General features: G+C 48.1%; 5 protein-coding genes across 5 annotated transcripts; 4 read left to right on the forward strand and 1 right to left on the reverse strand.

Annotated features, from left to right (window-relative positions):
• Positions 1 to 1,907: 1,907 nt before the first annotated feature.
• On the forward strand, positions 1,908 to 16,475 carry LOC120700619. Its single transcript, XM_039984867.1, has 4 exons — positions 1,908 to 1,976; positions 14,657 to 14,838; positions 15,194 to 15,276; positions 15,493 to 16,475. Exons 1-4 carry the CDS (start codon positions 1,908 to 1,910, stop codon positions 15,531 to 15,533), a joined length of 375 nt encoding a protein of 124 aa, XP_039840801.1. The 3' UTR covers positions 15,534 to 16,475.
• An 11,312-nt stretch (positions 16,476 to 27,787) lies between these two features.
• On the forward strand, positions 27,788 to 33,070 carry LOC120697711 (putative cell division cycle ATPase). Its single transcript, XM_039981012.1, has 16 exons — positions 27,788 to 28,133; positions 28,531 to 28,652; positions 28,750 to 28,838; positions 28,923 to 28,958; positions 29,227 to 29,320; positions 29,541 to 29,583; positions 29,668 to 29,765; positions 30,120 to 30,178; positions 30,253 to 30,749; positions 30,904 to 30,964; positions 31,044 to 31,139; positions 31,273 to 31,838; positions 31,936 to 32,074; positions 32,167 to 32,235; positions 32,336 to 32,563; positions 32,698 to 33,070. Exons 1-16 carry the CDS (start codon positions 27,919 to 27,921, stop codon positions 32,809 to 32,811), a joined length of 2,526 nt encoding a protein of 841 aa, XP_039836946.1. The 5' UTR covers positions 27,788 to 27,918; the 3' UTR covers positions 32,812 to 33,070.
• Positions 33,071 to 40,033: 6,963 nt separating this feature from the next.
• Positions 40,034 to 41,472, forward strand: LOC120697712. Its single transcript, XM_039981013.1, has 2 exons — positions 40,034 to 40,880; positions 40,976 to 41,472. Exons 1-2 carry the CDS (start codon positions 40,076 to 40,078, stop codon positions 41,038 to 41,040), a joined length of 870 nt encoding a protein of 289 aa, XP_039836947.1. The 5' UTR covers positions 40,034 to 40,075; the 3' UTR covers positions 41,041 to 41,472.
• A 7,014-nt stretch (positions 41,473 to 48,486) lies between these two features.
• On the reverse strand, positions 48,487 to 49,699 carry LOC120697713. The gene has a single exon (XM_039981014.1). The coding sequence runs from the start codon at positions 49,550 to 49,552 to the stop codon at positions 48,818 to 48,820; it is 735 nt and encodes a 244-aa protein (XP_039836948.1). The 5' UTR covers positions 49,553 to 49,699; the 3' UTR covers positions 48,487 to 48,817.
• A 6,291-nt stretch (positions 49,700 to 55,990) lies between these two features.
• Positions 55,991 to 57,038, forward strand: LOC120697714 (late embryogenesis abundant protein Lea14-A-like). The gene is made up of 2 exons (XM_039981015.1): positions 55,991 to 56,460; positions 56,552 to 57,038. The coding sequence occupies exons 1-2, from the start codon at positions 56,006 to 56,008 to the stop codon at positions 56,799 to 56,801; spliced, it is 705 nt and encodes a 234-aa protein (XP_039836949.1). The 5' UTR covers positions 55,991 to 56,005; the 3' UTR covers positions 56,802 to 57,038.
• The last annotated feature ends 6,375 nt before the right edge of the window (positions 57,039 to 63,413 follow it).

The following is a 63,413-nucleotide window of genomic DNA, read 5'->3' on the forward strand; positions in this document are numbered from 1 at the left end:
TGGAGTTAAGTATCGCGACCATGATTTCTATCGTGGGGAGGACGACTTCTGGGTCTACTTCAAAGATCTACATGCCATATATCATTGACAAGCCCTAGACGTCTCTATCATCACCATTTGGGTTCTGTAAGTATCAAAAAAATTTAGATTGTCATCAACGTAAATAACTCTGTGCACTTCATAATTTGTATTTTATCATTCAGTATGGAGCTTCAAAGATGCCGGAAAGAAGGATGGCATCATCAGGTGGGCTTCATGATGCCGTTGATAATCAACCAGAAAACTCTTAACGACAACTACAAGGAGACGTGTCAAAACATATACCATGCCCTGATGCGCCAACATTACAAATCTTATATAATGATACCCTACAACTATGGGTAAGTCTTGGTTGAGTAAAACCTCTTTTATATTCCTAAATAAATGCTAAGTCTAATATGGAGAAGAACAAGGACTAAAGCTTGAAAAAGGAGAAGAAGAGAGAAAATTCAGAGTTTTTCCTTTCTGTTTTAGACAGACCGGTCTGACCGGTCTAATGGACCGGTCTGACCGGTCTGTGCTTTGGAGCTCTGAAATTTGTAATAATCTCGTACTTTATCTAGTTTGTGGACTTGAGTACATTTGTATTGTGTGTTAATGAGTGTAATAGACTTAATCATTCTATCTAAGTGATATTGTGATAGTGTGATGCAAATTGTTTGATGTAATGTTTTTTGGCTGGCTGTCTGGGGCAGACCGGTCTGACCGGTCGGCACCAGACGGAGCCACTTTCTTTTTATTTTGATGAACTGAGTTATCCTGTCATATGCATCACGTGTAGAATTTTTGTGTAGGCGCACATACACTTTTTCACCCCACGGATGCTGAGATTTAAGGGGAGTTCCATCTTTCGTTGATTTGTGCAACATTGGCATGTGAGGCCAAATTTGTTGAGTTTTATTCATTTGCACAAATTAAAGGGGAGCTCAAATTAAATCTGAGAATTCATAAAGAGTTATTGAATATCTTTTTGTAAGCTTTAATCGGTTTGTCATTAATCACCAAAAAGGGGGAGATTGAAAGAGCATCTAGGCCCCCATTGGGTTTTGGTGTATTGATTGACAACACGATTAAAGAACTAACTTGTTGGCATGAGATTATGAGCAGGTATTTAATTTGTGGAATGATAGAGCTCATGTATTGCAAGCAAATGTGTATGTCCCATTGGCAATCATTATATGTGACAAGCTAGAATGAGAAAGAAAAATAGAAAAGCAAGGTATTCATGTTTGATATGAAAGGCTCTAATATATTGTTGTAGTTTGTTAGTTAATGTGGGACTCAAAGTGGCAAGCAAAGTTGTAAAAGAAAATTGAGAGCAAGGTACTCATGATTGACATGAAGGCTCCAATATCAATTAAAGGCTTGTTCGACTTTTGATGGAATTCATATGACAAGTAAAGGTTATGAGAATGAGACATAATATGTTGTTGCATAGTATCAAATTAGAAAGACTTGTCATATGAGATGAATAATTATTGTCAAGGGAAGCAAGCAAGAGAAAAGTGAATGAGACATGAGTTGATGTGCATATGTTGTCTCAAATTGGAAAGCTTGCATATGAAATTAAATGGTGAATTTATTTTGGTAAAGAAGATTTCATGCATGACACAAATCAATGTGAAGTTCAAAATGAACGGCTAGGATGAAGGTAGAGAGGACCGAAAGGCGTGTTTCAAGAGGCTACGCAAGCGTTGGCTTGGGGGGAGCAAGGAAACCGATACGGGTCAAAATACCGGTGATCCTAGAGTCATGGAGAGCTCTATGTTGAAGAATGTCATTACTTGGTAAATGGATGTGACTTGTGAATCAAAGATGGATTTCATTTTTATATGAAGGAAGATTCAAAGTCACCAACTCAAGCAGGCATGCTCACTGAAATTGAAGATGTTGTCAACCTCAAGATATTGATTGAAGAAGTTCGGCTTGATCAAGACGTGAAAGCTCAAGTGTTGTGCATATCATTTTATATGAACTTGATTATAGAATGTCGTACTATTAAGGGGGATGCAACATTAGTGGGTTGATATTACCAAAAGTGCTCATAGCTATCCCAAGAGAAAAAAATTAAAGAGAAACACTTGGAGCAGAAAAACCTAGGGGGACCGGTCTGACCGGTCCAGCCGACCGGTCTGACCGGTCGATTCCAACGGCTAGTAAAATCAAACCGACCAGTCTGACCGGTCTTGGGGACCGGTCTGACTGGTCTTGGGGACCGGTCTGACCGGTCTGACTCTGATAGAGCAATGGCTAGTTTTTGAGAGAGGGGTATTTATACCCCACACCCTCACCCATTCGTGGGTACTGATGCCATTACATTCCAGAGCCATTTCTAAGCATTGAAGAGCACTTGAGAAGTCCTCCCCAATCTCTCTTTGTGAGATTAGAGTGAATCAAGACTAGATCCTTGAGTTGGGTTGAGTGAAACCTTTGCTAAGAGAGCAATTTGAGCAGTGAGAGCATAAGCCCTAGCTTGAGCACTTGCGGTTGCGTCGCCAACTCAATTGAAGCTTTTGTTACTCTTGGAGGTGAAGCCTCCTAGACGGCTAGGCGTCGCCGGCTAGCTCCCAAGCTTGTGGTGAGCAGCGGCAAGTTTGTTGCAGCAGCGATTGTGTGCCACGAGGGCACATGATCATCTAGTTGAAAGGAGGAGATAGCTTGACCTTGTGGTCGTCATAAGCTTCCTCAACGGAGAGTAGGATTCACACGTGGTGAACGTGGTGGATCCGAACTTCGGTGAAACAAATCACTGCGTCTTCTTTGCATCTTCCTTATTTGGTTTGCCTCACTATTGATCTCTAGCTATATTCGTGCTTCCGCTTCGATCTACTCGGTTGTGCTATTTCTGTGTGTGCAGGGTTGTAGAATATATTCATTGACACCTACAGAAGCACCACACCAAGTTGCTTTTGTTCTAGAGCGCGTAAAGGGGACAATTAACTCTGTTTGTGTAGGTTCTGCATAGTACCAGTCTGACTGGTCTGTTCAACCGGTCTGACCGGTTGGTGGCTGACATCTGTGTTAAGTGTTTTAATCTGCAGGTTTTGCAGAAAACGCCTATTCACCCCCCTCTAGGCGACATCACGTGTTTAAGATCCTTTCAACTGGTGATGACTGGAGTATGGGGCCATTTAGTTCCCAAACCAAAATTTTTTGGGTGTCACAGCAACAGTTTGACCAGATGTCGGGAGGGCGTTTCGGACACTAATTAAAAAACTAATTTCAAAACTCACCTGGAAACCGCGAGACGAATCTTTTGAGGCCTTTGACCGCATTATCAGCACATGCGGGTTACTGTAGCACTTATGGCTAATCATGCACTAATTAGGCTTAAAAGATTCATCTCGTCGTGTACATCCAAACTGTGCAATTAGTTTTGTTGTTTAATTACATTTAATGCTCCATGCATGTGTCCAAAGAGGAAAGCACAAATTTCGAGGAGAAAATTTTTTTGGAACTAAACGCCCCCTATGATGTATGCATCAACGTATCCGCGCGGCGCACGCCCACCAGGGGCCACTGGGCCAGTGCTGCGTCGAGGAATTCCTCGTCTGCAACAGTCGCTCAGATCGGCGGATCGCGCACGCGGGTCGAATTTCGCCGTCTCCGAGCCCCACCCCCCTCGATTTTCTTCCACGCATTGCCTCGCCGCCGCCGCCGCAGGCCGTACAGGTGCTGGTACGGTGCCCCGCCGGCCCCGCGCACATTCTTCGCGTCTAGATGAGCCCCGGCAGGTGGCAGCCGCCTCACCTCCTCAGCCTGTTCGCTTTCAATAGCTAAGAAAAAAGAGATGGCCTGCCGGCCAGGCGGGCGGCAGTGCGGTCACTCTGTTGCGTGCCATGATCGTTGGGCTGCCAGGAACCCACAGATGGTCTCGCGCGTGCGGCCAAGGAAGACCGAGGAGTGAGCCTGAGGCCGAGCCCTCCTACGGTCCAGCTTCAGATGGCAACAGGTCTAAACCCACTGGGTTTACCCATCCCAAAGCCATACCCGTGAATCAAAAGTCTGCCCGTTTAAAACCCCACGACTCGTCACGGGTACAGTTTTGTGCCCAAACCCGTGCCCGCTCGGGTTTCGGGTGACCCGTGCGTTGCCCGTGCCCGACAGTACCACTGCGATGTCAGAGCTGTTAGCTGGGCAAAGGTTGAGTTGAGAGCTGGCCGCGCATGGAGGTTGAGCTGAGGGTGCGCCACACGTGAGGGCCGGCGCGCCGCCAGGGCGGCGACAGTGGTGCGGCCTGGCACGCGGTCACGGCAGCGAGGGCGCGAGTGGCCGGGCGCGCGGATACCGCGGCGAAGGTGCGGATCGCCGGGCCCTCGTTGCGGACGAAGGTAGGCAACGCGAAGGCCGAGCGCATGACAGCCAAGGGCCGGTGAGAGCACGAGCCGGCGCGGCCACACGGCGCGAGCGCACACGAAGCGCGGGGCGAGCAAGCGGCCGAGCGCATGCCGCTATGTGAGCACGCGCCGCCGTGCGAGCCACTAGGCGAGCACGCGGATGCGCCGCTGCAAGTGGCCAGTGTGGGTGGTGGGAAACTGAGAAAGGATTAGTCTAGGGTTTGGGAGTGCCCATTGGATTATATACTTGTCTAATTGGGCCAGGCTGGTTCTTGGGTTGTGTACATGTCTAGTTGCGTCTTTTTCTTTTTTATATTTAAAAAATAAAAATTTCAAAAATATATATCCATTTTGAAAAATTTCGAAAATGGGCCCCGGTCGCCCGCCCCAGGGGCGACAGGGGTCCTGTCGCCCAAGCAACGGGCGACAGGACCTCAATGTATTTTTTTTTGAATTTACAAAGAGGTCCCTGGCCGGGGGTGTGTGGAGGGAGGGGGTCCTGTCGCCCCCCCCCCAACGAGCGACAGGGGCCTGTCCCCCCCCCCCCCCCACGGGCGACAGAGGGTCTCCCACCCTATATAAGCCCTGCCCTCCATGCCTCCATTCCCTTCTCATTTGAGCCCAAAAATTACACCAAAAATTCAGAAAAAAGAGAGGGGCGAGGAGAAGAAAAGCGGCGAAGCTCTGCCGAATTGCGCACTTGTGATCTACCGGTAACTTCCGTATGAATCCATTGATATTGTATAACAATTTAATTTAATTAGCGGATTAGCTGAATTAGATTTGGTGCTTTAGAACACTCGTTTAGTATTACAATTTCAGTACTATTACAGACTTGTTTTTAAATTAATTATGAATTAGAATAGAATTATGACAGTATCTTATTGATATTGCAGCATAAGGCAACGGCTGCCTCCAATTGTGGAGGATTTTCATGGACCGAAGAAAAATCTAGATAATACTTGATATCATGACCCATCTTGTTATCAGTAAGAAGTTGGATCCGTTAGCGGATGGTATGATAGAGATGATTTTGTCCAAAGTAGTAGAGTTTAAAGATTTCACATTATTTCGAGGTATTACAATGCAAGATGTAAAGGGACACCTGCTAGAACGTCGGAAGATATACATGAGAGTATGTGAACTAGCGAATCATCCTAATATCATTGGATTCTTACAAAGTTCTTGTGAGATATGGATGCGGCCAGAAGTGTATGAGATGCACATTAAGGTAACTCTCATTCAGTTCTAATCCCGTCCGTCATTTGGAATCCATATTTATGAAACAGTAACATTGTTGTTTAATTATATGCTAGGATTACCCCGAGGACACGGAGTTGATTAACAAATCGATACCAAATTTCCGTAAATTGGTATGTATCTTCGGTTGACTTATGCTGCAAACTAGACGAAGGAGGTGGATAAGATCTTCGGGTGATAGTACTTGGCCTGCGCAAGAACAGATGACCGGAGGTTCGTCGAGTCATGCTGCAGCACCTCAAGCACCAACTTGTGTTAACTGGGATGACGACATGGATGACTTCATGCCCCCCAAACCATGGCCTCCAACATATGATGTTCCTCCCCCTTTATATGAACCTAGAACCAGAAAATAGACAAAGGGAAAGGCAAGAGGTTCATCAAGTCATGTTGCACCACCTACAGCACAAACTTGTGTTAATTGGGATGACGACATGGATGACTTCATGCCCCCCAAACCATGGCCACCAACACAAGATATTCCTCCCCCTGTACATGAACGTAGATCCAGAAAAGAGAGAAAGGGAAAGCCAAGAGGTTCGTCGAGCCATACTACACCACCTGCAGCACCTCCATCTGCCAACTGGGATGACGACCTAGATGATTTCATGCCATGATCTATAACATATGATGTTCATCGGTTTAAGATGTATTCGTATTTAGTATTGTTAATGTTGTATTATGCTTGTATGTATGTCTCGTACCTAATTTGCATTCACTGGACATGTACATTATGTCGAGTTTGAATCGTACTTAGTCGTAATGGAGCATCGAAGCATAAGCATACCATCTATCGTATGTAATGGAAAATATGAGAGTGATCAGAGGCGAACGTTGAAGTGTACAAATAAGCGGTCCACAGCTATCTCATTACAAATAAACATCAGAGATACAAACATCGGATATATCTAACCACCCCTAGGGCGTCGGACCCTCTTAGCCCTCTGCTGGGAACGGACATGGCCCTCGCAGTAGGTGTGATGATCCGGAGACCTCACCTGTCGCTCAGGACGCAAAGAGGGCTGCAGTGTCTGCTGCTAAGAGATCCCATGTGGTGCTCCTCCTAGCTGTGAATACCCCAAGACATCGGAGTCACCGTGCGCGCCAGGTGAGTCTGGAGTCAAGCTGTCGAGTTCGTCTAAGGTGACACCCTCGTTATCTGGAACGAACGTACTCGAAACAAACCCTACGTAACATATAAACATAAACCAACATATGTTGCGTGGTAAATTAGTGAGTGTATTGAGAGAGTGTTTTGTACCAGGTCGAAAGGAGGAAGAAGGTCCGGCGCCCGCATCAGGGTAGATTTCTACGCATAAAATGCGGATGTTAGCGTACGCTCGTGTTCTTCGTCATGACATGTAGAAACCGAAAAACGAAACATAAACTAACCTGTGTAGGCCGGTATCTGTGGCCCCGGTACCATCCCTGGATACGGTCCGCCAACTGGTGGTGCCCCTCTAAACATTCCAGTATGGCCGAATGCAGTAGCTGGATCGTATCCTGTTAGTGATATTAGTAAATATGTAGCAACACTTGATCTAATTTTAAAGAGATATCTATGTTACCTGCAGTTGTGTAGTACTGAGACGTCGGCCGGTGCACGATCGCCGGACACGGGAACGACGACGAGGCCTGGGACGACCCGTGGCTGTCTTCATACTACACACGGCTTCCCAAGTTGTGCAGTACTGAACGCAACTGGTCACGCAGCCTCGACCATGCCTCTGTCTGCTCAAACTGGGTCATTGGGGATCCGGCACGTACCCTCATCAGGTAAGTCGAGCAGCCCATCTCCATCATGTTGCAAAGGCGAAACTGCATCCATTGAGTAAAGGAACAGTTAGTAACACATGAATTATCTTATGAATATTAATATATATATGAAAATATGATCAAGAGACTCACCGCGCCAGCTAGTGCCTACACGTGGTGCCGGGCATAGCCATCCTGAGGCCTCGCCTGGTGTGGCTGCGGGTGAGTGTCAACATAAACCAGACGAGCCCGAGTCCGGGGTAAGTAATAGGTGAGGTAAGCCCTAAAGGAGCTGTCTGTGTGTGTGTGGACCAGTGCTCGTTTGCCTGTTCCCATTGGTCCACCCACGGCTGCATCTTGGTGAGCCAATCAGCAGAGCATGGCAAGCCACTCCTTGACAACCTACATGAATGTATGAGCCAAGTTCATTCATAATTACCTGTGGTCCTGGTGACTGACACGCTCTAACGTGGTGGGCACCGGAAACTCCTGGCGCTGCCCAAACTGTCTCCTGACTCTCCAGGGGCAATATGCCTCAACCGCGATGTCGTAAACCAGGACGGTTGTAGTAAGCCACATGCTCGCATTCACGGAGCAGTGCGAAGACAGGCCTGCTGGTGCACGGGTAGCCACAGCCTCTGGACTGTAAGGCTCCCAGACAACGTCCTCGGGCGTCAGCATGTCGAGCTCCGAAACAAACTTAGGATATGCGCGTTTAACCTATGCATGCGCTCAGGACCTCTGCAGTCCGAATAAGTAAAATTAAAAGTGCGCTAATGCATCGTGTAACAATGAATAACAAAATTAGATTTGTTGCGAACATACCTGACGCCAGATCCAGAGAGTTCCCATAGTGGGCCTGTCGTCCTCCTCGTCGCCGTACATGGCATCGTGGTAAGGCTCGTGGCTGACGATGGGCCGACCAACGGCTAGCCTCTCGTACGACCAAAGTTGCAGCAGTATTGGGCACCCCGCCAGGATAGCGTTCCCATGTGTCTTCCTGCAGCCGTCGCAGAGTCCACGGTAAGTGGCTCCAAGTACCGCCTCACCCCAGCTATAGGGCGGTACGTCCTCGTCCCCATCCGCAATCTCCCGTGCATACGGAAGGAGAAACCTATCGACCGAGTTGCCATGAGTGTTGTTGAACATGATGTAACCAAACAACCAAAGTAGGTACGCCTCCAGCGATCTGGTCACACTGTACTCGTCGGCATCCGCAGCCAACAGGGTAGGCTGCATAAACAATTAAGATTAATGGTTTCAACTGACAATGCAACATGTGAATTGTAACAATTAAACTTAAATATGCAATGAATACGTACTGTAAACTGTAGGAACTAGGTCTTCGAAGGACCTGCTGCTCGCGGGTGCGGGTTGATAGGACCTGCTTCTTCCACGCGGTCAACCAAGGCAAAACGGGCCTCCAGGTCATCCTTCCACGAGGCCGCCACCACACGCGGACCTACAGCCTCCTCGACGATAGGCAGGCCGAGGAGGTAGGCCACGTCCTGCAGCGTAGGAGTCATCTCCCCACACGGTAGGTGGAACGTGTGTGTCTCCGGCCTCCATCTGTCAACGAGTGCCGTCAGGAGGGATCGGTCGAGCTGAACAAGCCCACCCTCGACAAGACGGCTCAGAGTCAGTAGACCGGACTCACGTAACCTGCAATAAACAAAATTGTCGAAACAAAGGAATACCAATGAATACATAAGTGATAAATAATAATATTTCATTACATACCTGTCAACCCAATCGTGGTGTATAGAGATCGCCTCCCCATGTGGACGAGGACGTAGCACCTCTAGGGCTCGGTGCTCAACTGCTGCAAAGAAAGACCTGTGGCTCGAGTCGATAACTGGGTCTAGCAAGGAGTCCATCTTCATACCTACATTCAAAAATATATGAGAATACATAGGTACATATATCTTCCATACAAACTGGACGCACGATATTTATACATTACAGATAGGTTCGATACAAACTGGACGCCCAATATTTATACATTACAGATATGTTCCATACAAACTGGACACACAATTACTACATATTACAGATATGTTCGATACAAACTCCACGCACGATTAGTATATAGGTACAAACTGCACACTGGTGGATCATAACACCGAGTGCCTTCCACGAGCAATTCTCGCCGATGGTCGTCTGAATGTAGGAGGTGCTCCATCTCTAGGATTTCCGGAAGGACCGACGTCAGCAGCATCGTGAAGTGCATTATGAGGACACTTCTTGTAGTTGCGACCCAATGCTCCACATTGGCTGCAACGCTTTTGTGCCTTGCTTGCTTCGGACTCGTCCATACCATTCCGAATACGACGTGTCTGACGGCGGCCTTTGCCTTCCTTAGTGGCTGGATCAGGAATAAACATCTTATCCTCATTATCCTGAATGAAAGGTCTCATTATTCCAATCCCGTATACCTCATGTCCCCAGGTGGACACGGCTGCTTCCTTGCTGAAGTAAGGTGAAACAAATACTCCTGGCTGCAACCCAAACTCTACACATGCCGCAATGAGATGCGAGCATGGCAAATGCAATAACTTAGGCTTCATGCAGGAGCAGAAGGCTTTGCCATCTACTGTAATCAAACTCTCCTGTACCACCCTATCTCTACGGATACCACGACCAGTTCTATCCTTCCATAGAACCTCAAATCTATGCTCCATTGTACTTGTCGATATGACACGGTGCAGTTTGGCCTTTTCAATCTTCTGTTGCATATATTGTGTCACTCTTGTGCAAAACTAAATTTGGGGGTTGCTGATGTTTATGCTTGCAGCCATGTAACGCTCTCTGAAATACTTCATGCACCCATACATGATGAACTTAACAATTCCCACAAGAGGAAAGGCACGACAAGAACGCATAACAATATTGAAACACTCTGCATGGTTCGTTGTCTGAATACCATACCGTATTCCGTTGGTATCATAAAAGAATGACCATTTCTCCTTAGGTGCACCTTGAATCCAGTGTGAAAATGGCTTCTCAATTGAATCCCTAGCCTCTGCAGCCTGACTCGTGCTTGTTCCTGATGCCCTTACCTTCACTAGCTCTGCAGTCAACTGATCAAGCATCTGCCATAATGCATTGAATTTTCTCTGTTGATTTTGGGTGCACAACCTCTTAAACATGTTCTTAAGATCCTTGTTCTTGAAGTGGTCATAGAAATTTGCACCCATATGCCTAATGCACCACCTGTTTTGGACATCGGGCCACAATGGAGGCATTGTCGCAGTTCCACGTTGCAATTTCAGTATTGATTGTAGCAGACCTGCATGCTTATCACTAATAAGGCACACATCTGGACGTGCAGCAACAACATGAACCTTCACTCGTTCAAGGAACCAATACCAATTGTCTAAGTTCTCATTCTCAACAAATGCAAATGCGAGCGGAACTATTTGGTTGTTGCAATCTACCCCGATTGCGGTGAGTATCTGACATTTATACCTTCCAGTCAGAAATGTGCCATCAATGCAGATCACCGAAAGACAACACTGAAATGCCCTAACACAGGCACCTAGGCAAAAGAAGGCTCGTTGCAGAATGCTTTGCCCCCTAGTCACGGCTGGTACGAGGTATGTGTCATAAAAGCTTCCAGGATTTCTAGCAGCAACCTGGGATAACATACGAGGTAGGTTATCATATGATGCCTCGTATGTGCTGAACCGCATCTCGAACACCCTTTGTTTAGCCCGCCATGCCTTCAAATAACTAATGGTGTATTGGTAAGTCTGCTCAATGTGTCAAACAATCATTTTTGGCTCATAATTTAGGGAAAATTCGATTCATGCCACCACAACTCCGTGAAATTGGGTTTCATGTTCAAAATCATGCCACTCAATGGCATGGATTTCAACATGAAATCCAATTTCAAGAAGTTGTAGTGGCATGGATCCAACTGACCCCATAATTTAGGTTGTCCATAATCAACCCAAATATTTGCTTTGCAATAAAGTCGCATGATATATTGCGATGCGAGGGAAGAACTTCTGACAGCAAACAAGTGTGCTCTGTCACAATGGAACATTTCCAGTTCGACTTCCATTTTCCCTTGAATGCATGTACTTGCCATGGACATCCATCATTCACACACTTCACCTCATATTCTTTACTGCCAGACTTTACGACTCTAAATTCTTGTTTCAATGATATTGCCCATAGTCTCACAGCATCTTTTACGGCTTCAATGTTTGGATATGTTGCACCTTGCACTACCTCATTCCCTCTGTACTCCCACTCCTGATTTCGTACGTCTTCTACGACATGATTGCCAAAACCATGCTCCTTCCACTCTTTTGGCAATAAGTACTGCTCGTCATCAGATGAACCCTCATATTCTTCCATCTCCATTGCGGTTTGGTCTTCTGCCTCCATCTCGTCCACAATGCTATGTATCCTCTCTCCCTCATCAGCAAGGCCCTGTGGTCCGATGTTTTGGTTCTCTATCTCTTCTGACTCATCTTGCTCAACATAGTTGGTCTCTCTTCGAATACTCGGAGTTGCTTGATCTGCACCATGTTGGATTTCATTTTGTGTCTTCTCCCGGGTTTGAACAAGAATGGCCAGAGGCCACCCACGCTCTAGAGCTGCTTGCATGTACTTCTGCCAGTCATCAGTGCTGTGTATCATCATCAATTCCCATAAATCACTTTCTACCTCTCAATTAACAAGAGACTGGACAGTCATCACATGTGTCTCCGGATCAACACGGAACCCACACTGCAGCCACTTATATATGGAACCAAAACTCCTCTCCAGAGGTTTATCTATGGCACTAGATGTGCACTTAAAAGCAGAAAGATCTACTCCATTTGGCCCATACAAAATATTGTAGTCACCAAAAAATACTTGAAATTGCATCTTGCTCGACATATCTGTATATCACAGAATACTTATCGAGTTATACTCTTTACTTCACTACCTTATTCAATAATCCGTAAAAGCTAAGTATGGATTTCAACTACAACATATAAGTATTCATAAGTACGTGATGACACTCAAATTCTATACTGCATATGCGAAATTCGATTCTAAATCGTAATTAATTTATAAACACGTCTCTAATAGTACTGCAATTGTAATAATAAACGCGTAGTACTAATTTTCTAAACTAATTTACTACTACGTAACTAAAGTATCATTAAACTCCTACTTAAATGGTTCTACTATAGCACTAATTAAATTAAATTACTCTACAATACCAATGGAAAAATACATAAGTTAAATGTACTTACCTGCAGATTACAAGTGCGCAATCCGGCAGGGCTTCGCAGCTTCCCTTCTCCTCACCCCTCTCTTTTTTTCTGGATTTTTGGTGGAATTTTTGGGCTCAAATGAGGAGGGAATGGGGTCAAGGGCTTATATAGGGGGGGCAGAGCCGGTCGCCCAAGGGGGAGCGACAGGGGGGACGATAGGCCCCCCTTGCCCCCACGCGCCCCCGGTCAGGGACCTCTTTGCAAATTAGAAGGAAAAAATTACATTAAGGTCCTGTCGCCCCTGGGGCGGGCGACCAGGGTATATTTTCGAAATTTTTTGAAACGGACATATATTTTTGAAATTTTGAATTTTTTTAAATATAAAAAAGAAAAAACCGCGGTCTAGTTGGGCCAAGTCGGCTGGTTGTTTTGGGCTGAGATAAATCTAGTTTGACTAATGGACCGGGTTTTAAAAACCCATGGGTTTGCGGGTTCGTGTTTTATGTTCCCAGACCCGTGCCCGCAAACCCGACGGGTCTGACTTTTTACCCATTTGTAGACCCACGGGTCGAAAAATTGACCCAAACATGTGCCCTAATGGAGCAAAAACTCATCGGGTTTCGGGTTTCGGGTACCCGTTGCCATCCCTAGGTCCAGCGTTCACACCATCAACGTTCAATGCAGGTTCTAGAGACTGTACGGTGTGATGTAGGTTTAATGCCTTAATGGTACGGTGTATTTGTACGCTCCAGTGCTCCAGTTCGCTGTCACCAAGCTTCCCGGAAGTATAGCTATCTAGCCCTACTTCGAATCTTGCGGTCCATTCCATTAGGGTCTTTGCTTGGTTGGTGTCCTTGTTTCATCACAATGCAAGAAAGCCAAGTCTCTGATGATGGGACTAATAATCCATCCAAATCACAGTATATCACTTAAGAACATTAACTTTATACGTAGCGTTGCACTGTATTATCTGTATTATTGTCTACTAGGACACCAAAAGGATGTTATCGTCTTCGTGTTTGGATTCAAAACTTGAATGCAGTTTCTAGGGTTGGATCTCTACGAAAACTGAAAACAAAGTTTTCTCTTCTTTATTGCTGCGGTCATTCGGAGACCGCGCGACTGCGGTTGAAGTTACATTCTAGCCCAACACGGACGAAATGGGCACCTCTCCTCTTGCACGGGCCTTTACTTTATTGGGCTGGTGTGGAATCGGCCCAAATAAAAATGGGTCCAATATTGTCGGCGGAAAACACGGCCGCACAACAGCATCCAGCGAGCGAGCGAGCAACATTTTTATTTCTGCAGCATGGAATGGATCCTTGCATGATGCATCCCCATCTCGCCGCCGGCCGCCGCCCCTGACGGCGGAGCGGTGGATGATGGAACTGGTGGCGTGGGCCCGTCCACTTGCGCGAATCTCTAAACACGATTCTTGCACCAAAAGGTGAACAGCCAGCGTGGCCACATCGGCGCGGCACGCCTCGGCCGTCGGATCGGCCAATGGACGGCCTGGATCGCGCGTTACCTTGGTTTTTTTTGCAAAAAGAGCCCTCTGTTTAGATGAAATCAACCCGCAGTCCACGGAAGCGCGTAAGTTTTCCACAAAGCTCCTCAACCTCCCCTCCTCCCTCCCCGGCTGCGCCGCCCCGACCGCGACGCCCCTCCCCTCCTCCCTCCTCGAAGCCGCGGAGCTGTGCGGCGCGGACGGGCCTCGCTGCAGAGACGAGGCGGGCAGAGCAAGGGCGGACGGCGAGCGCGCGGAGCAAGGGCGGGCGGCCGGCAAGCACGCAGAGCAAGGGCGGACGGCGGCACGGCGGAGGCCCTCGCGGGGCGCGGGGAACGGGGGCCACCGAGCGCACTGCGGGGGAGTGGGCGCTCGTCGGGCGGCGAGCGCGCTGCGGGTGGCGTGTGGCAGCTGCGGCGGATCGATCCCCTTCCTCTCCCTTTCTCCCTCCCTCTCTGTCTGGCGGAGGAGGAGGAGCTGCAGCGCCGAGCTGTGCACCGGTCAGCCTCGTCGAGTCACCGCGCCGCCGAGCCTCCCATTAGGCCACCACGCCGTCGGTCCGCCTGCGCCACCGCGCCACGCCGAGCTACCCGCCGGGCCGCCGCGGAGAAGAACGGAGGAGGAGGAGCCGCAAAGTTGACCTACCCGACGAGTACCCGCGCCGAGCCACCACGACGCTGCGCTTCTTGCCCAGCTCCGTGCCCCCGAACAAATCCTACTACTCGTGAGTTTCAGCTCCCGATCTCCTCCGACAGATCCAATTCCCCATCAACTGCAGTTGTTATACAGAATTGGCTAGGGACGATTTGCTTCTATAGATAGGATTGCTTGCTCTGCTCCCCTTGAGATTCAGAACCACACATGGAGGATCTGGTGGATCATAGCAGCTGCATGTAGCTTTTGATGAGAAAAATTCCAAATTTCAATTGTTTCCTGGCATAAAACCTTTCACGAGAAAATGAGTGATGGGGAAGAAAACTGGGGGAATATCTTCCAGAATCCCTCATGTGTTGGAGAAGTTAAAATAAGCGGTGCTTCTGAATATTTGATCTCTGAAACATGTTTCTCATCTCTGGCAGGACGGCGATCATGGCGAAGGACGCCTTGGCCTTGATGGATCATTTGGGGTGGAAGAAAGCACATGTCTTTGGCCACTCTATGGGTCAGTCCTCCTTGGTCTGCTGCACGTTTCAATTTTGAGATAATTCTTTAACTATCACATACCATGGTATTATGCTATTTGTTATGAATCTAGAATTATTTTGCATCCCCTCTTTAGAATATAATCATATACTGGTACACACTGAAATGAAAATAACATACATTTGACAACTTATTCATGGAACTCTTCTGTACTTCTGTACTGTGTTGCTTTCAGGAATGTGTCAAGGGCATATCTTCAACAGGAATGCAATCTAATTGTGGTCTTGAAGGGCAAGTTAATGCATGCTGGACTCACAACATGATGACTACAAAAGAATTAGAGACAATACGCTCCGCTGGTTTTCTAATTTTAGTTATTCATGGAAGGTTAGTTTCTCTAACAGCAGATATTATATTCAGAGAATGGTACCATTTCACTTGACTTACATAATATGCACGTACGATATAATTGCACAATTGTGCAATGCAAAACATCTAGCAAAAAGGCTTCTTTCTACTGCTAGAATGGTACAACTTCATGGTGCAGCTCGTCTATCTTGCCGCTTGCCGAGCCCTCAGTTGTAGCCATGTATGTCCCCTTCTACCCACCACTGTCTATTAAGAGCACATATGCACAGCAAGTGTTCGCTATTTTGCCTCTATGAGATCATTGCTCAGTTTGAACCTGGAACATATGTACAAATGACTGCTATTATATTCATCACCTACAAATGGATATGGACCATTCCATTAGCTTAAATGATACATACAGTGTGTATATAGTTTTATCGACTCATAAATACTTTTAACCGCCAACTCTGGTCTCCACAACTTTGGATTATTTATTATCTGGGTTGATAATTTTACTTTTAGAAGTATTGAGGGTATGACACAAATGAAAATTAACTGAACAATGATTAGTTTAATATTTTGATCTCAGTTGAACAAAGGTTAATTTGGTGTCCATATGGTAAACCGCAATGGTCTCCTTGCAAAAGTCATACCGTGTACGCAAAGGACGGTATACATTCGCCGCCTTATGATTCAGATACGTCGTGTTTTCGATCATCTGTGCATTATGCTGGGCGAGGTTATTTCTACGGTACCTCTACAACCAAGAAAGCAACTGAATTCTCCACTGACGGTATGCATTAGAACTCTTGTAATTTCTCTGCACTCCTACAAGGCTTTGAATTTAACAGGTGTGTTGCTATACTCTGCATATGCTATCCATCTCACACTTAATTAGGGAGGGACCTAGGTGCAAAGCATTTGTCCTATTAAGTTTTGCATTTTATTTTATGTTTCAATCAGCTACAAGTTATAAAAGCTATGTAAAATCAAGATTCTCATAACTCGATCTATGGAATAGATGTATTCAAATTCAAATATTCAGCATTACAAATTCAGTTTCTGCATCTATATCCATTTTACATATTAATTTTTTAATCATTTACTTTCAAACACACTGCTCCAAATCTCAATTCCATCTGTATAATAATATTTGAGAAACCAAATCAAGCAAAGGTTTATTACCACCGGTTCAAATCCATGCATCTGCCTATAGTCCTAGATAACCACGTCTGTGAACGCTATTGCCCATTGTTTGTACTCATCTATCTAACTACAAAGAAAAATAAAAAGAAAAAAAAGAGCGTAGTCCCACATGAATGCCGGCGATACCGACACACTCTCGCTACCACATTGTGGGCCGCACCGATGGATCGACCCGCCCACAGGACCGGGCCAGATCTTAAGGAGCCAATTCCCTCAATGCCATTAAAATTTTAGCCAATCCCTTGAATGTCATTGACCCCACATGTCATAGACACAAAAAAAATCCCTTCAATGTCATTCGGTGGCATTCAAGGGGTTGGCGAAAATTTCAATGGCATTCAGGGAATTGATTCGATCTTAAGATACTCCCTCGGTGGCTCGGTCCCCCTTCTCCCGTTCTTATTCTGCACGCACGCCTCCGGCCAGCCGATCCACACCCACTTCACCGTTCACGGCGAATCACTGAACACACACCCTGCTGTTGGTTGGGGTTGAGTGCGTGCTGGAATTCTCTCTCTCTCTCTCTCTCTCCGATCACATGCGCGTGCTGCCGCTTCTGCACCGACAAGCTACAGAGGGATCCGATCCGGTCAAGGGGGCACGCCACGCTGCTGCGGTGGCTAGCTTGCTCGTTCCGATTCCGATCCTCCCCGCTGCTCACTCGAGACTACTTGGCTACTCTGGCTGACCTGGCCCCCCGCGTCAACGAAGAAGAAAGCTGGTGCTAAATCGGAGCCGGGCAACCGGCCGCGTGCATGCATGGCCGCTGATGGCCCCCAACCTAGGACGCGTGCTCTTGCTGGGCCGAGGACCAGTGGACCACCCTAATTAACCGTCGTCGCCCAATGCACGAACGGATCAGAATCGATCGGATGGATCTTCTCCGGCGGAGGTGTGCTGCGAGGCCCGGCCACGCCGGAGCTAATTTTGTAGCTTATCCTGGGAGGGGGCAAGTTGCAACGGCGCGGAACTGTTCGGAATGAATGAGTGGCAGCCACCGGACGCTCTGAGTTGCCATTGGCGGCTAGGCTGGCCAATCACTCCCAGGGCATGTGCACAAACATATATACATCGATATCATACTCCATCAACTTGCTTACATTGCAGATCGGACGATCCAGCATGCTGGGCCGGCATAAACTAAATAAAACTGGTTTAGTTGTTTAATTTCATTCTTTCTCCTGATAATTAGGCTACTGATAGATGATATATGTACAGCCTAAGAATATTAGTATTAATTTAGTAGAAGGAAAAAAAACTGCAGCTCAATTCTGCTAGCTGATTAATTATTGGCTGGTCACGTTGTCGGCCTAATTCCCTCCTCCTAGTGTTACTTATCATATACTAGTAGTACACACGAATAATAATGTCACTGCACTGATGATCGATGGTGAACGTTATTTTATGCTGGGGGTTCCTATGTTCCCCCAATGAGAAGTGGCCCGGCCCAGACTGGCTTTTCCACGGAGAGCGACACGCACGTACCTGGTGAACGTTATTTTATGCTGGGGGTTCCTATGTTCCCCCAATGAGAAGTGGCCCGGCCCAGACTGGCTTTTCCACGGAGAGCGACACGCACGTACCTTCCGAACACACAACCTGCAACGAGTCCTACTCTAGAGACGCAAGGAAAAGAAAAGAAAAAGGTGATATGATCGATCGATCACAATCAGTGGGGATTGAGTTGATGGTGATCGAGCAGCTAGCTATAGCAGCCAGCAGCAGTATCAGGAATCAACTGTCACCATACTAAAGAAACATTTGTATTACTATATGCTTTTGAGGCGACACTGGCTGCATATACGACCTTGGTCCTTGTCATACTTAATTGGATCTAATTGGATTCCCAAGCTACTACTGCTAGTTCCATCAACAAAGCTAGCGAGCAGCCTCCCATTCCTTCAAGTTGGCCAATGCAAATAAAGGGCCTTTTTGAGTTGCGGACGATCGAATAAGACGCCCACTACAACAGCTAGCTAGCTATAACTCCTTCCTTCTAAATTAATTCGTTTGACTTTTTAACCTCAGACTTTAACCACTCGTCTTGTTAAAAAAATATATACGAATATAGTCAAATTTAAATTATTTTTGAAGAACTTTTGTTAATAAAGCAAGTCACAATAAAAGAAGCGATATTTTGCACAAATTTTTGAATAAAATGATTGGTCAAACTTAGGGTAAAAAAATCAAATGAATTATAATTTGGAATGTAGGGATTAGTAGCTTTGATCGTTCATGCATGGCATGGATCGCTAGGCGGATCGGGCAACAACTAATGGATGGCCGTGGTGTACATTAACCTAGCAGCTGGCTGTGTAAGTCGCCTTTAGATTCTCGCCGTTGCTTTTAATTTTCCCTTGGTTCCTTCAAAGCTAGCGCTGAAATTAAAGGAAAGGTCGTACGGTCCACACTAAAAGGCACGACAATATCTTATTGCCTTTTGGCGCTAAGGCCAGTCTCAGTGGGAGTTTCATGGACACAGATATCTAGACTGGAAACTAGGTAACCGTGCCAGATGAATTTCATGGTGATGAAATTCTCCTCACATCCCATAAAACTCTATCATTCTCTCTCCTTGCCACGTCAGCAAAATTGATGATATTTAATGTCATGAAACTCTCTATGAAACTTCCACTGAGACTGGCCTAGTGCACGCCCTCCACGATATCTCGTCCTGTTGCTTCTGACCTAATTCTTGGCGAATACATGTTTCATTGCATGCATTCAACTCTATTGATGCAACGCGAGTAGTGACCTATGTATTCATAGGAGAATTTGCTTTAAAAGTAATTTCACCATATTACATATATATGTCATCATCACTACTTGTTATTATGGGATTCGCGGCTCAAGCGCATTTGTTTTGAATGATCGTATTGTGCCGAACGACTTGATACGGTCCGTCATGTCATTACACTAGATATGCATTTAGAAAGAAAAATATATATAGGTTTAGAGTAACTAGGATAAGATAAATTATCCACATCTAATTAATAACTATAGTCACTCCAGACACACCGACACTCTCCATCTCTGCTGTAATGTTCCGTGCTAGTTGAGCTTGGGGCTAGGATCAGTAGTAGTCTTATTCTGTTTCTTAACCAATAAATAGATCGAAGAGAATGTACCAACACATAGAATATTCAGAAACCTAACTACTCCACTAACAAACTTGTTGGAGATACCAGGCCGGAGCTTTGATCCATCATGGTACATACTCATATATAGTATGGTTGACATACAGTACATGAGAAGAATATGAGATGACTCCAGAGTACATATGTTAAATATAGAACAGCGCGCGCGCAGCTAGCAACGAGCAAGCATTATTGCCTATATATATAGTATACATATAGATGACTAGCGTACAGTGTGTGTGTGCGCGCGCGTGTGTGTGTGGCTACTGCCTATCGAGCTAGATGGAGTAGAGAATAGTATCTTTCAACAAATCTGCTGCTGCTAGCATGTTGGGGCGAGCAGTAGAGCACGCGGCGGAGTCGCGGACACAGCTAACAGAAACAGTAGCGCGCGCGGCAGCCCAGAAGGTGTGGTGGTGGCCTGGCCTGGTGGGGGACGCCAGCCGCGCCAGGCCGGAAGCTAGCAGGAGAGGCCGGCCGGAGAATATTCCACCAGCACGCGCACATATAGGCCTAGCCGTCCACCACGCATCATGATCTTATCCTCACTTATGGGAACTCCTACTCCTACTCCTATCCACCCAGGCCATGCATCTACGTGTACCATGTGGAGAGTGCCATCTTTACTGGCAGGTGGGCCCATGCTGCAGCCGGCTGCGACGGGCCATGTTCTGGTGCCCGCAAAGAAATAGACCCACCAGGCCGGCCGGCCGGCCGGGGCACCAGCAGCGGCGCCAGTAGTAGACGCGAACTGGTTATCGACACGTCAGGGCTACGGACATTTCAGCCAGGGAATTGACGGCCGGAGATTCAGAGCAGGTATACTGATGGGCGGACGAGCGGGCGGAATCCAACGTGGCGGAGGAAAAAACGAAGAGAGAGAAATGAGCGAGCATCTGGCCACACGCCCGCTCCGGCCGGCGAAAGCAATCTGCGGCTGCTGTGATTGGTTGGACAGCAAGCGCAGAAGCGGGACCCGCCACCATTACCGCCAGCAGCTGGCGAGGAGTCGGCGAGTCTGCTCTCAGGCCGCCCATCAGAAAAAGTCGTTTGTCCGCTGCCGTGCGACTGTGCCCGTGTAAGGCGAACACATGAATCCAGTGCCGTCACATCAGGCTTCGTTTCCGGCGCCAATACCCAAGCATGGATTCAGGCCCGTTTTAACTGTAAACGCAAAAAAAAATTTGCGTGGAAATCTTTTTAAAGTACTAAATGAAGTCTATTTATAAAACTTTTTGCACAGATGGGTTGTAAATAGCGAGACGAATCTAATGATGCTAATTAATCCATGATTAATCAATAATTAGCGGATGGTTACTGTAGTATCACTATTGCAAATCATGAATTAAGTAGGCTCATTAAATTCGTCTCGCGATTTACAGCCCAACCATGCAAAAAGTTTTGTAAATAGACTTCATTTAGTACTTCAAATTAGCAAGATTCCTTTTCACTTTAATGCGTTTACGGCTTTTTTGCGTTTACGGGGTGGAGACTAAACAGGGCCTCAACCCAAAGCATCGGTGCTGTGAGAACCGCCCAATTTAATATTATTTTAAGCGAACCGCCAGTCATTATCTTCTAGATGAGAGTTAACATGTACTTGTCAGAGAGCGTGCCACGTGTTACCACACATCTAGAGACACGAATAGCCGACACGTCATTCGACTAAGATAATATTAAATCCGGTAGTCCCGGTATATGCTCCAACATACGCCTAGAATCAGCATATACGCATACCGTTTACAATCGAATACATCGCCAATGAACCACAAAGAGCAGTTTTACACTACCAGAGTTCAAAACTTAATATTACAAGTTCAACATAGGAAGGTTCAAACTAATCTCCATTACAAGTCTTGGGCTCACGGAAACCATATTATACAGAAACTTAAAGATTATTATATTTACATGCTTTTACGGAGTTCGATTACGATAAAACCTAGTACGATGATGATGTTTTGCTCAAGGACACCATCCCAGCCTCAACGACCTACTCCTCCCCCGTACCTGGAACAGCGGGGTAGAAGTGGCCGAACACCACTTCCGGTTCACCTGCAACTATGGTTAGAAGCACCCTGAGTACAAAGGTACTCGCAAGACTTACGCGATTAAATAAACAAGGATCATGCAAAAGCTCAAGTAAAAGCTTTAAGGTTAAGTAATTATTACATAAGCATGAGTTCTCTAAACTAACACCTGGCAAAATTAATTAATGTTGCCCGAACTCCCATTAAATTTTAGTATAACATATTAAGAATAACATAGTTATTCCCGAGTTACTAAAATTCATTCCAATATGTCCGCACTTCTACGAGGAGTTCATGGGATAAAGAGCGTGCTCATAACCGAGAGCGCGACAATTCGAATTGATTAAAACCTTGCAAGGGTGTACTACTTTACCCACACGACACGAGGACCATGGGACTCACCCAACCGATCATGCCGGGCAAAGGGGTACTCACGTCAACCGTTCCCAACAAGACTCGATCATTGAAATTTTCACACCTAGCTTACTCGTAGAGACTTAGTTCCACTGGGGACATCTCTAAACTTTCCTACACATAGTTCCACCCGGGGACACACTAAGCCTCTCTGCATAGCCCTTAGCCACGTATCTAGGACTGCACATCAATGATCAAGTCAAAGAAGGTAATTGGCTTATCCGTAACATTATATTGGATATGTAGTAGCACGAAAAGGTGCTCAAAGCCGACGTCATCCACAGACGGTCCTTAAACGATCCAAGCGGACTTGCCTATGTGACTCTATTCACTATTCACTAGGCCCTACCATTCCACTCGAACCTCGAGGCTACCAAACCCTTAACAACCAAACCGAACCAGTGCGATCAAGGGTAACCGGTAAATGTGATCCTCCAAACTATTCCTGTCTAGCGAGCGATATAAATATTCTAAGCAGGGCTAAGCATCTGGTCAAGTTAAGTAATTAACTGACTAACTAGTGCCAAGAACAAGGATAACAAATCAAGGAAGGATAATGCACGCAGATAGGTACAAGAATGCAATACATACATAATATACATATAACCCCAACATTACCCGGTGAGATAACTATCTAACTCAGATTAAATAGGAGCAATAAATCATGCTTAGCTGCTTGCCTCGGTTAGCTTCGGGCTCGACCGCGAACGGGACTCCGGGCTCGAGCTCAACGGTCTCGGTGGGCTCCACGGGTTCGACCTCCGACGGTTCGGTCACTATAATGCATGAATGAGATGCATGCATTAGTGCGATGCTATGCTTATGCATAAAATAAAATGCATGAGATGTTATGTGCGAAAAGATATACATGAAATAACATTTTGGATATGCAACCCTGACAAAACCGGAGGTTCTGGAATTTCAAACCGGAGGTTCCGGTTGCAAAACCGGATGTTCCGGTTTTAAGCACTTGTCAGGCCAAAACCGGAAGTTTCGGTTTCTAAAACTGGCGGTTCCGGTTTCAGCCGGTCTTTGCCATGGCGTGCGTGGCGCGGCGTGGACGTGGCCACGGTGCGCGCGGCGCGTCGCACGCGTGCGTGCACGTCGCGCACGGCGACGGCGGTGGCGGCGCGAGGCGGCGCGACGAGGCAGGCCGGGGGAGGCGCACACAGCGAAGAGCAAGAGGCAGTGGACCTCACCGGCGACGGCGCGGACGGGGAGCGGCGGCGAGCGAGCGGTGCGGCGGCGAACGGCGGCTGCGGGCGGAGGGCGACGCCGGCGGCTCTGCACGGCGAGGGAAGGGGCCGGGTAAGGAAGGAAATCGGAGGACGACGCAAGGAAGCTCCCCATGCGAGGAATTGGCGTGGCACTCACCGGGGACGACGAATCAGCGATGGCAACGGAGCTCGGGGGTGGCGGCCATGGCGGGTTGGGGCTAGGGATATGGTTAGGGTTTGAGGGGAAGGGGCCGGTCGGGCCTTAAGGCGAGGAGAGGAGTGAGGGGGCGGCATGGAAGCCGAGGATGGTCGGCGCGTGTCGCGAGGATGGCCGGCGGCGGTGGCGACGTGCGGCGCGCCGCGATTCGTGCTCTGCCCACCGGAGCAGAGTAAAACCGGGGTTCCGGTTTTTTAACCCAGAGCTTCCGGAATTTCAATTTTTCAACCCGAGATGTTACAGGTGTCGATTGGTCTATCGACCCACACCTCTTGCAACTTGCACGAGTGTGTCAACCCGACCTCGATCGATCAGGTTACATCTACTGTAAGTTAGGTAAAAAGCCTTGTAAAAGTGAAACATAGTCAAAGTTGTTATCTATATATTTACCACCTTTAATTTTTCAACAACTTGCTACATGCATCCATGATGCCTTCAAGTGTTAATTCGATCTACCAGAAAGATTATTTTAGAGCACGGCACTTAAATATTGATGCTTGCACCCAACCAAAAGTAGTTCGTCCACCAAAGCACACACACGACGCATGTAGTCAGAAGAGGCGAGGAGAGCCAGCTGAACGCTGATCGAACGAAGAACCTTTCTCCCCAAGCAAAGAGCTACTAGCTAGCATGCACTAGCAGATCGAAAGGTCCAAGCGAGTCGCTAGCAGCGGCAAGTAAAGAATATTTGTGCAGCGCGCCCAAGGCGCCAATCGAAAGCAACACGTCGAAAAAGCTTGAGTGGAAACAAAATGGTGACCGGAAAGCTGCAGCATGGGCTGAGACCGTGACACGGAAAAATAAAGCTCGCTCGCGCCAATGGGCACGGCGTGGCGATGACTTGGTTGCTAATTAACCCTACAAAACATTTGCATCATTAACGAAAAAAAGTTACTCCTATAGCAATATGCGTGAGAACTACTATAGTAGTTCTTGGGCCGTGTTTGGATGAGACTCTGAAATTTTTTTCACAAAAGACGAATATATGCATGGAGTACTAAACGAAATTTATTTGCAAAACTCCATCATGATTGGCTGCAGTGATACTACAGTAACCATGACTAACCATCCCCTGAACACACGATCAAATGCCTCATTAGTTACAATAACTGCTACAGTATCATATTTGTGGAGGTAAATTCGTAATTAGATTTTATTTAATATCGCTAATTAGTGATTAAAGCACCAAAAAGTTTTCATGAAAATTTTTTCTGAGCCATCCAAACACGGCCTTGCATAGCCATGTATAGTGCATGCACCTTTCTCGCCAAACTTTTTTTTTTAACCTTTCATAACCTCCCAAGTTGGAGTTTGTCTGAGACTTGTCAAAAAGGCAGGAGGGATGGCAACTTTGCCACGTTGGAGGCACCAATAGTCGCCGCACCAATAATCGTTTGCCTCTTGGTTAGGATTTATTATATATTTTTATATATGTTATGTGTTGCATGCTCGGACACACTATCTGCAGCCACTCAGTCTCGGCGGTGCTCATACTTTCTTTCTGATGCACAAACCTCTCATATCAATTGTATTTAAGTGCAAGCCTAGCTAGACAACCGAGTCGAGGTAAAAAGCTTTGTAATCAAATAATGTTTGATGTTGTTTCTAAAGATTCCCACAATGGCAGCAGCTGAATGCTGAAATCTGGCCATGGGCGTTTTTATAGTGTTCCACTGATCTAGCTAGTTGGCCTTTTTCAGTCCAGCGAGTTGGATCCAACCGTGCGTTTTAGTTTAGCCTTTGTACGTGCTTGCCTTTTGCCTTTAGCACGTTCACCAACTTTTACCATCTTTTGTTTTTCCTTTACGAGTCTAACATCAACCTTTTCCCCAAGTACCACATCAGGTGCAAATGGTTTTTGCACACCGTCCTTTTGCACGACACGATTTGTAAATTAGTTTCCACCACTGGTTTAATTCTGCCCACGGAACTCGTTTCGTCACCAGGTGCCCAGCCCATCCCTCGTCCTAGACCACGAAAATGCAGCTTAATATTTGGTACAAATGCAGCTTAATATAATTGGGAAAATAGCTAAGGTGCCAATCAGACTCACGCGTCGTGTTGTCTCATTGTTTGATAGGTACAAAACACAACAAAGTTTTCAAAAGCCAATAATGAGATGTGTCACTGGCTCATTGACGCATAAATCCAACCGGAGTCGCGTTGGAACTGAATCAGAGTCGTCAAGAGACGTACTGCTTTTTGTAGAATATAACACATATATCTATATATATTATACATATAGGGGGAGAGAGAGAGAGAGAGAGAGAGAGAGAGAGAGAGAGAGAGAGAGAGAGAGAGAGAGAGAGAGAGAGAGAGAGAGAGAGAGAGAGAGAGAGAGAGAGAGAGAGTATAACAATCTGTACCTGGGACGACTAGCTTCATCATCAGTACATGGCTGGCATGCTTTGGATCGGACGGACAAGAAGGGCGCCATTTTTTTTCTACATAATAAGCGCTTGACCTAACATGGGCACCAATCAGGTTGCCCCATTATACTGGGTCGCCATAGCTCTAGCTCGACCTGGTCCAGTGCCTGCACATACAATACTTGTTCCGATTCGTACGGATCACTGCCAAAACAAAGCCATCGCTAGGGCGGAACTGCTGCGAAATTACTATGAAATCCACGGCGCTGTCCTTTTCCCTTTGGAATGCTCGCTGGGAGAGCCCAGCTCGTGGCGGCCCGCGCCACGCCTTTATCTGCGGCGGCAGAGCCACCACCACATGCATGAATCTTCCTTGCCTTTGCTTTGCTTTAATTTGCCGAGTAGTTGCTCGATCAGGAGGAGATGGAAACCGATGTGCCGAAGGCAACACGCCAACATGTACGTGCAGGCCACGGCCAGCGGGCAGTGGTGGTGTGGGAGTGGGAGCTACTAGCAGCGGCCGAGCCAGTACAAAACTGGCCGAAGGTGACTTTGGTGGCCTTGAACGGCTGCCGAGTCGGATCCACGTCCAAGTGCGGCGCGGGCACGTCAGCCCCCACGAACACGGCGCCGACCACGCCCCGGCCGCGCCCTTCACGGCCTCGCCTGGGTCGCCGCCGCCGGCTTTTCATAAAGAGCGCATGCCCGGGCTGATAAGGGGTCGGCAGCCAGCAAATCTGAATATATGCAGCTGGGCACCACCCCACCTACCCACAGGAGAAGGGACCGATGATAATTGGAATATGCCGCGTGTGTGATCGATTGGCGAGCTAGCTTGAAAGAAATGCATGACATTGCTGCAAACTCAATACCTTAGAACAGCACTAGTACGTACCAAATGTGCAAAACTAGCAGAAATCTTGCAAACAATGGGAATGGGGGTTGGACTCTTTCCTTTAATTTGTGTAGCCAAACCAAAGTAAAATTTGTGCACGCGCCAATGTACGCCAAGGTAAATTTTAGCGACGTATCTCGTCCGCTAAAATCAGAAAAAGTAACCATCGGCTGGACGTTATAAAGCGATTATGTTGGAGGTATCGGTTTGAGGTACACGTGATGAATACTGAAACCGTTACCAGATTGGAGCGGACAAAAGATGTACTCAAACCGGTATAGGTCACGCGTGCATACAAGATTGCCATGGACACTAGTGCGGAAACCGGTTCTCCAAATACATGAGCCTACTGAATCCAACATATGGGATTATTTTGGATCTACCATTTCAGCCCCTAATTGTAAAAATAATACTGTTTGCGCCTCTATTCTAGAATAGTTTTGCTACCCACATCTGATGATTCTAACTTTTTTCAATTGCAAGTATCGGAAGTACAGAGAACCTTTTTTTTTCAAGACAAAGCGTTACACTACGAATATCCAGCGTTGGGCTGAAACAGCGCCAACTCAGCCAGCTGCAAAAAGTTGCTTTCTATGAGACCAAAAACCCCATGTTCGCCGCCAAGCAATGCCAACGCCACCTCCCTCCGCCGCCCCTCGCCCTCCTATATAAACCCACCCACCCCCCCTCCGCCGTTTCTCATTTCATTCCCCCCACACCCCACTTGGCATTTCCCTCTCATCATCTTCGCCTCCTTCCAGTTCGGCGGCAGCGCTCGTCTCGCGATCGGGAATTCGGGATAGGGTTTCGCGGCGATTGCGGCTCGGCATGGAGCAGAGGAACCTGTTGGTGTCGGCCCTGGGCGTCGGCGTCGGCGTGGGGCTGGGGCTCGCTTCCGCGAGGTGGGCGGCTCCGACGCACGGCGAGGGAGGTGGTGGCGTGGGCGCCGCAGAGGTGGAGGCGGAGCTGCGGCGGCTGGTCCTGGACGGCCGCGAGAGCGAGGTCACCTTCGACGAGTTCCATAATTTCCACTACTACCTCAGGTAATGAGGTTTAGTTTGGTTTGGTTTGGTTGGTGGGATTCGAGGAAGATCCGATTGGCCAGGACCTAGTGCGATCCTATGTGGAAAGCTGACACGAGAGCGATCGATTTGGGTTGTGCTGGGTGTCTTCTGAATTTGATGGTTTCCTCCGTGCTTGGCTGAAGTGTAGTAGTGCCTCTGCTCTACTAGTAACTTATGATTGGCGATTGTTTTTTATTCTCGTCCCCATTCCCCAAACGATGGCACGATCAGGAGCCGTGTTCCAGAGAAAGCAGATGGGGTTGCTTGATTCGATCACACAATATCTTTTGCCGCACTAAACACTTCTACTCTGTTCATCGTTCTGCGATGTCACTGACACGGACAGCAACTGAACTGCTAGTGTGATTTTCTGCAGCGATCAGACCAAGGAAATGCTCATCAGCGCGGCTTTCGTCCACCTGAAGAAAGCGGAATTGTCAAAGCACATCCGGAACCTCTCCGCTGCAAGCCGCGCCATACTGCTGTCTGGCCCCACAGGTTCGTCGCTCCCGGCGCTATAATCCGTTGCTTGGAGAGCTGCTACTCAGCGTCCCTGTTTCACTGATGGTGATTTTGTTGATTGCTGCCTGTGCAGAGTCTTACCTTCAGTCACTCGCGAAAGCTCTGTCCCACTACTTCAAGGCGCGGTTGCTAATTCTGGACGCCGCCGACTTCTCGCTTCGGGTCAGATGGAACTGTTACTACAGTAATTTTGACTTGTATTTGCCATGCTGCGTTCTCACCTCTATCTGCTGAATGTTTATGCAGATCCAAAGCAAATACGGGGGCTCCAGTAAAGTCACGGTGAGTCACAGTTCCAGAGTTTTGATTAAATAATGCTCATTAATCTCCTCTGTTTCTAACGACACAGTTCCTGATCGAGCGTCTATGTCTGCTGTTGTTTAGTCAAACGAATAAGCATAGTACATGATACATCATGAGAATACTATTTTGCCTTTAGAAAAGCGGTTGCTATATCTCTTTTTAAGAAAAGAGATCCAGCGACACTAATACAGTAAGTTATTTGAGTCAACCAGTAATGATGGGTTTGTGGTTTGACTTGTTTCTGCAGCTCCGTAATCAGTCAGTAGCTGAGACCACGTTCGGGAAGATGTCTGGCCTCATTGGATCATTTATCACATATCCTAAGAAGGATGAGTCTAGAGGTATCTAAGCATTGCAAATTTCCTTTGTTTGATTTTTTAAGGAGATATTTTAATGTTCATCAAGTATGTAACTTTAGATTAAAACATCAAGTATGTGCAATTGGAACTTATCACCCCCTTTTGGCCTGTTATGTTTCCAATACTACAAATGAATTTATTTTTATCAGGCAATGGTGCCCAAAATTTGTAGATTCTGATTTGTTCTGATTCTATCGTGCAGAATCGTTGCGTCGGCAGACAAGCAACACGGATTTAAGAGCAAGGTAATATACTTGCTTTGTTGTTTACCAAACCTAAAATGAATGGTGATAGCTTTTGTCATGTTACTCGTCCATTGTTTCCTTCAGAGGCTCTGATGGTTCTACCAGTATGCCTTCACTTAGGAAAAACTCCTCTGTATCATCCGACATGAGCGATCTTGCCTCACAATGTTCAGGACATTCAGGTGAAATTTTTTTGGTCATTTGTCGCCTCTTTTTCTGTTTAGTTATTTTGATGTCGCATATGTGCAGAGTTTAGTGTAGACAGCTCCTAGATCACACTTAGTCCCCACCAGTTTCAGACTGCTCGGCATCTGCATTTTCGGGTAAAATATGTACATGTGCCGATATTGGTTCTGACATATAAATGCCATGCGTTATGTTCTCTATGTGGTTTCTTGAATGGGAATTTATCTACTGTTAGACATGCTGGCTAATTTTGGCATACATGCAATTAGGTATAAGAATAGAACTAGAAAACCCTATGACACAGAAGTACCTTATAGTTCTTCACTTTGTCTTCAACTAATCTTTTTCAGTGAGACGAACCAGTAGCTGGTGTTTCGATGAGCAAGTTCTGATACAGTCACTCTACAAGGTGAAATACTTCTTGATTGTAGCTTGATTATCTTGTTTAATTGTGATATGCTTATCTGGCAGCCACTTTTGCAGGTCATGATTTCTGTATCTGAGAACGAACCGATTATTCTTTATGTAAGGGATGTGGACCATTTCCTCTCAAAATCGCAAAGGACTTGCTCAATGTTCCAGAAAATGTTAGCAAAATTATCTGGTCAAGTGTTGATACTTGGTTCTCGGCTACTCAATTGCGATGCTGATAATAGGGATGTTGACGAGAGAGTTAGTACCCTGTTTCCTTATCATGTTGATATCAAGCCTCCTGAGGAGGAGACCCATCTAGATTTTTGGAAAAACCAAATGGAGGAAGATACAAAGAAATTTCAGATGCAAGATAATAGAAACCACATCATAGAGGTACTCTCAGCAAATGATCTAGACTGTGATGATTTGAGCTCAATCTGCGAAGCAGATACTATGACTCTCAGCAATTACATAGAGGAAATCATTGTCTCAGCAGTCTCTTACCACTTGATTCACAACAAGGACCCTGAATACAAAAATGGAAAGCTCATTCTATCTTCTAAAAGGTTTGGCCACTGATCCTATTTTTTCTCATTTTTCTTTCAAATATCAGTGATCTTGACCTCCTGCTCACTGATTCTTTTATTTTTTGAAAAACCTCCTCGTTAATTCACAACAATACATTTCTTTAGATTCCGTAACATAGAATTTCTTTTACAGTTTGTCCCATGGGTTAAGCATTTTCCAAGGTGGCCATGGTGGGAAAGACACCCTGAAATTGGTATGCTGTCTAGTGCAACTATATCAAAGTAGTGTACCATCGTATTAATTATGCTAACTTCGATCATATTGTGACACAGGATGGTTTGAAAGGAGCTCTTGGATCCAAGAAAACTGAGACGGACAAATCAGCCACAGTTCCGGTTGGTGATGGTCCTTTGCCACCAACAAAACTAGTAAGTCCTAATCAGTTGACTGTGCCCTTTGTTCTACCCTTCTACTAGTCCTAATTTATTCTGCAAATTCTCTCAGAGCACTGTAAACATTTAAGATCTTTTACCTTTGATGCATTTTCGTTTTTTTGAGCAGGAAATTCCAGATAATGAGTTTGAAAAGCGCATCAGACCGGAGGTTATACCAGCGAGTGAAATAGGAGTGACATTTGATGACATTGGAGCCCTGGCTGATATCAAAGAGTCTCTGCAGGAGCTGGTTATGCTCCCTCTTCGACGGCCAGATCTTTTCAAAGGAGGGCTTCTGAAGCCCTGCAGAGGGATTTTGCTGTTTGGGCCACCTGGAACTGGGAAGACAATGCTAGCTAAGGCTATAGCAAATGACGCTGGTGCCAGCTTCATCAATGTCTCGATGTCCACCATCACATCGAAATGGTTTGGAGAGGATGAGAAAAATGTCCGGGCATTGTTCAGTTTAGCTGCCAAGGTAGCTCCCACTATTATTTTTGTGGATGAGGTCGACAGTATGTTGGGGCAGCGCGCTCGGTCAGGTGAACATGAGGCGATGCGGAAGATCAAAAATGAGTTCATGAGTCACTGGGATGGTCTCTTGTCAAAGTCAGGTGAAAGAATTCTTGTTCTAGCTGCAACAAATAGGCCATTTGACCTTGATGAAGCCATCATCAGGAGATTTGAGCGCAGGTCTGTTCAAATACTAACTTTTCTGAGGCATTATATGTTTCAATCAAGTTTAGCGCTTGAGATGCTAATGTTTGCTCTTATTTATTGTACTGAACAGAATCATGGTTGGGCTTCCAACTCAAGAGAGCAGAGAGCTGATCTTGAGGACACTGTTATCCAAAGAGAAAGTCGACGAAAATATTGATTTCAAAGAACTTGCAACCATGACCGAAGGTTACAGTGGCAGTGATCTTAAGGTTTGTGACTTTGAAACAAAGTTCATAGAGAGTTAGTATCACGCGTCTGACTATCACATTAGATAACTGAACATTTTTCTTTTATTTTACAGAATCTCTGCGTCACCGCTGCTTACCGCCCTGTTAGGGAGCTCCTGAAGAAAGAAAGAGAAAAGGAAATAGTGAGTCTTGAATATGTGGTTTCTTGCTTCAGTACTTTAACTGAAGATGCAGCAATTTATTGCTGATCATGTAACCTTGTCCAATGAATTGATGCTTCAGGAACGAAGGGAGAAGGAGGAAAAAGAGAAGGCAGCAGCGACTAAAGAGAATCCAGAAGCTCCAGAGAGTAAGAAGGAGAATCCTGAAAGTAAGGAGAATTCAGAAAGCAAGGAAGAGAAACCAGATGGCAAGGCGGATAGCTCAGAGGCAAAAGCTGAAGGTGAAAAAGAAGCGGCCATTGACCTTAGGCCACTGACAATGGAAGACTTGAAGCAAGCAAAGAACCAAGTGAGTTGCCGGCGCGCTGATTTGCTTGCTACACTAATAGAGTGGAGATATCACTGAACGCCTGATTTGGTTGCTATATATACCATTAAATTGGGCATATTATAACCTATCACCAAATGTGTCCCATGATGCAGGTTGCAGCAAGCTTCGCGGCTGAGGGTGCTGTGATGAACGAGCTGAAGCAATGGAACGACCTCTATGGCGAAGGGGGCTCCAGGAAGAAACAACAGTTGACATACTTCTTATAGGTTATAAGCATTTGGTGGATCGTGGAGGACAGAGCATGATTTCAGCATTGGGTGGGATCATTAAGCAACAGCATGATTTTTAGTTGTAGCTAGGTTCTGTGAGATGGATGGTCAATTGGACTGGTCATCATGAACAATTCTTTAACATTTGTACATGTGCTTCGCTAGATTTGTAATTTCCTTCATTTGTTAGTCTGTTTATGTACATTTGGATTGAACAGCTCTTTCATTCGAGGGTGATTTTAGCTTGGAAGAAGTCTATTTTTGGCCCTCCCACTCTTCACGAAGTTCGAATTCCACCCTCCAACTCTAAAACCAGACACCTAAGGTCTCTCAATTATTCAACCTGTCTGTTTTTCACCCTCGCTGGTTTTGTTAGTGGTTTTAGCCTAGTCAACCGGTGGGCCCCGCATGTCAGACCGCCACGTCGGCAGGGTGGGGCCCATATGGCAGCGGCTCAGGTCGCGGGGCGATGGGGGAGGTGGCGCGCTTGCGACGGCGGCGAACCGGTGGCCCGCCGAAGATCGTCCGGGGATGCGCGAGCAGCGCAGAGGGGGCGACGCGACGCCGGGAAGCCGACAAGGCGGTTGACGGCGACGGGCTGAGGCCAGGGCGGCGGCTCTGCGCGGCAGCGTCGAGCTCAACGGGGGCGCGGGCGGGCAGCATGCGGCAGCGGGCGAGAGCTCGGTCGGAGGGGTGCGTGAGCTGGGCGCGAGTGAAGAGAAGCAGGGCGGCATGGTCTGCCGGCCAGGTTCTCCGCGGTGGCGGCCGGCGACGATGGCCCGTGGCGGCGCGGGGCGGCGCCAGGTGCGCGCGGGGCTCCAGTGCCGGAGCTCTTGCGGAAAGTTGCACGGAAGTTTCGCCTTGGTGAGGGGCAGCTAGCTGTGTGGTTGGATTGGGAGGTTAGAGTTCACCAACGACGAATCGACGGCGACCGTTGTTGGAGAAGAAAGGGTGGAGCTCGAGCCCTGCTGCTCCACCTTACGGCCCGTCGCCACGACGGTGACGGCACCTCCGCAGTCGCCTGTTTTCCCCTTCTAGTTCATTTATGAACTGAACACAAAGGTATTTAACTCTAGATTAGCCTCAGCTAGAAATTGAACCGAATCCACACCATGGTTTATTGACTCCCCCTGCCCACTGTAAGTGCAGCTGATGGATTCAGCATGAAGAACAACCATTGGTACGCGTTTCAGTGGGGAAGACAAATATTTCAGATTAGGTATTTCTTGTTTAAAACATAGACGTATAAATACACCTCTGCACACACACGCACACACACCTCGTATCAAACCAAATCAAAAAGGCATCCATCCAAATCCTCTGAGCTAAGAACACAGCCTGAGAGAATAAGGAAGGAGAAATCATCAGCAGTTGCACTCGCGCACACGAACAACGGCAGCAGCTTAGCAAGCAGTAGCGGACGGAGATGAGGACGATGCTGTTCGGCTGCTTCGGCCTCGGCAGCGGTGAGGCAGCGGAGGCCGGCAGCGGCAGCAAGAGCGGCGCGGAGAACAAGAACGGGAAGGCGGCAAAGGCGGTGCGGTGCATGCGCAGCACGACGGCGCGGCTGCGGTCGTTGACGCTGGACGACCTGTCGCAGACGCTAGCCTCGTCGGGGCTGCATGCCTTCACGCTGCCCGGGAGCTCCACGGAGGAGAGGGAGGGAGAGAGGACGGAGGAGAAGATGACCTGTCGCCTGACAGGTGGGTCCGCTGATGACGTGGTTGGTTGACTAGGACAAAACCAGCTTCCAAACCAACAGGGGTGTAAATCACCCGGTTTTGTTAATTGAGGGATCTTAGGTGTCTGGTTTTAGAGTTGTAGGGTGAAATCCGAACTTCGTGCAGAGTTGAAGGGCCAAAAATCCGAACTCATAGGATCATCTGTAGTTTACTGAAGTCCACATGTCGGATGGGTTAGTCTGATACTGTAGTTCATAACGTTCCTCTGAACCTTGCAACTGCATAAACGTGTTCTTGCAATCCATGCGGAACACTTTGCGTGATGCTGCCAACAGCTCGAATTGTAATCACATAATATCGCAATTTGAAATCGGACATCCATCCATGGAGAAAACAGAAGCACATCGAATGCAACTGACTAACTGCGAAGATCCCAAAAGAGGAATTAAGTACACATACTAAAGGGCCAAGAATCGGCGCAAGCTCATGAGTCGTGGCCCTACGTGGACGTGCACTGTTCATGCGGGTCCCACATACTATTCACGTGGGACCCACGTGAGGGCCACGTACTATTCAGGCGGGACTCACGTGGGACCCACATATTATTCAGGCGGGATCCACGTGGGACCCATGTACTATTCAGGCGGGACCCACGTGGGGCCCACGATTCTATTAAGTTAGTCTCTTTATCTTAAAAAAATATTTTTCTTCCATTATTTGACAATACAAAAAAATTTAACTACTTCCTACATACAAAAATAATAACTAAACTTTGTATACTACATTTACATGTGGTAGTTATACTACTTCTTGGGTTTTGATTTCCTTCCGTAAACCCATAAAATATAATTAAATTGTTCATTCATTTCTAATCTTACTTTTTTTTCCTACTAAATTCATTAAACTATACCTACTGACAAAAAAAATTCCTAAGGAAAAATTACATGTATCTCTATACTACAATGCTTGAGATTGGCGCGCTCTCAGACACAAAACTACTATGCCGCTTTACTGTAATTTTTAGATCTAACTCAATACATCGATACGATGTTGCTTCGAACATAGTAACGGATAATATCTTTCTATTAATATTTTAGGTCCACGTTTTTTTTATAGATGCGCGTAGCGCGCCAACCTGACTAGTTCAAATCATTTTTCTTCACAAATGTCGCAAAATGGTACTGCCATCTCACAAACGGAAGTAGGTTGTGCAAGATTTTTGGGACCAAGTTGCTAATCCTATCCGAGAGCAAACTTGGACGGTACAGCACAGGCAAAGAGCTGTCCATCCATAGGTCCCTCGTCTGTTTCAGTCACTAAATCTTCTAAAGCTGTAGCCGTGGGTACAGATGTAATGGAACCAAAGCCGATCACACATCCACGGAACACCTCGTTTCTCTGCGAAGATTATGGTTGTTAGGGAGGCCTCAGGAAACAACACGCCTCTCTGCTGGGATCTTCGCCATGGGTATTCGGTTTTTGTGGCGGATGTAGCAGATGAGCCCCGATCTCACGGACAGTGCGAACAGTCAGGAGAGACGCTGGGGCTCGCCTGCAGATCGTGTCCGAGGGGTAAAACTGGATGATACCGCACATAGGAAAGCAGCGCATCCCCAGGTCCCTCGATCAAAAACGCAGAGCGCTTGATGAGTAGAAATAGAAGAGAATCGACATGGCGAAAATATCAACAAGAACGGATGCTCAGCGAATACGAACCAAAAGTAAAAGTCATCATATCGCCATGGCGGCGATCGATGAAAGTGTATGTAACCTCTTCGTCGCACCCTACCATGGAAGAAAAAAAACGCAGGGGGCAAAACAAAAAAACTAGACCAGAAGGAAGATCGTGAGCAGAATAAAGAACCGAAGAAGACGAATGCGGCGGCGGCGCGGACGAATGGTGTTCTAGAGTTCGGAGTTGGGTGGTATAAATAGGAGTTGGAGCGGAGGAACGGAACCTGGAACGGCCGCTGGATCTTTTAGGCCGAAAAAGTGTTGGACTCTTCGGCCTGCCTTGCCCGGTGGGCTGTACCTCCTGTAAACGATTTTGTTGTTGGCGCGAACGGCCCAATTTTAGTGAAGGCTGGGCCTGTTTTTCTTAGAAATCTACTAGGGCCGAAGGCACAGCTCTCCTCCGCACCGAGTCCTGACGTCAGCCCATGTCGGAACTTGGAAGAGACCAAACCGGCAAAACTGCAAATGCAGAGGGCGCGACACGCGCGCCGTCGGCCGTCCTTTCCCCCCGTTCTTCTCCGGCTACAGGTCTGAGGTCTGGAACCAGCAGGGACGACGTTCCCTTCCAGTTCCCAAAGCAAAGCCACGGCACGCGCGCGCAGCTACGGCTTGGCAGATGGAAGCTACGGCCGCGGCCGCAATGATCGCCCGTCTCCTCCGCTGACGAGTGACTGAACGGAGGTCGGAGCCGGAAGAGCTCGGGGGGACACCAACGAAACGACAATGGCCGTGACCGCGATTAGACGCATCACAAAAAGAAGCTGTTCGCCACCGCCAGCCGCGGCGCCGATCGACGCTTCGTTCCATCGCGCATCGCGCCCCTACTCCGTAGGTCAGCGAGTGCGCGAGACTGGCTGGCGGTGGCCGCCGTGAACCGCATCATCAGGCATTCAGGCCGGGGAAACCGAGGCCGGAAAAGCTCGTCGGCGTTCGTTTCAGGCACCGGTCACCTCGCCCTGGCGCTTCGCCAACACCCGCGTGGTTCGGCGGCTTTGTCCCGGCGCAGCCTTCGCCCTGCGTAGACGTCAGAGGCACTTTAGTTGGTCGATCGGTATGCGCATTTCATAGGGCAAATCATAACGATCTGACGACACATAAACGTTGTCTGAACAGGGCTGGAACCTTTTTTGTTGTTTCCACGAGCTTTGCTGCCTTCATTCCTGCCTAACTCCACTGGAAACAATTCTGTTTGATCGATCGATCCATCACACTTGGCTTCCTCCTGCCTTTGCAGAGACACGATCATTAGCCAGAAGTTTCTGCCGTTGATTCGCGAGGTTGCTGGTCTAATCTTTCGGTTACGCTAGCACCAACTGCAGTGCATGTACTAACCCAAACTCGCAGAAAAGAAATCCATCCTGGGATTACACATGATCCTTCTTTTCCCCTTTGAGGTTCGGTTCCAATTATCAATCTGTGGGTCCGATCCGACGCACACTGTTGCTGGCGAATAAAGCGCTGGCTTGGGATGCTGTCTGTGTCTGTGTTTCGCTCGCGATCGCAGTTGGGCGCGAGGTCATTGTCCCACCGCTCTGCCTCGACTCAACTGAAACTGAAGTGATAGCTGCTGGGGACACTTCGGCATCATTCCTGACCCCGGCTCCTTTGCATTCCTCCCTAGGGGCGAAAAATAAAGCTCTTTCTATTCTACATGTCTGAAAATGCATGAGTGTTATACTGATGAACTCCAAACACTTTCCAGCCTTCCAGGGCTATGGTTTTTTTTTTCTGAACAAGAACAAGCAGTACTACAGACTACAGTCGACGGTCATTTGAACATGAAAGGCCATTTGTCGCCGAAAATACTCTTCTGAGTAGTATAGTCGGTAGCTGTGGTTGCTAGTATTGTTGATTTGTTGCCTTCTCCCTTTTGGGGTCGTTGCACTGCCAAGTCTAATAATCTAGCCTTACTTGTTTTTCTAATACAATCAACAGCTGTCATACCCGGTTCTTTTCCACAAAAAAAAATCAGGTAGTCAGGTAAGCATAGGAGCCTCGAACAGTTACATTACATACAGCTTCCCGTAGGGACCTCGCGCATGTGTACGTTATCCATTCACTGTATTTCCTGTTCTTCGGTTGTTTCAATGAAAAGATGCTTCTCGGGGAAAAATTGCTCGTCCGTGTGGTCGTCCTGACTAGCGACACTGCGCACGTCTGAAAAAGAAAACGAGGCGCAGCACCGGTGTAGAGCGGCCGTCAAGTGTCTGTACGATCGCACTGATCATGTGTCGGGATCGAATGGAGAAAGAGCAGTCAAAATATGCGTACCGTCAGGTTGATCATGTCTCTGAAACTCACGAGCGCAGTGAGGGCCGTGCTTCGTTACTACTGGAATTTTACGAGTATGTTTTTCAAGAGAGAATCTCGTATCTATGGAGTACTAAATGAAATTTATTTGCATAATCTTTTCAGAGATGGGTGTAACTCTTCGAAACGAATCTAATGACAGTAATTAATTAATTATTTGCTACAGTGTGCTGCAGTGACTGTTCTCTAATCACGCGGTCAAAAGCCTCATTAGATTCGTCTCGCGATTTACACAGGAGGTTGTGGAGGTGGTTTTATAATTAGACTCCATTTAATACTCTAAATTAGTGATTAAAGGGCCAAAAAGTTTTCGCGAAATTTTTTACAACTCAAACCAACACACAGTTATTTTTCTTCAGCGTCTTCATTCAAGTGGGTGCTTGCGAGTTCTCTCTGTTTCAGTGGAAGAAGTGGATGTGCATGTCCATCGTGTCCGAACGATGCTCCTGTCCTGCCTTGATGCCAAATACTACACGTGCTCGTCTTGGCTGCTTCGACTGAATGAATGTTGAATTGGGGGTAGCTGGGAAGACTGAGTCCTAACTAATCCGGTCTTTGTTTGACTGACCGGCTTCGTCAGACCAATTAATTGCAGTGTGTTGACTGTTGACCCAGGTTTGGAGCACTGCGGGGATATGTGGGTGGAACGGAGTCAAGGATATGAAACACTCAGGCAGCGGAGAGTAACCATGGAAAAGAAAAGGCTGTAAAAGCTCCTGGAGCAGAGTAAGCATGGCGCTGGATCATCGAGTGCGCAGCAGGCTGTGTAATTCTGATTTCCGCGCCCGTATCATTGACTGCGCTGCACTGCACTGCTTTGCACTGAACGCACACCACAGTCTGTTCTTCTTCAGCGTTTCACTCACTAGCGCTGAAATAGCCTCTTTTGTTTTGGCAAAAACACTGAAAATGGCATAGGTCGCTTTCTCCGCGCACGTTTTCCCGTCTTTTCTCAAGCTTCCGCTCCTCGTTGCGTTGCACTTGCACACGTCCACTAGTCTTTTTCCACACTTCCGAAGAAGTCGAAGCCATCCACCGGGCTGCGTTTTGGCCCGTAGGTTGGTCACCATCTGCCATCGTGATCGCTGACCGCGGGATCCCGTAGCAAGCTAGGACACACAAGGGGGAAGGGCGAACGGGACGACTCGAAGCAGCACGGAGCCAGGGCTCCGAAAAATCCGACGGCCATCATTGCCCCATCCCAGCCCCGTGACCGCACCGCGCGAGGTCACGCTCTCTCCTTCAGCGGGTGCCGGCGGCCGCCCGCGCCACTCTCACGGTCTCACCTCGAACGAAAACGCCCACCAATTCCCCAGCCGGCCCAACACTTCCCCAACCGCACGGCACCCAGGCTCCAGACGCCTCGGATCACAGGGCTCCCGACTGTGTGCGCGGCCCCGCTCCGTCCGTCCCGTCTCGTTTCGCGCTCCCCTGCTTTCGAACCAGTTTAAAAGGCCGCGGGCAGCCAGCCCACCACGTCCCCGTCACGGCACGCACGCACCCATCGCACCAGCCTCGCCTCTCGCCACGACCCCATGCAGCTGCAGGTCCTCCGCCTCCTGGCGGCGCGGCGCGCCGTGGCGACGACCATCACGGCGCCGGCGTCCTCCGAGGCCCCGGACGGCGACGCGGAGGCGGAGGAGGACGAGGGCCCCTTCTTCGACCTCGACTTCTCCGGCTCCTCCGTCCGGGCCTCCTCCAGCTCCGCCGGCAGCGCCTCCTCGGGCTCCGAGTCCGACGACGCCTTCACCGAGCTCGACTTCATCATCTCCCTGCACCGGACCCGCTCCGCCTCCCCGACCTACGACGCCCTCTTCTTCGGCGCCGGCCTCGCGCCGCCGCCGCCGCCGCTGCTCAAATTCTGCGAGTCCGAGCCCAGCGCCAAGGCCGCCGCCGCCGGCCCGCACGCGCGGTACGGCAGCAAACTTGGCGGCGGCCTGCGGACGCTCAGCTTCGGGGCCAGGAAGGCCGCGTTCTACGGCGGCCGCCCCAGCTTCGCGGGGAGCTCCAGCAGCGCTCGCTCGCTGCGGCTGTTCATGGAGTCCCCGGCGGACGGCGACGACGACGAGCAGCAGGCCGCCGAGGAGGAGCCGGAGCCGAGACGCGCGCCGTCGCAGGACGTCATCAAGAGGTACCTGACCAAGATCTCGCGGCGGCTGCGGAGCGTGCGGCCCCGCTCCGCCGGCGGCGAGGCCAGGGGCCTCCGTCGCCTGCGCAAGAGCCGGTCGGCGTCGGCGGCCGTGACGCTCGCGGCGCCGCCCCGCCGCGACGACTCGCTCGTCGAGAAGCAGGACGGCATCGCCAGCGCCATCGCGCACTGCAAGGAGTCGCTCCACGGAGGTCCGTTCCATCTCTCAACTCTGAACTGAACTGAACTGATTGCAGTGCGTCAATCCAGATTACTGATCCTGCTGCAACCTCGATCTTCTCCGCAGCGTCCCTGTCGGAGTGCGACTCCCCGCTGCTGCGTTCACGGAGTGATCCTGGGAAATGCAACTGATCGAAGGTCGCCAGCTCCGTTCGGAACCCCTGACGAAACTGGAGGTCGAGCATGCACAGGCCTCTTCCCGAAATTCAGCGAAGAAGAGACAAACAAAGCACAAATGAAATGAATCATTAACGCATCAATCAAGAACATACATGCGGCGGCCATGCCGGCTTGAGGAGATTTTCATATGTCTGTTTTTGTTTATGTGTGTGTGTGTGTGTGTGTGTTTCACGTCCTTTGATTTAGCTCCTTTTGTTGGAAGCGTGGGAAAAGAGCTCTTTTTAGGCTTTCTTTGCCCCCCTCATGTAGAAGCGTGGACTGTAGTAGCCGCGTCTTTTGCCGTTTCGTGTGCTTCGTTTTCTAAAGTTTTGGTTGTACAAGTGACTTGTAACATCGACTTGTAACTAGGCGAGTACATTTTGGGCTCTGAGCTTTGACCGCGGATTGGATTTCTCCAGTGTCCAGTGCTCGCACCCCGTTCACAGCTGTTGGATCCACTGTGGGCACGCATCCTGCGAAACCAAGCCTGGCCAGGGCTCATCAGCGAGGCTAATTGCAGAGTTAACAGGGGCTTTCGCTGCAAAGCTGAAGCCAAACGAACACAAATGGGGGCAAGGAAAGGGATAAAAGCTGAGGAAAAAGCTCGGCGGGGGCCGCTCTCATGGCGTCGCGCCATGATGGCGGCGGGCGGAAAAGCGCCGCGCGCGTACTTACGGTGCCGGTGGGGGAGGAGAAGACAACGCCCCGTTTGGATGACACTAGCACAAAAAAAAAATCCTGTATCAAGTATTAAACGAAATTTATTTGTAAAATATTTTTACAGATGGGTGTAATTTTTCGCGACGAATCTAATGACGATAATTAATCGATGATTCACTACATTGATGCTACAGTACCAACCTCTAATCATCGGCCAAAAACCTCATTAGATTCGTCTCGCAAAGTAGCACAGTGATTGTGGAGTTAATTTTTCAAACTGTTTTTATTTAGTACTTCTAATTATTGGTCAAAGTTTGTCCTAATTGTGCTACTTGAGTAACCAAACTGGGCCAAGGATCTGTGCGTGATTCTGATGGGCCTCGGGAACCGCGCCGGCCCAATTTCTTTCCCTTATCTTGACTTCCTTGCTTTTCCACTGCTCCGTGACTTCCTCCTCTTCCGGCGCGCCGGGGGGGGGGGGGGGGGGGGGGGGGGGGGGACCGGGTGACGGGCCGCTTGCCGCGTTGGGTCCCTTTCGTTTACCTCTCTCTCTCTGCTAGCTTTTTTTTTCTTAAGAAATCTCTGCTAGCTTTTGCAGGGGGCGTGCAGCGCCCAAAGCTTTGACGACGCACAGGGCCGGGAAAGAGCTTAGCAGCGCGAAAGCTTTTGTGCCGGTCAGAGCCTTTGGCCTCTCGCTTCGCTTTGTATAGCTTTGCCCGTCTTTGCTACGCTCGTCTCAGCTCCTCCTAAACTCATCCTGAAAGGCACGGCGGCTTAGCAAGCATGCGAAGCTAGCGAAAGCCGAAAGCCCTACGTGCTCGGCATGCCTCGCCGCCACTGTCACCACCAGCGCTGTGAAAAAAAAAAATCACCGGCCCCGATGCGGTGCGGTTACAGGGCAGTGAGTGATTGCCAGAACCCCGGCTGTAATGGAATGGATTGGATTGGATCTAGCCGTAGTGGCCACTGGTCACTCCTCGTGGTCAGTCAGGTGAGTCGAGGGCGATCATGGCGTCTGCATGCCTCCTCGGGTAGTATGAAGTGGAGTGGTATGCGCTTCGGCTCGGTCCTGCCCTTTTACCGATGACAAAACTGCATTCCCCTGCAGAAGCTCGCGAGTGCAATGATGCTGAGCTGCAGGAGGTGGGCGCTGGGTCTGGGCATTCTTCAAGGAGTAAATTCCCTATATGTCACTGGGAAATGTAACTCATCCCTTATGTGTCATTGAAAATTAGAACATCCCTTCAATACTATTGTTTTAAATTTTTCATCCCCTCTATGCCATTGCCGTCAAAAGCAGAGCGCCGCTTCGGCCATCTCAGGTTGGCCCCGCTAGATCAACGCTAGCATTTGACTGTAATTAAAAGAACAAGCTCTGAAATTCAATCGTTGCTAACTACTACTAGCACCTGAAGTTCTGAACATTCTGTACTGTAAATCTGTAATGCACGGGCCTTGGATTAGGGTCTAGCGCCTGAAGCCGGATGGGAGAAAATACTGAACTCTGAGCAAGTAGCTGCTGGCTGTTGCTACGATAGCGGCAGCGCGACCGGAGCTCCAAGCGTCTCGAGGCAGATGCCTCGCCGTTGAATCGGAGCAGCATGGAACTGCGCCGTTGATCCTTGACAGCGGCCGGAGGACACGGTGGTTGCTGCCGGCAAAGCCTGTTTGCAGAGCCACGAGCAGCCTCCTTGGGCTCGCCTCGGCGTGTTCGGATCATTCGGTTTTGCAGCTTCAGAGGTGCATGCACAGGCGATTGGGCATCAGAGAGAGGGCGTTTCCAGCTCCAGGTCCCGTGCATGTCGACGGCCATGGACGCAGGTCGATCGAGCACGAGGTGATCAGAGGATCTAATCTCTCCGGAGCCGAGAGATTGTTTCTGAACTCTCCAAGTTGTTCCAATACATGAATCTTGTCCGGCGGTGCATGCATGCATTGGATGCCGCCTTCGAAAGTCAGCAACCAAACGCCACCACATGAAAGAGCAAGGCGAAGCATTTCCAACCAATTTCTTGCCTTTGCCCAAGGGAGGCTGTTAATTTTTGGGAAAAGTCTGTTTTTCAACCCTGAACTATCACGCTAGTTCGATTTTGACCCTTGAACTATGAAACCGGACATCCCACACCTTCAACTAACGAAACCGTTTGAAAAACAACCTGGCTCAGCCAAAGGCGGTTTTGCTAAAGTAAAATTTCCGAATTTCTGAAATTTCACACCTCTCTCAATTAAATAATAAAGAAGGCATAGTTAATATTGTCTAAAAATCATGATATTTTTTTGGGAGGTAGATCAAAAGACAAGGAATCTATTTTGGCTATATGTAATACAATAGACATAAAGGAATTTGAATTATAAAATTTTAAAAATAGGTAGAATTCAAAATTCCTTGAATTTTTAGGTCAGCTAAACGGTCAGCTAAACCTATGATAAAAATGCATTAAAAATATGATAATTCATAATTTTTTATTTAGTTTAGTTAGGTACTTTTTATTGGCCCAAGTTCTATAGAAAATTCATAAATTAAAATTTGAGGAATCAAATTTGATTCAAATTTGAGCATTGCGAAGTAATTCAAAAACTTTCATAAAAACTTGGGCCAATAAAAAATACCTTATTAAACTAAATAAAAAATTATGAATTATCATATTTTTATTTCATTTTTATCAAAGGTTTAGCTAACCCAAAACTTCAAGAAATTTTGAATTCTACCCATTTTTAAAATTTTATAATTCAAATTTCATTATGTTTAATGTATCACATCTAGCCAAAATAAATTCCTTGTCTTTTTATCTACCTCCCAAAAAAATATCATGATTTTTAGACAATATTAACTATGCCTTCTTTCTTATTTAATTGAGAGAGGTGTGAAATTCCAGGAATTCGAAAATGCTACTGTAGCAAAACCGCCCTCAGAACAGCTTGCTACAGTGCTCGAGTGGTGATTCAGACGGTTTTGCCAGTTCGAGGGCCTAGGTTACCCGGTTTCGTAGTTGGAGGTTGAAAAACAGACTTCTTGATTAGTTCGAGGTTGTAAAATAGACTTATCCCTAAAAAAACAGATTTTTTAGGCCAGCTTTTGCTTTCCCAAAGCCAACTGTTATTTTTGCTTGAGGCTTATCCTTTCATCTACTCGTGGAGGAGAAAGGCACCACGCATTGCATGCTCGCTTTGCCCCTCTCTTTCCGTCTGGGAGTGTGCTACAGTGGGTGCTAGCTGCAGGCAGCAGCGGACAGTGGAGCTCGCTTTGTCTGCTGATGTGGTCAGGGTCAACTGTGCCCAGCTTGCACGGCTGCAGAAATGCATCGTCGTTCATTATCCATTCTCTCAACCGGCTGACTGATTTTCAAAAAAAAAAACGGCTGACTCGGACGATCTCCATGGCTCCAAGCATCCATTCCTTCGAATATACAAGTAGATGAGGTGACTGTAGCAAGTAGTCTGTCTGGTACATGCATCATGTTGGAGAAGGAGCAACTGCTCGTTGGGATTGTTTCAGCCAATTATTTTGGGCATCCTGTGGATACGCCTGTCTTCAGGGAAGGGACTGATGGTTCTGTGATCCATGAACGGGGAATTCATGGAGGTGTCCACGTGCTTATCATGTGAAAATTTGTTGATACTAGTTTGTGTTTGACACATCAAGGTTGTGAAAAATTGTTGATACTAGTTTGAGTCTGTGCATTTTTGTAGTCTTTTTTTCTTGCGAGTTGGTCTTTTTAGTCTTTCAGATTTTGTGTTGGTTGGTGACCGTCTATTTTAGTCATTTCATTTTTTTCTTGTGGTGGCTGAGTGCATCCGCTGTGCACAGACCGGAACCAATATTTCGTGTGTCAGTAGTGTGTGTTCGGCCGTCGTCTGTCTGGGCCAGAGACTCGGAAGCTTTTGAGTGCGCTGTAGCCGGGCCGGAGTTTTTTCGTAACTGCACACGATTCTGGCCCTAGAGGCGTTTTCTGCTGGGCCAATGGGCCGGTAACAGTGTTGCCCGTGCTGATGATGCTGCTGCTGCTTCACTTGCAGCGAAACACATGGTGAAAATTGTGGACTTGTAGGTTGAGTCGAGTGTGAAGCGAGGATTGTTCAGTTGTTTCCACCAGCCGACCGTGCATGCAGTCTACTCCAGTCAAGATTTCTTCGTTGTTACCGCTCAGCAGCAAGTTAGCATGACAGCTAATTGTATATGCATAAGCATAGGCCGTGCAAAGCTAATATGTAGATCCATATCGCTGAACCAAATGCTGGCCTGTGGAGGCATGAGTTATTGTTAATATGTGGGGCCCACTGTGTACCAGCCGTCAACACGCGTCGGCTAATGGAATGATTGGGTCAGCTCGAGTTGCGCGGAACGGAGGTTGCGTCCGTCCTACACGTCGTGCTTCACTATCCAAAAAATCGAATACGCCCCGTTAGCCTCACGTCCTTACCTCGCGGTTCTCGCCTCCAGGCACCAGCGCCGCCGCAGTCTCCTTCATGGTGCTTGGCTCATCCGGTGAGCATCCTCCTCCCCCAGGTGCTAATCCCTGCCCAGTCCAGCGGCCCCAACACCCTCTCTTCCTCAGCTCCTCCATAGAACCTAACTCATTTCTCTCATCGCTGGTGCCAGCACCTTCATCTCCATCCAAACTGGACACAGTAACTCTTGCGCCAGAAGCTAGCAGCTCGCAGCGGCGCTCTATATGTGTGAGTGCACATTGGTGGACCTTCGACTGCGCGGATGCAGAGAAGACAAAGCGGCCGCTCGTGCAAGGGGAGAGGGGCATGACGAGCTACAATGCTGTACATGCTCTGCGCGGTCATAGATTTGTCTTCAGCAGGCGAGCCATCTGGCGGCAACCCCGCCATTGCCAATCGATGTCGGCATCATCTCGATTCGTTTGCATTTGCCTCGGCCTGCCATCGTCATGGTCCGTCGCATGAGCAACCTCCTGCGGCAGCAACGTCTCCACGTGTGCGGCGGAGTCTGTCTGCCTCAATTCAGCTATTCAGGCGTGTGCTACCTGATCATATTTGCTCCTCACGGGTCTGCTCAACTGGTGTAGTAGTGGATTCAAATAGTTCATGTACCCTCTTCTGTTCCCCCAAATCAATCTTCAATTCTTATCCGTAGCCTTTTGTGTGCCCATAATTTTGCTACAAATCTGTCAAGCAAGCGTACTTTCATAATTTTGTTTCTCAGCATGTTGCTTTGGTCCATGTAATTTCAATTACCTCTGTTTGGCCAGGAACTGGGAGAACCAACATTTACATAAGAAAAAGTTGCATATATCAAATGTTTGCGTAGTTGAGTAGATCGTGCTTTTACTTGAGCTTATTAATTACGAATTCCAGTGAGTTTTTTCTTTACTAAGAAATCATTTCATGATATACTTGAACATATCTTGCAGCTCTTTGTACTACTCAATGAATCAATGTTCTGAAGTAGCCAAGATAGCAAAAACATTACATGTCTGATTCTATCTCAATTTGTGGTAGTCAGTTTTCTGAAGTGCAAGCTCAGTAGCTCTCTCTCAAGTTAGTATATATGATTTTATCATTTTAGTATACTAGAATATATAGTAGAATTTCATAAGATAGGAAGGTGCAGTCAGTAGTTGTTCTTTCTTTCGAATTTTCATTTCAGACCATGGTAAATTTGGTTCTTTTCTCATCATTTCTTCTCCAATTTTTTGTAGTATTCTGTTCACCCATGGTAGTACCAGATCATATGTTTAAAACACATTAGATTGCAAATGTTGCTCGAGGTACCCCACAAGGCATCAACATATCTAGCAATGCGCTCTTATAATTCTTATTGATTATTACATTAAGGGGTTACTGGTTTCGTGTACATATCTTCCGTCATAGACATTACCCCATGAGTTGCATTTCCAAACAGCGAGAATGATAGATAAGTTCCTTTTAAAAAAAAATTGGTGCAATAATGAAACATGTGGTATTAGTTCGCCTTTGATTCGAAAGGTTTTAACCTTTGGGAGAAAGGTTCAATTTCTTTTCTCATTGCTGGCTTCCTTGCAATTTTTTTTTGGGCTCTAAGAACTAAGGCAGTAATCTTGGTTCCTGATATTTTGAACGGTTACATATCTCACACAATGCCATAGTTTCTCATCTCATGTTATTGTTGTCTTATTGATGAAGGCATTAATGCTGTCTCACGCTATAATGTGTCGGCTCTTCGAGATTGAGTACTACTTCATTTTCAGGTATTAGTTCAAAAGAAGGGTGGCCAACAACGAATGAGTATGCAGTTATTGTGCTTTATCATTTACTATAATTGACCTATCTTTATTTTGTCTTTACGAGTTAATTAAGACCAATTGTTGCATGGCTTTTGGTCAATTTTAGAGTTCTACGCTTGGGAGTTATTTGATACAACCTGTTTAAGATTCAAACTTTGCAATATTTTACCAATAATTTGACTATTATTTTTTATAATGTAAACTTTATATGATCAGTATATTTTACCATGATTATAAGTTTATAACCATAAGTGATATAATATATGATAAATGATGAATGGTCAAGGTGTTATCTGGAAGACTATACCATGTAATACTATGCTTTATAAAAATGGAAGGAGGAAGTAACTATTAATTTTCCTCGCAAAAAAAAGTAAGTATTAATTTGCTGGCCGTTAAAAAAGAAGGGTCCTGCTGCACAAGCCATGTCTAACAGCGCAGGCCTGTACCTTCCATACTACTACTACGCACACAAGCATCACAGTTCACAGGCGCGGCGAAGCGAGCCAATCTTGCTAGTCGTCCATACAAGCAAAAGAAATCTGCGCCAAGGATTTCATTGCCGTTATTCAACAACATGTTAGAACGAACAAACAAACAAGCCAGTACTTGTATGGTACAAAACCAGGTAAGAGAAGAAGAGCCGGAATTTACTGACAAGGAGGGAAGGAGCACTCTGCGGTTATACCTTAGCCGCCACAGTCACTACCTACGCCGGTCATCGCCGGTAAAAGAGAAAGGGCGAACACTAACACCGGCTCACCCACAAACACGTAGAGTACGTCGGCCACGCGCAAGTCAACCAAAGAGCATCGCGCCGCCATCGCAGCCTGCGCCTCCCCGATGATGCCCAGCCGTCAGCGTCCGAAATCCGCGACGCAGGCGGGGCTCCCGGCCACGACGACGGCAGCCGACACGCGCAGCGTGACGCGGCACCGCATGGCCACGCGCACGGTCCGCCGCCCGTACAGGCCCCCGAGCACGCTGACCCTGCCGTCCACGGCCGTGCGGCTGGCGAGGCGCACCTCGCCGCGGCCGAACAGCACCTCGCCCACCACGGCCGCGCCCACCCGGTCCACGAACACGTCCAGGTCCGCGGCCACCCGGCTGGCGCCCCGCGCGGGGACCTCCCCGGGCGGCGCGCGGCCCAAGCCGACGGGCCCGGCCACGCCGTCCACGAAGATCTCCGTGTCGCTGGCCCCGAACCGCAGGGACTCGTAGTTGGGGTTCCGGATCACGATGCTCCCCGCCAGCGTCACGTTGATCCGCAGCGACCGCGCGGCCCGCGCGTCGAGGCGCACGCTGAACCACCGCACCGCCACGGACTCCATGGACAGCGTCGGGTCCCGCACCTTGAGCACGGTCAGCGACAGGGCCAGCATCACCACCGCGGCCAGCGCGCCGAGGACGGCCAGGCCGCAGCACGCCCACCGCAGCCAGCGCCCGCGCCCCGGCGGCGCCGCGCCATGGCCGCCGTCCTCGGCCTTGCCGGCGCTGGCGTCGACGGCTTTCGGTTTGGCCTTGGCCTTGGCGGCGTCAGCGAAGGCGGATGGTGTGGAGCCTTTGGGCTTGCTCGGCTTGGCGTCGGCCATGGGTCGCGGTGCGCGTGGCGGGGGCAGTCGGCATTGGGTAGTTGCTGAGCACGAGGCGGCGTTGGGCGTTGGGAGGATTAAGGCGGGTGGCTGTCGAGCTCGAGCGCGGTGAGTGGCGGCGTCTATGGCAGTGCAAGGGCGGGCCAAGGGCGATCGGGCTGGCCTTGGCGCCATGTTTGGTGGTTGGGGAGTTGGACGTCGATCTGTGACTGCTGTTTCGAACCCTTGGGATTAAATTTTGGTCAGAGAAAAGAACTAGGAGTAGTACTCTGCTGTACTCGCCGTGAGACGAGACAGCAGACAATGACGTAGATGATTGCAGGAGGAAGTAGTTATGCTGATCCATTCATTTGAGTTGCCAAAATGAATTAAAAACACATACTCCCTCTGTCCCAAAATACTAGTCATTCCGAGATTCAAAATTTGTCCCAAAAAATAAATCATCCTGCTCTATTTAGAAAGTATATGTGCATGTAAGAATCAATTAATGCTAAATATGGATAATATATAGAAGTAAATATAATTATTTTACCTTCTTATTAATTTGTCTTATAATTTTTATAATTTGTAGAATGACTAATATTTTGGTACGGAGGGAGTATAAGGCTGACTCCAGCGGCTCCCGGTTGCGGATGCGGAAAGGGCAGGTGTTTTCGCAGGGAGGCCCACATGTAAGGCTGCGCAAAAGAAATGGCTCTCCAGCGGACTGCGGGTGTGGATGCAGAGCTGTAGGTGGGCGTTGAGAGTGGCGCCAAAAGGCAGCGGTGGTCTTGACCTTGGCGGGAAAGGGACCTTGGCCACGAGTGAGCCCGCCCGCGCACGCCTGCCACCGACCCGGCCACAAGCTCGAGCAGCACCAGGGCTGCGGCGAGGCGAGCTCGAGCCGGACCAGGGGCGCCGCTGCGTGTCGCCGAGCCTCCACGGCTTGCCTCGCCGCGCGCCGCCACACCTCCGCTGCTGCCCCGCCGCGCACCCCGCCGCCTCCCATGGCCGCCGCCGCCCCGCTCGCCACGCCTCCGCTGCTGCCCCGCCGCGCACCCCGCCGCCTCCCATGGCCGCCGCCGCCCCGCTCGCCAAGCCTCCGCCCCGCCACGCGCCGCTGCGGCCCGGCTGCCTCCCGCCGCTCCGTCGGCCCGCGGCCACCATGGCCGGAGCTCGAGCTTGAGCCGGCGGATCTGGAAGAGGCGGCCTGCGCGCGCCGCCGCCGGCCTCCACCTCCGCGTGCCCGAGGAGAGCCGAGCTCGCCAAGGGAGGAGGGAGGAGGGGTGCGCTGCCGAGCTCGACCTCTCGTGCCTGCTCGCGGCGACCGTCTCGCCGCGCGGCCTCGAGAAGCAGATCCAGCACCGGCCGCGTGCGGGATGGGGAGCAGGGGCGGCGGCTCGCGGGTGGAGGGAGTAGAGGAGGTGCGGCGCAGCTTGCTCCTGGAGCCCTCCGCCCCGCCGGCCACCTCCGCCTCGTCCTCGCCCGAATCGAGCTGAGGAGCCCCGCCGAGGGAGAAGGATGGAGCCTGGGGGGAGCCACGCCGGAACCGAGCCCGCCGGCGAGAGCGAGCGCGGTGCAGCTGCTGGACGCTCGGCGGCCGGCCCCGCCGCGCGCAGGGGCTGCTCGCCAGCCGGCCGCCCCCACCGCGCGCTCGAGCAAGGCCCCGCCGCGGGGAAGGAGGGAGGGGGCGCGTTTCGCCCGCTGCCCGCTCCATCCTCGCCGCGTGCGCTTCTGCCTGCTGCCGCCGCTCCCCAAGCTCCTCTGTGCCGCCGTCGTCCTGCCCCCGCGCCATGGATCCGCGGAGCCGAGGCGAGCAGGGAGGAGGGAGGAGGAGGCCCGCCCGCGCGGATTTGGTGGCGGCGGCGGGTGGATTTGGAGGAGACGAGAGCGGATGCGCGGATGAGAGAGAACACGCTGATATGCGCGGCCCGCGGCCCCCCTCGCATTTCCCGCACCGCATGCGCAACTTGCTGGAGTAACTACAGTATCAACTTGTTGCGGATTTTACGCATCCGCAGCGCGTTGAGGGAGCCGCTGGAGTCAGCCTAACCCTTGTGTTCTCCAACTTGCCTGCAATGTCTGAACTTTTTTTTTTGGGTATCATGGGCCTTTCTTTCCATTCATTAGAGTGGTGCATGGGCCGTGCGCCCTCTCTTGCGCGCTAGTCCAACAAGAACATTAAAAAAAGAAAAAAGTCATTTTTGCCTTCTTGAATTTTGGGCCGAATCCGCTTTTCCTCCCTAAACTTTGAAACCGGCCGGCCAGCCTCCTCGGACTCCCAAAACCGGTCGCAGGACCTACTTGAGCGGGTTTGATGGTGGTTTTACTATTTTTCTTTTATGTTTATTTTAACTGAATCTTTGAAAAATCATATTATATCAAAAAAATCATAAAATAAAAAAAATCAAATTTTGTTGGACTCCACATGAGTAGATATACGCAGTAAACATATTATATGGTATACTTTAGTACAAATTTTTTTCTATATCTTTAGATATATACTTTTCTGTAATTAATTTATAGCTACAGTTTTCGTGGTCCAATTATTATGAAATTTTTATGGCGGACTAATCATTATATGATTGAGTTGTAGTAAAAATTTTATAATTATTGAATAATATTTGACTGATCTATAGATTTATCTATATAAACTAGATAAATCTATAGAAAAATCTAGACGAATCTATAGATAAACCTACATAAATCTATAACTAAGTCATACATGATCCAATAATCATAAAATTTTTACTGCATCTTAATCATATAATGATTAGTCCACCATAAAAATTTTACAATAACTGGATGATGGAAATTGTAGCTATAAATTAATTAAAGAAAATTATATATCTAGAGATATAGCAAAAAATTTGTATTAAAGTATACCATATAATATATTCAATGCGTATATCTACTCATGTGGAGTCCAACAAAATTAGATTTTCTATTTTATGATTTTTTGTGATTTACTATGATTTTTCAAAGGTTTAGTTAAAATAAATATAAAAGAAAAATAGTAAAACCGGCCTCAAACCCGTTCAAGGAGGTCGTGTGACTGGTTTCGGGAGTTCGAGGAGGCTAGTTAGCCGGTTTTAAAGTTAGGGAGTAAAAGCGGACTCGGTCCAAAGTTTAGGGAGACAAAAAGACTTTTTGCTTAAAAGAACCTACTAGCCGAATACCATCGGCCCATCCATGGCCCATTTCTTGCAGAGAATATGGTGCGCGGCTGCTTAGTGGGTCCTTTGCACAGATCGGAGCATTTGCACACATCAAACAAAGCAATTGCTACAAAACGGTGAACCACTAAATCTTTATCTTGATTTATCAGAGGAAGATTTAAGAGTAATCTCAAAAAAAAGTCAGAGGAAGATTTAAGAGGAAAAAAAAACAAGAAAAAAGGTCCACGGTTTACATCCCTGAACTATCGTGGAAATCCGATTTTTAACCTTCAACTACAAATTCGGATAACAAAAGCTATCTAACTATTGAAACCAGGTAAATTTAGCCCTTAGGTGGTTTTGAAGGTGATTTTTCATTTATGAGAACTAAAAATATTCAATTTAATAATAAAAAATTCATTTTAATTAAAAAAATATGATGGGTATCAAAAATTTTCTAAAAATATAACCTATGTATCGGCATGATACTTTTTAGTTATTCATATCTAATTTTTATTTTCATAATATTTAGTTGCTTGTAGTTATGTCTATTATTTTTGAATAACCAAGATTCAAATAGAGCAATAATAGATAGGTCATATTTTTAGAAAAAATTTGGTACTAGTTTCAATTTTTTCTGATTTAAAATGAATTAGCTTTGATTTTTTAGATCTAATTAGAATTTCTTATATTTTTTTAAAAAATACAAACCACCTTGGAAACCACCTATGGGCCAAATTTGCCATGTTTTAATGATTGGATGATCTATGTTATTTGATTAGTTAAAGGTTGAAAATCGAATTTCTGTATAGAGAGTGCGACGCGCCCGTCGCCTACAGAGTCTTGGAGGTTTCTGGTGATCTCTAGAATGATGCGATTTAGATCTGTGTGTAGTTGTAGGTTTGTTTGTACATGGGTGGTGGGTGTGGCGTGCGTGTGTAGAGTGAGTGTGCGTGTATATGAATAGATACTACAGTTGTACACAAATGAGAGGCACTAAAAAAGATAGTTTAAGGGTGTAAACATGATTTTTTTTTAAAAAAATAAAAGCTCACCGCGCCTACTTTTATGACGCGGGGTTGGGACCTTCGGGATTAGGTGCTGGGCTTCAGGGATTGTCGGTCGTGAGGTCTTCTCCTCGGTCGCAAGGGAATTGAAAGGATTAGAGGAGACCGGGAGGGATTAAATCTGCAATAAATTAAAATCTTCTAAATCTTTTCCACCTGATAATTTTGTGGAGGGGATTAACAACAAGGTGAGGTAACTGGAAAGCTTGCTGGACCGGAGCTGGTGGCAGAGAAATGGTGGGACCGCCGGAATGATGGGTGAGTCCCGTTTCACCACGGAGGTGCGTGGAGAAACGGCTACAGTGGCGAGGGTGCCGCTCGAGCCAGGTGGCAACGGTGGTAGGGGAAGAAGTAACACTGTAGCAGAAAAGAGATAAGGTAAGAGCGCGAAAAAATGATCAATAGTATACCTAATTTATAAAGTAGCCAGCTATGAAAATTAGCGAAAACTCTTCTCAACCGCTATAGCGCCATTATAGCCCGTTATTTAGTATAACGGTGCTATTGCTGCAGTGGTCGAAAACGCTACTGTGACACTATAGCACACTATTTTGTAGATTGATAGTGCCTCCGTCGCAAATCTCCCGACGTCCGCTCTCTCTATTTAGACAAATCAATTTCTACTACAGTGGGTGCCGGCCTGTTCACATCGGGTACTTGATTGGTCATGTATTATGTGCTGTCGGCAGAACGCGGCCCAGGCTAGAGGAAGAGGACCATCTCGCAATGCTGAATACGCGGTTGATCGTGAGTTTCACAACTCACGGTCGACCCGTCCGTCTTCCTCCCCCGGGTCACAGAGAGTCCGGATCTCCCTTCCTCCTTCACTTTCCATTTCCCTCTCCCCCTTCCGAGCAGATCTCGCTCGACCCCCTCTCCTCCGAGCAGATCTCGGGCCCCCGCCGCCACCGCCCTCCTCCGGCGGACCGAGCAGATCTCGGCCCTCCTCCGGCCGATCTCGGCCATTCCTCCTCCCGTGTGGGGCGCGCTCGGCGGCGGGAGGCTGGAGGCGCGGCGGGGCTGGCAGCCGGAGGCACGGCGGGACCGGCGGCGGGGCCGGCGGCCGGAAGCGGGAGGCGCGGCGGGTTCGGCGGCCGGAGGCGCGGCAGGGCCGGCGCTCGCCCCCGGCGCCGGCGGTGGGTCGGCGGGAGGCGCAGTTCCAGTTTTTTTTTTTTGCAAAAATTTTTCAACATTTTTTTGAATTCCTTTGATTTTTTCGGATGAATATTTTTTTAATGATACAAAAAAAAATTCTTGAATTTTTTCTGCTCTCCTTTTTTTGCTTGAAATTTTTTTTGGTCTCCAAAATTTTTCGTCAAAAAATTTTGTCTCTCCAAAATTTCTCTTACAAAAAAATTTCCAAAATCGGAAAACAACAAAAAAATTACTAAAAATGAAAAAAAAACAGTCGGGAGATCGACCGCACGGAACCCCTCCGTGCGGTTGACCGTAAATTAGCTGTGCCCGGACCATCTCGGAGGTGAGCAAGGCTCGCTCGCGTGGCACCGCCGGTCGACTTTGCCTCAAACAACAGGACAGGTACAGTAGCCTTGTCAATGCGTAAGCTGAACCTGGGCGAGAGCCGGAGACGCGATGATCCTTTTGCCAAGACAATCAAAACCTGGGCGGTGGTCGTTTTCACGCTGGGCGCCACAGAAAATGACACTCTACCACGTATCTTTACCGTGCAGGTAAAACTTGTACCAGTAGTATTTGACTTTCCGGGCCGGTTCATCGGCGCGGTGGCATCCGCCGAGATGCGATCGGGCCCTGCAGAGGCTGCAGGGAGATGCCGATTCAGCACCGTCCTTTCCAGGCATCGCGCCGCGTGGAGGCGCCGCGCCGAACCTTCCGTTTCTTCCACCTCCCGATTTCCCAAATTCCCCTCGCCGCACATCGAATTCACGGCAATCCGGAGCCGCGTAGCTGACCCGACCAGGGTTTAACTTTTCGGCGAAATTTCGCCGAAATTTCGGTTTTTTTTCCGTTTCCGCTAGTTACCGGGATCCGAAATTTCGGTATTTTTCGATATATTTCGTTTCAAAATTCAAAATTCAACAAATTTCGTCCGAAATCCACCGAAATTCGCCGAAATTCACCGAAATTCCGGAACGGAATTCCGTTTCCGCCGATCACCGGGATTCTACCGGAAAACGAAATGGTGAACCCTGGACCCGACGCGGCTGAGGCACCGGCGCGGGATATCGCAAAGTTTCACGTACCCGGGCGGCAACCACCCCACCCGGACGATGCGGATTCCACGCGGCCCTGCACGTGGTGCCCACGCCGCGGGGCGGCCGCCGTGCGCGCGCCCGTGTCATGCTCCGCTTGATATAAACGCGGCCACCACTTTCCTCCCCACCTACAGATATTTCCCAGCCATCCTCCTGCCGCGGTTCGCGTTGCTACACCACGATCCAGGACCAGGATCCAGGAAGATAATCGAGGAGGAGGGCGGAGCCATGGCGAGCGAGCACGCGGAGGCGGAGCCGAAGCAGAAGCAGAGCCTGATGGACAAGGCCAAGGAGTTCGTGGCGGACAAGATCGCGCACATCCCCAAGCCGGAGGCGACGCTCGACGGCGTCTCCTTCAAGAGCATGAGCCGCGAGTGCATCACCCTGCACAGCAACGTCAACGTCTCCAACCCCTACGACCACCGCCTCCCCATCTGCGAGGTCACCTACACCCTCAAGTGCGCCGGCAAGTAAGGCCTCCTACACTATTCTATTCCTTTTTTCTGCTCTGCTCCGCTCCCTCCATTCCGGATCGCTGAATGAATCGATCGTCCGCGCAAGGGTTGTGGCGTCCGGCACCGTGCCCGACCCCGGCTGGATCGCCGCCAGCGACACCACCAAGCTGGAGATCCCCGCCAAGGTGCCCTACGACTTCCTCATCTCGCTCATGAAGGACGTGGGCAGGGACTGGGACATCGACTACGAGCTCCAGGTCGGGCTCACCGTCGACCTCCCCATCATCGGAAACTTCACCATCCCGCTCTCCACCAGCGGCGAGTTCAAGCTCCCAACCCTCAAGGACATGTTCTAATAATTCATCAGATTCCGTGGCGTCGACCATGTACCACCAATGTAACTCTGTCATCCCATCCCCACGGCTGTATGAATCCTAGTGCCGTCTTGCAAATAAAGGCAGATGCTCTGTTTCAGTTCTACCACATACTGCTACGGCATACCAGTATCAGCTGCCTGAACATCTGTTTCTGAATGCATGCCTAATGGTTGCAATAAAGAGATAGATGCCTGAATTTCAGGTTTCAGTGGAAAATAGTGGCGCTGTGCTGTTTTGGGGAGGAATTATTTTTGTCGACGCGCTTGATTGAATCTCTCTGCAAGCATAGCCATCATAATATCAAATTAACCAAATTAACAATGGAGGGACCGGGAGGTCTGGTTAGCATAGTACGCATCTTGTTTTTGTGGATGAAGATACACGGATAGTCTTTATTCTGTAATGAGGCATGCACTCGACCATCTTTATTGTAAGTTTCAGCCATACTAGCTAGGCTGTAAGCAACGTGCCAGCAAATAGCAAAAAATTTACAAAGTCCAAATGAAGTGCCTAAGCACAAAGCCTACAATAAACACCCATCTACAAGCAGTGACTCAAAAACGTTATTTCCAAAGTTGGATAATATTCATTTGCGCATGAATATATTTACAAAATTGGCACTGATTCATTACTGATCCTGTAAGATCACAAATAAACCAAGTTCTTTTCAACTTTATTGGAAAAAAGTTGTGTAACATGTTTTTTTTCCTTAAAATGGATTCATGGCGCTAGGCAGATCAATATTAAGACAAGGAAGAGCTCAGACATATTTTCTCTTCAAATTCGTAGACCCCAAAACTCAGTGAAGTCAAAGTGCATGTTTCAACGTCTCCGGCCGGGGTACTTAGCCATGACACATACAATTGACGCGTCAACCGTCGGCGGTCCTGTCACCCTACCATGTAGGGAGAATCCTTACCACGGAACAGGATGGGAAAAACTTTCCTATGACCTTAAGGCATTGCCACGATCCAGGTTGTGCTTCCTCAATAGGTATAAGTTGGTATCCAGATCCAAGTTGGGAGCATGTGCCCCCTCCCCGCGGCAGGAGTGGATGTAGGAAATAAAGATGAGGTCATTTTCTACCTCCATCCCCCTATTTTTCATCCATGGTGTCTAAAATTTAGAGAGAGGGGGGTGGAAGGATCTTGTACGTACTTGAGTCTTTTATTCCTGTACCCTGCCTTTTAGGGTTTCTTTTTCCTCTGGTGGCGACGCCGGAGTCCACATCTCTTCACGTCCAAGCGTCGTGAATCCTCTGAATGTTCGGTGATCTCCGGGGTCATCATCCTCTATGGAGCCGTGCGAAGACGGAGTCGTGCACGGCGGAACTATTGACGAAGATGGCGAAGGAAGGGGGCAGCTGTGACTGGAGGGAACCTAGTATGGAGGAGAGACTAGGCGATCTAAATTTGCAAGGAGAAGAGGAGGAAGATTTGGATCTCTCGGGGGAATTTGAGGAGCTCGTGAAGGAGGTGAGATGGCTGGCTATTTTTAGGGTTCATACGTCCAAGCCTTTTAGCCATGCAGCGCTGTTCAGCGCCTTGAGGATTGCCTGCGCGGCGGCGAAGGAGGTGACGTTCAAAGCGGTGGAGGGTAATATGTTTCTTGTGCAGATGAAATGTTTAGGTGACTGGAACAGACTGATGGATGGAGGGCCCTGGCACTTTAGGGGATCGGCGGTGGTGTTTGAAGAATATGATGGATTCTCCAATGTCCACACATACAAACTCGATAAAATCCCAGTTTGTGCAAGGATCCAAGGAGTGCTGGATGGTCGGATGAAGAAGAAAGAACTTGCGGAGAAGGTGGCGAGCAAAGTGGGAGTTCCGATCACTGTGATTGTTAATGAGGGGCAATTAAATTCTACAACGTACCTTCGGGCGAGAGTTTGGATTCACCTAAACAAACCCTTGATTCGAGTGGTGCCCATTACTCTCAAAGAAAGGAGGACATTTTTGGTCCAATATGAGAAAATTTCGATGTTTTGTTTCCATTGTGGACTCATGGGTCACGAAGTTACTGAATGTGGAGATGGAATTCATGAAATAAATAAATATCAGTGGGGAGGCTGGCTCCGAGTACCCTTTCTGCCTATTTTGGGCGGAAGAGAAGACACCAGACGTGGAAGAGGTAGGGGAGGGGGCAGAAGAGGTGGTAGAGGGAGAGGTCAGATTGCAAACTCTGAAGATGATTATGAGGAGATGGATACATCGAATGGGGAGGAAGAGCAGGATGGTGGTCTGTCTTCTAGGAAGAGGGAGGTCACAGATGGTGATGGCAAAGGACTAGTAGCACAACATGTTAAGCTTTTGGAAAACACAATTCCCAATGCAATAACAACCAGTCCACAGAAAGAATATGAGAAGAAGAGAATAAAGATAAGTAAGGCAATTGGTGAAGTTACAAACAACCCTTTATTTGGGTCGGCGCCCTCTGACGAGGAGGGTGACCGAGCGCAATGAAAATATTAGTCTGGAACTGCTAGGGCCTTGCAAGCGCCCAGGCAGTTCGTGCGCTTTTGGAGATCCAGAGGCAAGAGAAACCAGATGTGTTTTTCCTCTCTGAAACACATTTGGGTAGAGTGAAGACAGATAATCTAATGCGCAAGTTGGGATGTGACCACTATTTAATAAATGAGAGTGATGGGCGTAGTAGCGGGTTACTGATGTTGTGGATGAGAGAACTTGTGATCCAGTGCCAAAGTGTGTCAAAATATTACATTGATGTGGTGGTCAGAGGGGTGGAAGATTGGAGGCTTACGGGTCTCTATGGAGATCCAAGATGGGAGCACAAGGATCAGACATGGGAGGTGCTGCGGACATTACACAATGGGGCCTTGCCATGGCTGGTTTTGGGTGACTTTAATGAAATCCTATATCACCATGAGAAAGAAGGTGGGCAGGCAAGACCACTGGGCCACTTACAAGCTTTCCATGATGCTTTGATGGATTGCAGCCTAGAAGATGTGGGCTATGAAGGAGATCCTTTTACTTGGCGGAGAGGGAAAATAAGAGAGAGGTTGGACCGTGGAGTGGCTAATGCTCAGTGGAACTTAATGTTTCCAAATGCAAGATTAGTTAATGGTGAGATGGTAAAATCTGATCACCGCCGACTAATTCTAGATATAGATAGCTTGAGAGGAGATTCTATGCATAATAGGGAAAGGGTTCGAAGATTTGAGGCTAGGTGGTTGAGAGAGGAGACGGTGACTGATATTGTTCAGACAGCATGGGCGAGAGCAGCAGTACAAGGCCAAGCACCAGACCTAATGGCAAAAGTGAATGCTGTGCACTCTGATCTACATGTCTGGGATCAAGATGTGCTGAAAAAACCATTTCTTAGGATGAAAAAGTTACGAAGAGAGTTGGAAAGACTGAGGCGGGGACCAATGTCCGATGAATCATTGGCAACCCAAAAGGAAATCTTGCTCCAATTGGAGCTACTTCTTGAACAGGAAGAAATTGTGTGGGTTCAAAGAGCAAGGGCTAATTGGCTCAAGCATGGAGACAGGAACACCAATTTTTTCCATCATTATGCTTCAAGTCGAAGGAAGAAAAATTTAGTCAGGGGACTAGTTGATGACCAAGGAGTGAAACATGAAGATAATGACAAGATGAAGGAAATGGTGAAAGAGTACTTTATCAACCTCTTCACATCAGAAGTAAATCAAATTGATCAAAGTGTGTTCTCCGATGTGCAGCGTAAGGTAACAACTGATATGAATTAGATTCTGATGGCCCCCCTTTGATAGGGAAGAGGTCAGGAAAGCTCTATTTAGCATTGGAGACTTCAAAGCCCCAGGACCGGATGGCTTGCTTGCTATCTTCTTTAAACGGTTCTGGGGTATGCTTGGGAATGATCTGGTGGATGAAGTTTTACAGGCGATTAACACTGCCACTATTCCGGCTAGGTAGAATGAGACGACGATTGTCTTGATACCAAAGGTGAATAATCCAGAAAATGTGGCTCAGTTCAGGCCGATATCCCTATGTAACGTGGTGTATAAGGTAATATCTAAAGTCCTATCAAATAGACTCAAAGTCATTCTACCAGATATCATCAGTCACCATCAGAGTGCTTTTATTCCTGGGAGACTAATTACAGATAACATTTTATTGGCTTATGAATGCATCCATACTATGAAAAAGAAGAAGGGAAAGAGGGGGTTATGCGCTGTAAAACTTGATATGCATAAAACTTATGATAGAGTTGAATGGGCTTTCTTGGAGAAAATTATGAACAAATTGGGTTTTGATTAGCCCTGGATTAAATTAATTATGGCGTGTGTTTCTTCAGTTAGATACAAAGTTCGCTTCAACTCTTGTGAAACAGAATTGTTCACACCAACAAGAGGGTTAAGACAAGGTGACCCTTTGTCACCATACCTTTTCCTTTTAGCTACTGAAGGGCTTTCGTGTATGTTAAGAGGAGCTGAGGAAAGAGGGGAGCTAGAAGGTGTCAAAGTGTGCAGGGAAGCGCCGATTATTTCTCATCTACTTTTTGCAGACGATTCTCTCATACTTATGCATGTAGACAAGAAGAATGCAGATTGTCTCTTGGGTATTCTGAATAAGTTTTGTGCATGCTCGGGCCAGAAGATCAGTGAGGCAAAATGTTGGACTGTATGTGTGTGTGTGGAGGCCCAATGGCCCATGTATTATGTATATATATTTGTAGCCTATCAAGGAAATAGAGTTCTAGAGTTTTCCAAACCAACAACATGGTGTCAGAGCTGGCGATTCTGGCGAAGGCGGCGAGCGGCGCCGAGAGGAGCGCGAGGACGCCTGGTGGAGGACGAGCGGGTGCTGGTGATCAGCTCGCGGCGCTCGCGCCGCCGCTCCGGGACGCAGAGGAGGAGCGCGCGGCGCTGGGGGCCCGCCTTGAGGCAGAGGTGGCGTGCGAGGCGCGGGAGCGGGCCGAGGACGTGGCGCAGCTCCAGGAGGCGGTGCTGAGCTTGGGCACGGCAAGGGCGGCGGCCTTGGCGGAGGAGGTGGCGCTGACCCCGGCCACCCTGCGGAGGAGCCAGAGGACCACGGCTCGGAAGGCTGCGGCACCCGTGGAGGAGAAAGTAGAGGAAGGTCGACGGAATCGACGAGATCGGCATGATGCTCTGCCTCCTGACGCCGGGGAGGTCGGCGATGAAGCCGGCGGCGAAGATGGCGGAGCTGGCCGGCTGGAGGAGCAGTTGGAAGCTGCGGCTTGTGATGTCCAGTCTCAGAAGCCTGAGAAGGTGAAAGCTGCAGAGCACGATAAGCTGCTGAGAAAGTTCAAGCACAAGGATGTCCTACCAGAGAAATCAGTGCTGAAGCCAAATTACTATAGATACTTGCTCCGTGGACAGAATGGGAAGGCAAAAGGGATGGTGGAGAAGCACCAGGAGACACGGAGGGAATTGGAGCCTCTGCAATCCAGGAAGACGGATATGGAGGCAAAGGTCGGTACTCTAGAGGTGGCGCTCTTGGCGGCCATTGCTGGAAATAGCAGTGAATTGGTGTCGGCTGTGGATGAAATGAAGGTGGAGATGCCCGCTGCAAGAAAGGAGGGGGAAAATCAAACAATTGAACAAATTTTTGAGAAATTGGCTAGACTAGAGAAATTGGTCAGCCTGCTCATTATGCGGACAGAGGAGATGCCATCCTGCACCAAGCAAGGTATGGCGAGTTCAGAACAAATATCAAATGCAAAGGAATTGAAAGCGACCAAGACAATCCTTGGCAACCTTGTCAACCTTGCTCATCCTGATAAAGGTACATCTCTTGCAAATTGGATACTAGATTCAGGTGCATCCAAGCATGTTACGGGTACATTAAGTGAATTTGCATCATATAATCCATTTGCTCCTATGCAAAAGGAAACTATTCAAACCGCTGATGGAACTGCTCAACCTATTAAAGGTGTGGGCACAGTTCAATGCACTCCGTCAATTACATTATCGTCGGTTCTATATGTTCCCTCCTTTCCTGTTAATCTAGTATCCCTAAGTGCTTTGGTGGATCATATGGATTGTCGTGTTACTCTCGATCGAGAGAATTGTTTAATTGAGGATAGAAAGACAGGGAGAATGCTCGGTAGTGGTGTAAGATGTAATGGTCTATGGTTCCTGGATAGGAGAGAAGATACCTCGTGCACTGCTTTGACAGCTGCTATGGGTGAAAATGAGGCTAAGGTGATACTAGAACATTGTCGACTAGGACATTTGTCATTTGATACCATGGCCAAAGTATCCCCAGAGATCATGAGCCAGGTGGATAAAAGAAAACTTGTTTGCGATGCATGTGAGTATGGAAAGCATACAAGATCAGTATATGTAAGCAAAGGGCTTCGGAGCATATCTCCTTTTATGCTTATCCACTCTGATGTTTGGACATGCCCAGTCATCTCAATTAGTGGAATGAAGTATTTCGTAACATTTATTGATTGCTATTCTCGTATGACTTGGATATATCTTATGAAGCAGAAGAATGAGGTTCTTAAATGTTTTCGTGATTTCTGCTCACTTATTGGGAATCAATTTGATGCTCGGGTTAAGGTATTAAGGACAGACAATGGAACAGAGTATGTGAACAATGAGTTTGAAAGTTTTCTATC

Source organism: Panicum virgatum, chromosome 3K, assembly GCF_016808335.1.
Source record: "Panicum virgatum strain AP13 chromosome 3K, P.virgatum_v5, whole genome shotgun sequence".
Taxonomy (NCBI): Eukaryota; Viridiplantae; Streptophyta; class Magnoliopsida; order Poales; family Poaceae; genus Panicum; species Panicum virgatum.

Bases quoted from the DNA above. Each gene is read 5' to 3' on its own strand.
- LOC120697713 (XM_039981014.1), bottom strand. From the start codon at position 49,552: ATGGCCGACGCCAAGCCGAGCAAGCCCAAAGGCTCCACACCATCCGCC.
- LOC120697714 (XM_039981015.1), top strand. From the start codon at position 56,006: ATGCGGATTCCACGCGGCCCTGCACGTGGTGCCCACGCCGCGGGGCGG. The intron at 56,461-56,551 runs GTAAGGCCTCCT...CGTCCGCGCAAG, and splicing joins ACCCTCAAGTGCGCCGGCAA to GGTTGTGGCGTCCGGCACCG.
- LOC120697712 (XM_039981013.1), top strand. From the start codon at position 40,076: ATGCAGCTGCAGGTCCTCCGCCTCCTGGCGGCGCGGCGCGCCGTGGCG. The intron at 40,881-40,975 runs GTCCGTTCCATC...TCTTCTCCGCAG, and splicing joins CAAGGAGTCGCTCCACGGAG to CGTCCCTGTCGGAGTGCGAC.
- LOC120697711 (XM_039981012.1), top strand. From the start codon at position 27,919: ATGGAGCAGAGGAACCTGTTGGTGTCGGCCCTGGGCGTCGGCGTCGGC. The intron at 31,140-31,272 runs GTAAGTCCTAAT...TTTTTTGAGCAG, and splicing joins CTTTGCCACCAACAAAACTA to GAAATTCCAGATAATGAGTT. The intron at 32,075-32,166 runs GTTTGTGACTTT...TTTATTTTACAG, and splicing joins ACAGTGGCAGTGATCTTAAG to AATCTCTGCGTCACCGCTGC.
- LOC120700619 (XM_039984867.1), top strand. From the start codon at position 1,908: ATGCTCACTGAAATTGAAGATGTTGTCAACCTCAAGATATTGATTGAA. The intron at 14,839-15,193 runs GTGAGTTTCAGC...CATCTCTGGCAG, and splicing joins CCGAACAAATCCTACTACTC to GACGGCGATCATGGCGAAGG. The intron at 15,277-15,492 runs GTCAGTCCTCCT...TGTTGCTTTCAG, and splicing joins TGTCTTTGGCCACTCTATGG to GAATGTGTCAAGGGCATATC.